This window comes from Lepidochelys kempii, chromosome 23 (genome assembly GCF_965140285.1).
Source record: "Lepidochelys kempii isolate rLepKem1 chromosome 23, rLepKem1.hap1, whole genome shotgun sequence".
Lineage (NCBI taxonomy): Eukaryota > Metazoa > Chordata > Testudines > Cheloniidae > Lepidochelys > Lepidochelys kempii.
In genome coordinates this window covers 19,237,246-19,303,275 of record NC_136402.1, presented here as the reverse complement: position 1 = coordinate 19,303,275, position 66,030 = coordinate 19,237,246, and the positions used below count along the sequence as shown (strand labels likewise).

The 66,030-nt window shown below is 59.8% G+C and overlaps 6 protein-coding genes across 21 annotated transcripts in view; 1 reads left to right on the top strand and 5 right to left on the bottom strand.

The window, feature by feature from the left end:
* The window catches only part of LOC140902172 (ceramide kinase), a 15,844-nt gene extending 952 nt beyond the window's left edge, over nt 1-14,892 (bottom strand). The window contains exons 1-12 of one of the 2 annotated variants that reach the window (XM_073321949.2): nt 14,444-14,892; nt 7,218-7,310; nt 6,077-6,202; nt 5,464-5,592; nt 4,396-4,459; nt 4,117-4,262; nt 3,625-3,699; nt 3,174-3,326; nt 2,640-2,745; nt 1,971-2,059; nt 1,264-1,463; nt 660-859 (exon numbers count right to left, since the gene is read on the bottom strand). In XM_073321949.2, coding sequence (XP_073178050.1) covers nt 660-859; nt 1,264-1,463; nt 1,971-2,059; nt 2,640-2,745; nt 3,174-3,326; nt 3,625-3,699; nt 4,117-4,262; nt 4,396-4,459; nt 5,464-5,592; nt 6,077-6,202; nt 7,218-7,310; nt 14,444-14,603 — 1,541 coding nt within the window. In that variant the 5' untranslated portion in view covers nt 14,604-14,892. The remainder of the gene's footprint in view (nt 1-659; nt 860-1,263; nt 1,464-1,970; nt 2,060-2,639; nt 2,746-3,173; nt 3,327-3,624; nt 3,700-4,116; nt 4,263-4,395; nt 4,460-5,463; nt 5,593-6,076; nt 6,203-7,217; nt 7,311-14,443) is intronic. The other variant, XM_073321951.2, reaches the window with a different exon arrangement.
* A 6,152-nt stretch (nt 14,893-21,044) lies between these two features.
* LOC140902170 (dynamin-1-like protein) lies at nt 21,045-36,600 on the top strand. Of its 8 annotated transcripts, none has more exons than XM_073321943.1 (18): nt 21,045-21,100; nt 21,248-21,375; nt 22,623-22,773; nt 23,266-23,312; nt 23,594-23,665; nt 23,847-23,933; nt 24,271-24,433; nt 26,257-26,377; nt 26,695-26,826; nt 27,290-27,496; nt 27,703-27,823; nt 31,796-31,951; nt 33,777-33,866; nt 34,965-35,063; nt 35,191-35,334; nt 35,804-35,913; nt 36,032-36,191; nt 36,265-36,600. In XM_073321943.1, exons 1-18 carry the CDS (start codon nt 21,073-21,075, stop codon nt 36,319-36,321), a joined length of 2,073 nt encoding a protein of 690 aa, XP_073178044.1. In that variant the 5' UTR covers nt 21,045-21,072; the 3' UTR covers nt 36,322-36,600. The 8 variants fall into 8 exon arrangements, with proteins under 8 accessions (XP_073178044.1, XP_073178043.1, XP_078706349.1 ...); XM_073321942.1 differs by having other exon boundaries at nt 33,777-33,917; XM_078850223.1 differs by having other exon boundaries at nt 23,516-23,665.
* A 4,914-nt stretch (nt 36,601-41,514) lies between these two features.
* On the bottom strand, nt 41,515-42,930 carry LAGE3 (L antigen family member 3). Its single transcript, XM_073321952.2, has 3 exons — nt 42,802-42,930; nt 42,170-42,298; nt 41,515-41,864 (listed from the first exon to the last, which is right to left on the bottom strand). Exons 1-3 carry the CDS (start codon nt 42,846-42,848, stop codon nt 41,750-41,752), a joined length of 291 nt encoding a protein of 96 aa, XP_073178053.1. The 5' UTR covers nt 42,849-42,930; the 3' UTR covers nt 41,515-41,749.
* A 981-nt stretch (nt 42,931-43,911) lies between these two features.
* Nucleotides 43,912-47,275, bottom strand: UBL4A (ubiquitin like 4A). The gene is made up of 4 exons (XM_073321759.2): nt 47,145-47,275; nt 46,447-46,552; nt 45,385-45,590; nt 43,912-44,210 (listed from the first exon to the last, which is right to left on the bottom strand). Exons 1-4 carry the CDS (start codon nt 47,190-47,192, stop codon nt 44,100-44,102), a joined length of 471 nt encoding a protein of 156 aa, XP_073177860.1. The 5' UTR covers nt 47,193-47,275; the 3' UTR covers nt 43,912-44,099.
* A 3,418-nt stretch (nt 47,276-50,693) lies between these two features.
* SLC10A3 (solute carrier family 10 member 3) lies at nt 50,694-54,648 on the bottom strand. Of its 3 annotated transcripts, none has more exons than XM_078850168.1 (2): nt 53,149-53,283; nt 50,694-52,790 (listed from the first exon to the last, which is right to left on the bottom strand). In XM_078850168.1, the coding sequence occupies exons 1-2, from the start codon at nt 53,205-53,207 to the stop codon at nt 51,356-51,358; spliced, it is 1,494 nt and encodes a 497-aa protein (XP_078706294.1). In that variant the 5' UTR covers nt 53,208-53,283; the 3' UTR covers nt 50,694-51,355. The 3 variants fall into 3 exon arrangements, 2 of the variants coding, with proteins under 2 accessions (XP_078706294.1, XP_078706295.1); XM_078850169.1 differs by lacking the exon at nt 53,149-53,283 and adding an exon at nt 54,148-54,648 and having other exon boundaries at nt 50,695-52,790; XR_013634934.1 differs by having other exon boundaries at nt 52,729-52,790; nt 53,127-53,283.
* A 3,649-nt stretch (nt 54,649-58,297) lies between these two features.
* LOC140902157 (protein FAM3A) lies at nt 58,298-63,058 on the bottom strand. 6 transcript variants are annotated; one of them, XM_078850130.1, is made up of 11 exons: nt 62,964-63,058; nt 62,618-62,684; nt 62,280-62,390; nt 61,837-61,860; nt 61,573-61,656; nt 60,962-61,085; nt 60,705-60,763; nt 60,485-60,535; nt 60,052-60,136; nt 59,538-59,664; nt 58,298-59,103 (listed from the first exon to the last, which is right to left on the bottom strand). In XM_078850130.1, exons 2-11 carry the CDS (start codon nt 62,628-62,630, stop codon nt 59,005-59,007), a joined length of 777 nt encoding a protein of 258 aa, XP_078706256.1. In that variant the 5' UTR covers nt 62,631-62,684; nt 62,964-63,058; the 3' UTR covers nt 58,298-59,004. The 6 variants fall into 6 exon arrangements, with proteins under 6 accessions (XP_078706256.1, XP_078706257.1, XP_078706258.1 ...); XM_078850131.1 differs by lacking the exon at nt 60,485-60,535; XM_078850132.1 differs by lacking the exon at nt 61,573-61,656.
* Nucleotides 63,059-66,030: the final 2,972 nt, after the last annotated feature.

The following is a 66,030-nucleotide window of genomic DNA, read 5'->3' as shown; positions in this document are numbered from 1 at the left end:
GTGTAATAGCTAGACAGGGGGTCATCTAACCTGTTCTCAAAACCCTCCAGTGAGAGGCCACAGCCTCCCTAGGCAATTTGTTCCCATGTTTAGCCACCCTGACCTTTTAGGAAAAACTTCCTAATGTCCAACCTAAACTGCCCTGGCTGCAATTCAAGCCCATTGCTTCTTGTCCTACCCTCAGAGATCCAGGAGAATCCCTCCCTCCCCGTTATGACAACTTTTTATGTAACTGAAAACTGTTCTCATGTCCCCCCCTCAATCTTCTCTTCTCCATGCTTCAGTCTTCCCTTATCAGGCCATGTTTTCTAGCCCTTGGATCAGTTCTGTTGCTCTCTGGACTGTCTCCACTTTGCCTACATCTCTCCTGAAATGTGGGGCCCAGCACTGGACACAGTCCTGCAGCGGAGGCCTTGTCAGCATGGAGTGGAAAGAAGAATTACTGCTTGTGTCTTGCTTACAACAATCCTAGAGGGCAGAAAGGGACCAAACTCCCACAATCCTTTGGGAAGCTCCCATAATGCTATGGGGGGAAGCCCTGCATGCTATTGTCAAGTGGCTTTCACACCATGTGCGGGAGGGCATGGACATGGCTGCTCTGGAGCATTTCCTCCTCCCCCTGCTGCAGGCCTTCCCCCCATGGGGTTATGGACACTCACCTGACACTGATGTCAGCATGGGGCAGGGTCTCCCCATCACAGCTCCAGGAGCTCAGTGGCTGCTCCCCCCAGCACAGCCCCTGTAGAAGCCCCTTCCACCCCCTGCAGCCAGGTCGCTCCCTCTCCTCGCTGTCCTCCAGCTGCTTGGGGGTAAAGCGCAGGGCCCGCACCCGGTGTACGCTCACAAAGGGCAGGTCAAACTGCAGAGGGAAGAGGGGAGTTGGACTGAGTGAGAGGCCTGGGCAAGGACCTAGCTCCAGGGGCCTCTCCCTGTCCCTCCTGGGGGTCATGACCCAGCCTTGCTGGGAGGGACTGCCCCATCCCCCACAGTGGGGGTTAGCTGCTCCCCTGATGCTGGAGCCCCCGGGGGCTGGACCCAGAATGGATCCGGCAGTGACTGCTGGAGCCTGCCCTCCTCCCACTCAGCGTTCCCACACCCCAACCTGCTGCTTACTGACCCCATGGACCATGTTCCCACCATCTCCCTTCCCCATGGCTGTGACTCCAGGCCTGCTCATCCTCCTCATGCCACCGGGCCTGGCCCATGACCCCTTCCTGGGCCCTGGGAGTCCACATATGCCCTGGGTCTGGCCCACCCCCCCACCTGGTCCCGATGGTCCATGTGTCGACTCAGGTGACGCAGGAAGCCCAGAGCTGAGCACTCGCGCACCAGGATGAGGTCGGCTGTGCCGTCGGCCAGGTGGGCGCTGGGCGAAAGGCCGTCAGGGCTCTTGGGGCAGGCGCTGCTCATGCAGGTCAAGTTAATGGCCAGAAAACGGCCCTGCTCCCGCTGCCACTCACTGACTGGGGGAGAGACACCGTTACTCCCAGTCTCCCTGCCCCAACCCCCCACATCCCTCCACCACTTGCTGGCTGGGGGAGAGACACCGTTACCCTGGTCCCCCTGCCACTTGCTGTTTTGGGGGCAGTTTAAATCCCAGATTGACACTCCCCCTCCTGGCCTTTTGGGTATCATTTATTATAGCATGACTGCAGGGGAGTCTAGTGGGTGACAGCAGAGGGGGGAGGGAGTCAGAGCCAGGACTCCTGGGTTCTCCCCCGGCTCTGGGAAGGGAGTGGGGTCAGTTGGGTTAGGGTGTGGGGGGCTGGACACTAGGAGTCCTCTCCCCAGCTCTGCTGGTGCCTGTGGCTCTGGGCCCATCTCAGCCTCCTTTTGTTGCATGTCATTGCAGGAGCCCCCAGGCTGACCTGGGTTTACAAGAGCTAGTCAGGGTGTCCCCGGCTGCTCCTGCGGCCCCAGCTGGCTTGTTAGTGCAAGGGGCGGGGACACCTGTTCTGTGCTCAGCTCACCTGCAGCCCCAGTGCTTTCCTGCTGTGGCAGCTTCTCCTCCTCGCTCCTCCCCAGGAGCTGGTGACTGGACTCGGAGCAGACAAGGCAGCTACAATGGAAGAGGTTGTTATAGCAAGTGTCCAGGGCCCCAGCCCCTCCACAGGGCTCAGAGCCATCCTGTAGGCACTGGGGGAGCTGCCTCAGGTGTGACTAATGCTGCCTGAGTCTGCAGAGAGCCTGAGCCCATCACTCTGAGTTTGTGGGGGGAAGCTGCTCCAAGTATGACTGACTGCCTGAGCCAATCACTGTAAGGGGGAAGGAGCTGCTTGAACATTTAATGAATGCAGACTGGTTTGTGGGTGGGATACAAAGTCACCCCCCCCCCAACCTCCGAGCCTCAAAATGCTCTGGGCTGCCACTGCTGGCAGGAGCATGGGGTTCCCCCCCATTCCCTGAGGGGCATGAGGCCCTGGATTGACAACCCCTTCCCATGGGATCCAGTCCCACCCCAATGGGCCAGCAGCCTACCTGCAGCCCCCCCCCCACCTTGCAGCCCCTCCCACAGGACACCAGCCTCCCCACCCCATCCTGCAGCTCCCCCATGCTCCCTCTGCTCTGCAGACCCCAGGCCAGCAGCCCCCCCACCTACCGCCTGCAGCCCCTCCCACAGGCCAGCAGCCGCCACCTACCCTGCCCTGCAGCGCGTCTGGTCCCGGGGATTGGCCTCAGTGCCCCCTGCCGTCAGGAACTCTACGGTGCCCTCATAGCTGCGGTTACACAGCACGGCCTTGAACCCTGTGTGGGGCGGGGGGGGGAGGGTTCAAGGCTCCACGTGGCCTGCTCCAGTCAAAAGACTGTTTCCCACACACAAACCCATGGAGCCCTCCTTGAGGCTTGTTCCTTCCCTGCCCCCCAGACATGCCACCCCCTCTCCTCTGGCAGTCTTGGTCTGCCTAGGCCCTCCCAGTGCATGCCCTGTGGGCAGCGACCGCCCCATGGTGCATCTCAGGCCCGGCTCCTTCTGCCCCATCTCCCGGTCAGTCCCCAGGTTCCCAGATGGGTGAGGGAACCCCCTGAGCCCATCCCTCCCCCCCATGTCCTTTCTGGGGCAGGGGCTCCCTCTCCAGTCCCCACCCTCTGTTTGGCTGGGGGACCCCTGGCCTCTCCCTCACTGGGGTCCCCACACTCCCCAGGCCTGCCACACCCTCTGGGTCCCCTGGCACCTGAGAAGTCATAGCGCATCGGGCCCATCCAGCGGTGCCGCTCACTGTCGCTCACCACATCCCCATAGAAGCCGTAGCCCACCAGCGAGACCGCATACCGCAGCAGCCGCTCATGGTGGTGGACACTGCACACGTCCAGGGGCTGGCTGTCCCCTGGGGCAGAGAGGGGCCCGGACACCTGAATACACAGAGTCCTGCCTCTCCTCCACCCCCACACCCCCGCAGCTCTACTCCACCAACCTCCCACTCCCTTCCCAGAGCTGGAGAGAGAACCCAGGAGTCCTGGCTCCCAGACACCTGCCCCCAGACCCACCAGCCCCCACTCCCCTCTCAGGGCCATCAGAGAACCCAGGAGTCCAGGCTCCCAGCCCACCCCTCCCCCCGCCTCGCTCTGACCCACCAGACCCCACTCCAATCCCAGGTGAACAAATAGGACCCAGGTGTCCTGTACCGATGATGATGTGCAGGGCAGAGGTGACGGGGTCATTGGTCCCCACCGTGGCGAAGCAGATGCAGTCCGTGGAGCCTGGGTTGGGAGAACGGAGTGAGTCGTCCCCTGGGACCTGCTGAGCTGTTACCCCTTGCAGGCTCCACAGCCCCACACCCAGACCCTCTTCCGCCCCCTACCTGTCCCCAGTGCCCTCCCTCTGACCAGCTCCCCCCATCCTCCACCCCCACCCTGTTGCCCATCTCCCCCGTGTCCGCTATCTCCACCAGCCCCTGCCCCCCACAGCTTCCCCCACAACCCCTCCACTCCACCGCCTCTTCCACCCCCCACCTGTCCCCAGTGATCTCCCTCCGACCAGCTCCCCCCGTCCTCCACCCCCACCCTGCTGCCCACCTCCCCACTGTCCTCTAACTCCACTGGCCCCTGCCCCCCTGGACCTCTGCCCCCCACTTCCCTGCTCCCCCCCCCAGCCCCTCTCTCTCCTCCGATGCACACCTGCAGGGATGATGCCGATGCGGAGTCTGGGGGGCAGGAGTGTGGCCGCAGGGTTGTCCTCAGGAATCCCAGCCTTCCTCTGTGTCCGGGAGATGAGTGCATGCATCAGCTCGTTAAACGTCCCATCACCCCCGACGCAAACCAGCCTGGGAGGCAGAGACCTAGGGGTTAGTGGGGCTGGGGGGGGCTGCCCAGGGGGTACGTGAAGTGTATGGGGGGGTTAATGGAGCTGCCCCATCCTAGGGTTGGGTGGTGGGGCAGGGTAAAGGGGTCTCTCACCCATCCAGGTCGCCCAGGTCTTGCTGCAGGATGAGCTCTCTGGCCTCGTGGGGTCGCTGGGTCTCTGTGGGGAGATGGGGGGGTGAGTGAGCAGAGAGGGTATTGGGTGGGGGTGGGAGTGGGAGGGAGTCAGGGGGCACTTGGAAGTGTTGCAGGGGTGGGAATTGCTCATGGGGCAGAGGTGGGAGGGGGCAGCACAGCGCGATGATGTGCGGTGGTCACTCAAGAGGGGGGATATGTAGGGGGTTTCAGAGGAAGGGGGCAGCATGGTGGAGTTGGCCAAGGATGGGGAGGGAGGGGCTGTCATAAAATGGGAATTTTCTATATTATTTTTATGAACCCTATCCATGCCTCAGTTTCCCCTGTGCATGGTTGAGTTACCCGGTGGGTGGGAAAGGACTGTGAGGGCTCAGGGCAGATTCAGAGACATTGTGGTGAATGTCACCTCACTGCCAGAGACTAAATGGGTCTGAGGCTGGCCACTGATCAATGTATAAATCCTTGAGGACACAAGCAAATTCTTGGAGCCTGGATCCATGGCTGGCTGTTAGCCAGGATGGCCATGGCCGCAGCCCCCTGCTCTGGGTGTCCCTGAGCCGCTGACAGCTGGATGCCAGGACTGGACGCAGGGGATGGATCACACAATAAACCCCCGGCTCTGTCCATCCCTCTGGAGCACCTGGCACAGGCCACGGTCAGCAGACAGGACATGGGGCTAGCTTGACCATTGGTCTGACCCAGCCTGGACGTTATTATGTTCTGTCCTCATCAGTCCCACTGTGCGGCCAAGTCTCTAGCAGGCGTCTGTCCTGGCAGCCTCACTGGGCCGAGCTCCCTGTGTGAATCTGGAAGGCTGGAGCCCCGAGGCTCGGTCCAAGCAGAGGAGGAGGCCATGTGTACTCCGAAGGAAGAGAGACCTCAGGAGGGTCTGGCACACTGAGGGGTCCTTCCCAGAGACTGTTCTCAAGCTGGGGGCATAGCATCGACCCTATAGGTCTGTGACTGGGGGTCACTCAGTGGGAGGGGGCAGCACAGGATAATATAGGGAGATGTTGGGTGGGCACTCACCTATGACTTCTGTCTGGATCCCTGCCAGGGCAAAAAGCCCGGCCACCCGGTCCCGGTAAATCTCACCCGCGCGGCACCGCCCCCCCACGGGATTCACAAAGACCAGAAGCTTCCTGGGGCGTGTGACACCTGCCGGGGGAGCAGAGAGAGCATCACCTCAGGTCACAAGTTCCTGGGGGGGTGCATGATGGAGTGGGGGTGCTCCTGGGGCACAGGTTCTTACCCCCCACCCCACCGTAGGGATGCCCCAACCCACCATCCCCTCCAGGGACACCCTCGCCCGGAGCGGCTGCTATGGGTCCAGCACAGGATGCTGGCACCCAGCCCCAGGGAGAGGGTCACAGCTCCCTCTGCCCATCATGGGGTGGGGTCCCCCAGCACTGCTGACCCCAGCAGTAGGAAATAACCAGAGTGCTGTGATCCCCAGGGACCCTCTGGCTCCACAGCCTGGTCTGGTGCCTCCTCCCCAAGGCTACTGACTAGTACCCCCCACTGCTGCCCTCCTTACTGACCGCCCCCCAGTGCTGACCAGTCCCCCCCAGTATGAACCAGTCTCCCCTGCCTTACTGACCAGTATCCCGCCAGTACTGACTGCCCCCCCCCCAGTACTGACCATGCAGCTGGATGCTCCGCTGCAGGGCATCGACCCAGCGTGGGGCCAGTCCCGAGCCAGGGGCCACAGTGAACTCCAGGGAGCCCAGGCTCCAGCGCTGTCGCTTCTCCCGCTGCACGAAGAAAACTGGGGGGAACGAGAGCCGGGGGGTCAGAGCCCAGGGGCAAGGCTGTGACCCCCACAGAGCAGCTGTCCTGCGGATGGGGAGTCAGTCACTCCCATTAGTCTCTGACCCCCACACACCCCCGTTTCCATTGCTCTGAACTGCCTCATCCCATCCTGTCCCACTGCCAGTACCTGCCCTGCAAACTCATTTCTGCTGTCCAGCCCTACCCCCAAACCCATCTGCCTGGAGCTGTCCCCAAACCCATCTCCACTGCCCAACCCTGCCACCAAACCCATCTCCTCTGCTGGGTCCTGTCCCCCAAACCCATCTCCTCTGCCCAGCCCTGTCCCCCAAACCCATCTCCTCTTCCTGGAGCTGTCCCCCAAACCCATCTCCACTGCCCAGCCCTGCCACCAAACCCATCTCCTCTGCCCAGCCCAGCCCCCAAACCCATCTGCCTGGAGCTGTCCCCCAAACCCATCTCCACTGCCCAACCCTGCCACCAAACCCATCTCCTCTGCCGGATCCTGTCCCCCAAACTCATCTCGGCTGCCCAACCCTGCCACCCAAACCCATCTCTGCTGCCTGTCCCTGTCCCCCAGTCCATCTCGGCTGCTCAACCCTGCCACCAAACCCATCTCCTCTGCCGGGTCTTGTCCCCCAAACCCATCTGCCTGGAGCTGTCCCCCAAACCTATCTCCTCTGCCCAACCCTGCCCCCCAAACCCGTCTCTGCTGCCTGTCCCTGTCCCCCAATCCATCTCCTCTGCCGGGTCCTGACCCCCAAACCCATCTCGGCTGCCCAACCCTGACCCCCAAACCCATCTCGGCTGCCCAACCCTGACCCCCAAACCCATCTTGGCTGCCCAACCCTTCCACCCAAACCCACCTCCGCTGCCTGGCACCGCCACCTCATCAGTTGCTGACGTCTCAGATGCTTCAAATACAGCCTCTCCCCCACACCCTCAGCCCCTTCCCCAGAGGGTCCTGGGGCAAGGGATGCCCCACAGCCCCCCCCCCTTGCCACCTGACTCACCTGTGAACTGGTTTCCCTCCACTGTGGGGGGGGAGCCAGACCCGCCCAGCTGCACCCCGACCATCTCGGTGATAGGGATGCAGAAGCTTTGGCCTGCGAGGGAACAGGAGAGGGGTTAGCACAGGACTCCTGGGTTCTATCCTGGCTCTGGGAGGGGAGTGGGGTCTGGTGGGTTAGAGCAGGGGGGGCTGGGAGCCAGGACACCTGGGTTCTCTCCCTGGCTCTGGGTGGGGAGTGGGGTCTAGTGCTTAGGGCCCAGGGGTCAGTGATCCTCCCTCCCTCAGCCCAGGGAAGGGGGGAAAGGTGTGCCAGGCATCTGTGTGCAGGGTGTGCATGGAGCTGTTGCCAGACCAGGCCCTGGGGCAGCCCTGACCAGCCCAACCAGTCGCGCCACTCGCTGACCCAGCTCAGCTGCTGCGGGGCAGGAGGGGTGGTGGGACCGGATGTGCTCAGGAGCATGACGCTCTGTCAAATCTCCCTGGGCACATACTAATCATGCTGTGCTGTCCCAGACGCTGCTGCTCTGGGGCCTTAGACCCCAGAGCCCCAAGGCATTCCCACCTCAGCTGGCTTGTGTTCCGTTCCCCTAGCATATCTGCCTGACTCAACAGGACACCTGGGTTCTCGCCCCAGCTCTGGGAGGGGAGTGGGGTCTGGTGGGTTAGAGCAGGGGTGGGGGTTTAGAAGCCAGGACTCCTGGGTTCTCCCCAGCTCTGGGAGGGGAGTGGGGTTCAGAAGGTTAGACAGAGGGGGCTGGAAACCAGGACTCCTGGGTTCTCCCCCCGGCTCTGGAAGGGAAGGGGAGTCTGGTGGGTCAGAGCGGCGAAACTGGGTGTTAGGACTTCTGGGTTCTATATGGACCCTCTCGCTGATAACATAATACAAATTGAACCAAAATTCTGATCATTAACAGACGCATGTCCTCCCCAGACCCTCGACCCCAGGAAAGACCCTCACCTGCTGGGAAATCAGAGGAAAGCTCAAATTCGCTCACCTCCCCAGAAACAAGTATTGTGTGAAAATCAGGACCAGCAGGGGCGGGAATAGGGTCCTGTATAGGACAAAACTCCTAATATCAGGATGGGGGGGGGGTCACACTACTCAGGAACTCTTTCTGCAACCAGCATCCCATTTCCCCCCCAACCCCACCCCCATGCCCAACCCAACCTGCCACAATTCAGGATGATTTGGCTTTCGGGTGGGTTGTTGCAGAAACTGCAGCTGCCGATTCACTGGGTAATAAATGCCAGCCCATCCCTGGTGCTTGGGTTCCCTTGGGGAATCGCTTAATTACAGGAGTGTTTTAAAATATGCAGCTAGGCAATTAACCCCCAGTTCTCCTCGTTCGGCCTAAGGGAGAATTTGCGACACCCGGATGCACGCTGCGATACCAGCGCTGCTGCGTGAACCCCTGAGGTCAGAGCCAAACCCACAGGCATCGAAACTACAGTGCCAGAAATAGGAGACATTTTGATCCTGAGGTCACCAACTCCAGCCGCAGGGAATGGGGCACTGGGCCTTTCCCAGCAATGTCACAGAGCTGGCCTCTCTCTGGGCTGGGCGGGGGATGCAGAAACTTTCCCCCCAGGGTCCCAGGCTAGGGAGAGAGAAGACCATTGCTAGTACAACTAACAGCTGGCTGGATGTTTCAATGCAGCTGAACACCAGGTCAGTCATACAGGCTCAACAGATACAGAGGCGCTTAGAACAGGAGGGAACAGATGTCAGATAGGCAGTGGGACTGTGATTCTAGAGAGGCCTGGGCGGGTCCCGGCAGATACCAACTGAACCTGAGTGCCCGCTGTGCTCCCACGGTTAACCATGCAATGAATATCTAGCTACACAAACTACCAAGGGAAGTGGCAGACCATGGCTTCGGATAACGACTGGCTGCCTTTCTGGAAGCTGCTACACTTTTAACTAAACACAGGGCTGCTTCAGACGCAGACAAGTCATTGGTCTAGCCCAGGGTGCTCTGAGCTGGGTGAACCCTTGGGATGGGCTGAGTTCACATGTGTTTGTGAGGTTTTAGCACACACCATAGCTGTAAGAAATGCTTCAGGGACCACTTCTAAAACAAGGCCTAATCTTCATTTAGGGATCTGGGGCAAAAATTGGGGATTGGTCCTGCTTTGAGCTGGGGGTTGGACTAGATGACCTCCTGAGCTCCCTTCCAACCCTGATATTCTATGATTCTGCCCCGAAACCTGCATCTTGTGAGGGGAGGGGGCTTGTTTTGCTGATGTGTGGCTGAGGGAAAGGAGAACCTGCTGATTCAAACTGGGAACAAAAAGAGGGGGACAGAGACAAACAGCAAGAAAGCCTGCGAGCAGAGCATGATGCTGGAAAAAGGGTCTAGTGGCTAACGAGGCTGGGGCTGCAAACTAAGGAACAGCTCGCTTTGTTCCTGGTCTCTCCTGTGTTTGGAGAAGCAGGACTTTATTTACAAGGAATGAACAAACAAGACTGCTTGAAAGGCAATACGGACTCCAACAGGAACCTCCCCCAGGACCCAAACTGACCAGCCACTCAGGGCGAAAAGGAGTAACTGGGACCTGGGTACAAATGGGGCACTAGTGATAGGAGCGGGGGAGGTGGCACCTCTGCAAGCGGCATTGGTGAGCCCGAGCCTGGATAGCATGCCCAGTTCTGGTGTCCACACTTCAAAGGGCTGCTGATAAATTGGGAAGGGTTCAGGAAAGAGTGACAAGGATGGTCTGAGGGCTGGAAAAGCTGCTTTTCAGTGAGAAGCTGTTTTATCAAAGGGCAGGTCTCCCCTGAAAGCACGGCATCAGGAGAAAGCGTAGTTAATCTGCTCCCCGAGAGACACTCTGGTGACACAGCACTGACTGCAGGGGGTGAGGTGGGTGTCACAGCAGGCTTGTCAAGCCCCTGAGCAACACAGTTATACCCATCTAGGGCTGTGGTGCTGACCAGGTCTCAGGCACTTTTTTCACCCCCGCCCCACCCCCACCCCCCAGTGTCTAAGCACCTCACGCTCTGTAATGTCACAGCACCCCAGGGTGCAGGTACAACTGTGCCCCCCAACAAACTCAGTGACGTGGCCACGTCACACCAACCACGGTCAGCAGAGCCCAGACACCCACAGGGCTGGCCCATCCTCCTCCTCTCACTGAAGGCTCCCTTTATACGAGGCCTTAGCCAAGAGACTAAGCGGTAACATAATCACCAACTGCAAATACCTAATGTGGCCCAAAGCTTCTGACAGCAGCAGCTGGCTCTTTGCTGACGGGCTGGGTGGTGGGGGCTGGAAGAACAGGAATGAGACATGAGCAAGACTGGTCTGTCCGGATGAGGGGATACGGGGCCTTTCCCGCCAGGGTCAGGACCCTCTGAGTTAGGTGTCTGGCCTGGTTTAGACAATAACTAGGTCTCCCCTTCCCAAGGCAGTGCCCTGCTCACTGGCGTGGGGCTGGTTCAGTCTCTCCTACTGAAGCTATTTCTCTTGCTACAAACAAATGTTCTTTGGCACACAGCTGGCCTGTGACTGGCTCTATGGCTTCTTGGGATTGGCCATAGAGCCAGGAGATCAGACTGGCTGGGTCTAGTCCCTGGGTCTAAAGACTGTTTTACTGCAGTTCACGCCATGGATCAACTTCACCCAGAGACTGAAAACACCCTGCCCTAGCATCCCTCAGAGCCAGGGGGTAGAGTGGGACCCCAGCTAGGCTCACGGCCCCCTCCTCAGAGGACGGTTTTATCCTCGGGCTCAGCTTTGGCAGGGAAGCCACACCCCAACCTCTCTTACAGCCTGGACGGGAGTGCAACTGTGCCAGTCCTTGCACTGAGGCGGGCAGAGGTTTGACCCTCATTCTCCCACACCCCAGGGGAGTGCTCTGACCACTAGGCTGCCAGGCAGCTCTGGTGCCCAGCTCCGTTCCCTGGCCAAGGAGCTTGCGGGCCTATCTGCGGGCTGTGAAGAGGCTGCAGGCTACTGATGAGGCTAGATGGCTGCTTAGGAGACAGTGCTGAGCATGGGAGGGTGGTATCTCGGTGCCCCTGCCCCGGAGGGCTGAGGGGCTTGCACTGTGGAGTTTGTTTACTGCTCAGCATGGCTGATAGAATTGGTACCCCAATTCCCTGCAGAGGCTGCAGCACAGCCAAAGCCCCCAGTGCTTTTGTGACCCTGGTATGAAGGCACGAGCCCTGTCCACCCTGCTGCGTCTACACATTGTTATGATGAGTATTGTGGTGCCTCACATGGACCACGGCCACATTGTACTAGGCACTGCATAGAACAAAGAGACATAATCTGAATTAACTCTCAGGTGTAGATAAACCTGCAGATTAAGATAGGGTGTGAATTTAAAGTACAACAGCTATTCCTGATTAAGTCTGTGTGTGGATGCTGACATTCCAGAACAGGAGTGCCTAGTTTCTGTTTCCTCTTACTCCACCTTTGAACAGGAGAAGGAAGGCACTGTCGGCTACACTTGTGAGCGCATTAAAGCAGGCCTGGGCACCCTAGCTCACTCCCCGTCCACACTGCCAAGGCGCATAGAGTGCTCTGGCTCCACGGCTAGAGCGCTCCTTGTACTCCACCTGGCAAGATTAACTGATCAGCCTCCGGAAACGTCCCATAATCCCCTTAAGTCAAGTGACCACTCTTCTCATTGTTTTTGAATTGCTGCAGGAATGTGTCTATGCCCCTGACAGCTGGCTGCTTGAAGCAAGCCCTTACTGTGGAATGCAGTGTGTGAGAGAAGGAGGTGGGGGGAGGGGGGTCTGCTGCTGTCTGAACTTACAAGACAGCATGCTGACATGCTCTCAGCCCCCCAAAAACCCACTCTCTCCCACCCCACATACACACAACACACTCCCTGTCACACTCCACACCCCATCCCCCATTTGAAAAGCACGTTGCAGCCACTTGCATGCTGGAATAGCTGCCCATAATGCACCGCTCCCAAAGCCACTGCAAGTGCCGCAAATGTGGCCACGCCAGTGCACTGTGGACAGACTGCAGCGCTTTCCCTGCTGCGCTCTGCGAAGGCTGGTTTAACTCAAAGCGCTCTACATCTGCAAGTGTAGCCATGCCCTTAGTGTCATGTACAGGGAGTGACTGCACTTCAAATTCACACCCTAGCTATGTTGTAGGATTGTGGAAGGGACTTCAAAAGGTCATCTAGTCCAGCCCCGCATGCTGAGGAAGGACCAGGGAAACCCAGATCATCCCTGACAGGGGTTTGTCCAGACTGTGCTGAAACCTCTCATGATGGGGATTCCTCAGCCTCCCTGGTAAGATGATTCTAGAGCTGAACAACTCTGAGAGTTAGAAAGTGTTTTCCTAAAATCTAACCTTCATCTCCCTTGTTGCAGGTTAAGCCCGTCACTTCTTGTCCCTGAGTCCATTGACGGTAAGAAACGTCTTACTAATTGCCCTGTGTAGACATGGCCTTACATTCACACCTGCCCTTAATTCGGATTAACCTTCAAGTGTAGACAAACCTTTTAGGAGTAGCTTGTTGCTGGCTAGTTTAGGCCATGTCCACACGAGCACTTTTGTTGGTATAACTTATGTGACTCAGGGGATGTGAAAAAAACAACCTTTCTGAACAACATAAATTGCACCGACAGAAGTGCTGGTGTGGACAATGCTGTGTGGGCAGGAAACACTCTCCTGACACCAGAGCTAGTACCACTTGTTGGGGGTGGTTTGATGAGGCCGACAGGAGAGCGCTCTCCCGCCAGCACAGAGCAGCTACAGTGGAGACCTTAGAGCTGTGCCGCTGTAAGGTCTCTAGTGCAGACATGGCCTCTGTGAAGAAGGGCGCAGTGGTTTGGAGATTTTGGTGCAACTGGTTCAATTCTCATTGCTCTGCCATGGCCGCCCCAGCCTGTCTGCATCTCCGCTGCCCTGCTAGGCAATGGAGCTGGTGGTATTTCCCTCACAGAGGTGGGGGAGGATGGCAAACACTTTGAGAGACACTGATGCGAAGCGCTACACTAGTTTGTTCTGTGGGAATGGATTTGTCTGCCCATGGGGTTAATCAGGAATGCTGATTCCAGAACAGCTTGTCCTGGGTAACCTAGCACAGGCCAGTCAACCCTAACCCACAGTGTCTGACCCCGGCCTGACCTCCTTCAAGGCACAGGAAGGGTTCCTGCTCTGCCAACAAGCTGCCCTGGTTAATGGTTAATTACCAGAGGAAATCACACCCATGGAGAAGGAGGTCATTTATCTGCACGAAAGCACAGGGCAAATATTATCGAATAACTTGGGGTAGGAGGCAGTGGACCTGGCCTTTCCCTGGAGGCCTGTGGCCCCACTGATTAGATCCCAGTAGTGCCCAGTTGTTTTGCCCCAAGCACACACAGAATCTGTGCTGCACATCTGGCCTACAGGGCTCTCTTTGCCTAGCTGTACAGGGGAATATTGCCCTTGGAGAAGGGGCCTGATACCCCATCCCAGACTCCCACACCAATGGGAGGGGGTGTTTCCGCACATGTGCTGGGCAGCGCTGGCCCTGTGTGATGGAAGGGACATGGAGTGGGGCACAGACAAGCCTGACCCGGATCTCCTGTTCTCTGCCCGTGGCACACAGCAGCTAAGCCCCTGAGGATGGAATTGCTCAATTTAGGGAGATTTGGTCACATTAGATAATAAATCACAACTGGCTCATTAGGGGCCCTCGCCATAGCTCCCCCCACCCCCATGGTGCCAGGTGCTAGACACAGAATAATCTGTCCAATGCCCCGCCAGCCTCTGCCCTCGGACGGGCACCCCTCTCAGCAAAGGCTTCTGGGCAATGGGTGCAGACATAATAAGCGTCATGGTGGGGTCTGATGGGTGATGGTGATCCTGGGTGAGGGGCACTCAGAAAACTGTCTCCCCCCACCCCCGGGTCCTGTGGGATCTCCCCTGGGTCATCACTGGATCAGCCCCCACCCCAGGGCCCGTGGCAGGTGCGAGGGGGGGAGCAGTTCCCAAGGACAATTCTCTCCTGGTGAGGCACCTGCCCCTGAGGAATTAAAGGACCCCGTCTCAGCGGGACGATGGCAGCAAAACCTGGGGCAGGGATACACAGCGTCCCCTTGGCTAACCTCCCTCAGTGCACAAGGCATGAATGGAACCCAGGAGTCCTGAGTGCCCCTCCCCCCGACTTGAGAATAGAACCCAGGAGCCCTAGACACCTCCACTCCCTCCTGGAGCTGCGGAAAGGACCTATCTCCCCCCGCCGCCGCCCCGAGGTCCCCGGACTCACCAGCGGCGCCCGGACGGCTCAGTGGCTCCGGGGTCCCCAGCAGGAACTCACCCCCTGGGGGCAGCGAGACGCGGAATCGGCCGCGCGGAGTGCGCAGCAGGGAGAGGTGGAAGGGGTCTCCCATGGCGGGGAGGGATGGGTCGGGGGTCGGGGTAGCCATCACGGGTCAATTCGGTTCTAGGAGGGTTCAGGGCTACAGCTGTCAGACAGGATCGGGTCCGGGTCCACGGGCAGGGGCGTCCGGTTCCGGGAGATCGGATCCGGGTTCGGGTCCACGGGCACTAGAGGGTCTGGCGAAGGCGCTGCAGCTGGATCCCGGCTCCAGGTGTTTTAACCTGCGGGAGGTGCGGGCTGCTCCCGGGGCGGGGAAACCGGAGAGACCCGCCCTCGGCTAGCCTTGGGACAGGACGGGAACCTCCAGGCTCCTTCAGCCCCCCCAGCCCGGACCCCCTAGGAGCCTACAGACTCCACCCCCGCCGCCCCACACCTCTAGGACCCCGCATGCCACATCATTCCCCAGGATCCTTCAGCCTCCCCGTATCACCCCTCACAGCCTCCAGCCCCTCACCCCTCAGGAACCTCTAGACCCCGACCCCACATTCCTGTGAGCCTCCAGTCTCGTCCCCCCAGTGCACACATTCCCCACCCCCCCGAAAGGACGGGGCAGCTGGGGGCAAGACGCGGGGGGGTGGGGGCGTTGTCCATGTGCAGCTTATTCATAGGCTGTTCTGCAGCCTGTACTTAGCCTACAAGCAGCCCCAGCACCCACCCCAGAGATGGCTACATCTCGGAGCCAAGTGTGAAGGGGGCCCTATGCAGGTGTCCCCTCATGCCCCACCTGGAGGGGTCATGTCTGAGCACCGGGCGAGGGGTCCCTATGTAAACTGCCCCCCTGGGCCCCATGCCAGCAGGGCTGCATTTCAGTGCCAGGCATGGGATCCCTGTATAAACAGCCTCCCTGCCCCATCCCAGAGACAGCTGCATCTCAGTGCTGGATGAGACCTGTTTTGACTCTCTCTGCTCTCCCCTGTTCCCTATGGCCACAGCCCTGTAGGTCCCTCAGGCCTGCCCAGGCCTGGGAGCGGCTGAGCCCTTAGATGACAAGAATAAAAGGAGGCCTGGAGTATTGTTTTCATCTGGGAAATGAGCAGGGGAAGGGGCTTGATTTCAGGGCTGATCCCATAATGCCTGGGCTCATAAGGTGCCCATAAACCTGGTAGCCCCAGACGCTCAGTGAAAGAGCCGGGTCCCTGGGGGAGCTGCCAGTGCCGCTGAGCCCAGGTTACAGACCCAGTGGGGCTGGGCTCAGACCCGTCTCCTGGTGGCACATTCACTGGGTTACTGCAAGGGCCAAGAGCCACTGCTCCACAGGGAGTGAGCGAGGGAGCTACAGCTTAGTGGCTTGGGGCGGGAGGGGGCTCAGCCAGGAGGGACAGATTCCGAGACCCCAGGGACCATTATCCCCAGTCCGACCACCTGAGACTCATCCACTTACCCTTGTACTAAGACCAATCCTTTGTGTTTGGGTAAAGCAGTTTCTGGAAAGATAGCCACTGCAGCCGGGGCTGGGTTTGGAGACATGGAGCCCTGGCAACACCACCACCGTTGGGAGTTAGATCAAGGGGGCGTGTATGGGGAGAGATAGCTGGGGATTTGAATAGGCCAGTGGGTCTCAAACTTTTGTAGTGGTGACCCCTTTCACACAGCAAGCCTCTTAGTGCACCCCCCTTATAAATTAAAAGTAAATTTAATATATTTAACACCATTATAAATGCGGGAGGCAAAGCGGGGTTTGGGGTGGAGGCTGACAGCTCACGAGCCTCTATGTAATAACCTCACGACCGCCTCAGGGGTCCCAACCCCCAGTTTGAGAACACCTGGAATATACGCTATTTATCCCCATACACCCCATCTCCATAGACCCCATAGAGGTCTATCTAGACCTCCCCATTCATCTATCTATCCCCATATATCTGGTCCCCCCTCTCGATCTCCATACACCCCATCATCATCCATCTATCTATCCCCACACACCTTTCTCTCTCTGACTCTCCATGGCAGTTGTGTGTTTGGGCTTCCTTGTTGTTTTGTCTTCCTGGCCTTGGTCAGACAAACACACATGGCTTTATTCTTTTTAATCTCATTTCCTTATGCCTCCAGCACTCAGGTGTGTGGGTGGGCATGTGTGTATGGGGAGGGGGGTATGTGTGTTCCCCCCTCCTCTCTATTTTGCAATCTGTCACTTTTCCTGGTCTCTTACAACACATAGAAAAGCACCGTCTTGCACATTGATTTCCCATCACTGCCTCCAGCGATGCCAGCAGCTCCGGCCATGGGACAGGCCCACCTGGTTCTGTAACTTGCTGGGCAGGCGTGCATGGGGCAGCATGCCGTGCTGGGGGCAGTGCGTCATAGCTGTTCGACCATGCATGTGCAGGTGGGAGCACATGGGGCATACAGTCTCACCCCTTCCTCTCTGCCCATTCAGATGCAGGTTACCCTAATTCAAGATGGCTGGCACTGGGGATCAGTTCTACAAAAGGACTTAAGCCCTTGTGTCATGGGTTCCCAGGCTCTCATCAATGCCCCGTCTGTAACCCCGTCCTTGGGAGTGACCCTTTTAGCGTGACAGAACCCTATAGGGGCTGGCATGTGGCCTCCACGACTCTGGCCTCGTGATGAGAGGCAGCAATCTTTGTCTCTCTCTGTGGCTCTGGCAGTGAATCCGGCCAAGCCATACTCCTGCGGGAGGCTCGTTCCATGGCCCTTTGGGCACAAGGCTGGTCCTATTTGCGGTGACACCAGAAAACCATTTCTCTGTCCCCTGGCCTATGGCATCTGAAAGTGCTTAGGGCCGCGTGGAGAAGCGAAGGTTAAGTGAAGCGAAGAGCCACATCTCCCTTGAGCAACACTGATGGAGGAACCATATTTGCTTCTTCCAGGCCTGGTTTTTCACACTCCTGAGTAACGTAGTTACACCGACTTACTTTCCTATTATAGAGCAGGCCTGAGACCCAGGTGGGAGAGCCCTGTCTCTCTCTCTGAATAGCTGATGTTATTCCAGCCATTTCACTCCTTTCTCCTTTGTTCTTCTGCCATTGAGGTCATACCTTCTGCCTACCCTGTTTCCTCATGTTAGGTGTTGCTTGTTCAGTCATTGGGAGTGACTCATGGGCTTTCCAGCTCCTCTGTTGATCTGAGTCAGTTTCACCCAGTTCTGTTACCCATTCATCCTAGGCCTGGTCCACACTAGAAAATTAAGTTGTTAACTCCGTCACTCAGGGGTGTGAAAAAACTACACTGCTGAGTGGTGTGGTTAAGCCACCTAACCCCTGGCGTAGACAACGCTGCATTGCTGGAAGATCTAATGGCTGCCTCTCAGGGGGTGGATTCGTTACGGCGGCAGGAGCCCCTCGCCTGTTGGCGTAGCTAGCGTCAACACAGGAGCGCTACAGAGGCGTTCTAAGTGTAGACAAGCCCCTAGACGCACCTCATTTCACCTGTGCTGCTCCAAGAGCAGCATTAACCCTTCCCCCCTCCCTCAGGTGATGATGAGGAGAGAGGGGAAACTGAGGTACACCTTGTCTTTGTAAAGGTCTCAGCGGATGTTCTCCCTGCATCCCAGTGCTTGGCACACTCAGCCACAGGCTCAGGAGGTCCCGGTTTTCGGTGCCACAGAGGTGGCAGGCGGAGGCTGCGTGTCCATCCCTGTGGCTGGTGGCCCAGTGAGTGTGTTCTACATAAAGTGATGCAGATTTAACAAAAAGAAAAGGAGTACTTGTGGCACCTTAGAGACTAACCAATTTATTTGAGCATAAGCTTTCGTGAGCTACAGCTCACTTCATTGGATGCATACTGTGGAAACTGCAGAAGACATTATATACACAGAGACCATGAAACAATACCTCCTCCCACCCCACTCTCCTGCTAGTAATAGCTTATCTAAAGTGATCACTCTCCTTGCAATGTGTATGATAATCAAGGTGGGCCATTTCCAGCACAAATCCAGGTTTTCTCACCCACCCCTTCCAAAAACCACACACACAAACTCACTCTCCTGCTGGTAATACCTTATCCAAAGTGACCACTATCCTTACAATGTGTATGAAAATCAAGGTGGGCCATTTCCGGCACAAATCCAGGTTTTCTCACCCCCCCCACCCAAAAAACACACACACACAAACTCACTCTCCTGCTGGTAATAGCTTATCCAAAGTGACCACTCTCCCTACAATGTGCATGATAATCAAGGTGGGCCATTTCTGGCACAAATCCAGGTCTTCTCAACCCCCCACCCCCACCCCACCCCACCCACAAACTCACTCTCCTGCTGGTAATAGCTCATCCAAACTGACCACTCTCCTTACAATGTGTATGATAATCAAGGTGGGCCATTTCCAGCATAAATCCAAGTTTAACCAGAACGTCGGGGGGGGGGGGGTAGGAAAAAACAAGGGGAAATAGGCTACCTTGCATAATGACTTAGCCACTCCCAGTCTCTATTTAAGCCTAAATTAATAGTATCCAATTTGCAAATGAATTCCAATTCAGCAGTCTCTCGCTGGAGTCTGGATTTGAAGTTTTTTTGTTGCAAGATAGCGACCTTCATGTCTGTAATTGCGTGACCAGAGAGATTGAAGTGTTCTCCGACTGGTTTATGAATGTTATAATTCTTGACATCTGATTTGTGTCCATTTATTCTTTTACGTAGAGACTGTCCAGTTTGACCAATGTACATGGCAGAGGGGCATTGCTGGCACATGATGGCATATATCACATTGGTGGATGTGCAGGTGAACAAGCCTCTGATAGTGTGGCTGATGTTATTAGGCCCTGTGATGGTGTCCCCTGAATAGATATGTGGGCACAGTTGGCAACGGGCTTTGTTGCAAGGGTAGGTTCCTGGGTTAGTGGTTCTGTTGTGTGGTATGTGGTTGTTGGTGAGTATTTGCTTCAGGTTGGGGGGCTGTCTGTAGGCAAGGACTGGCCTGTCTCCCAAGATTTGTGAGAGTGATGGGTCATCCTTCAGGATAGGTTGTAGATCCTTAATAACGCGTTGGAGGGGTTTTAGCTGGGGGCTGAAGGTGACGGCTAGTGGCGTTCTGTTATTTTCTTTGTTAGGTCTGTCCTGTAGTAGGTGACTTCTGGGAACTCCTCTGGCTCTATCAATCTGTTTCTTCACTTCCGCAGGTGGGTATTGTAGTTGTAAGAATGCTTGATAGAGATCTTGTAGGTGTTTGTCTCTGTCTGAGGGGTTGGAGCAAATGCGGTTGTATCGCAGAGCTTGGCTGTAGATGATGGATCGTGTGGTGTGGTCAGGGTGAAAGCTGGAGGCATGCAGGTAGGAATAGCGGTCAGTAGGTTTCCGGTATAGGGTGGTGTTTATGTGACCATTGTTTATTAGCACTGTAGTGTCCAGGAAGTGGATCTCTTGTGTGGACTGGACCAGGCTGAGGTTGGTGGTGGGATGGAAATTGTTGAAATCATGGTGGAATTCCTCAAGGGCTTCTTTTCCATGGGTCCAGATGATGAAGATGTCATCAATATAGCGCAAGTAGAGTAGGGGCGTTAGGGGACGAGAGCTGAGGAAGCGTTGTTCTAAATCAGCCATAAAAATGTTGGCTTACTGTGGGGCCATGCGGGTACCCATAGCAGGGCCGCTGATCTGAAGGGATACATTGTCCCCAAATGTGAAATAGTTATGGGTAAGGACAAAGTCACAAAGTTCAGCCACCAGGTTAGCCGTGAGAAGCCGTCAAGAACACTATCCCTGATAATGTCACGGCTAACCTGGTGGCTGAACTTTGTGACTTTGGTACACTTATGGGTACCCGCATGGCCCCACAGTGTGCCAACATTTGTATGGCTGATTTAGAACAACGCTTCCTCAGCTCTCGTCCCCGAACGCCCCTTATCATACACATTGTGAGGAGAGTGGTCAGTTTGGATGGGCTATTGCCAGCAGGAGAGTGAGTTTGTGTGTGTGTGTATGAGGGTGGGGGGTGAGAAAAGCTGGATTTGTGCCGGACATGGCCCACCTTGATTATCATGTACATTGTAAGGAGAGTGACCCCTTTAGATAAGCTTTTACCAGCAGGAGAGTGGGGTGGGGGAGGTATTTTTTCATGCTTTGTGTGTGTATAAAAAGATCTTCTACGCTTTCCACGGCATGCATCCGATGAAGTGAGCTGTAGCTCAGGGAAGCTCGTGCTCAAATAAATTGGTCGGTCTCTAAGGTGCCACAAGTCCTCCTGTTCTTTTTGCTCAAATCAGCGTCTTCATCTCTGAGGTGCCGCAAGGCCTCCCCGGGCCGACTAGCCTAGCCAAGGTGGCGGCCCTTCAGTCTGAGCCGCCCCTATCAAACATGGCAGTTTACGTTGCCCTCAGGTTGCCCCTTGCAAACATGGCTGCCACGCAGACCATGGCCCCGCTGATTGGTGCGAGAACCAGCCAATGACCCTCCAGCCTCTGCCCTCGCGCCGAGCCACTCTCCTGCTATGGGATTGGAGGAAGGGCGATGGGAAGTGATTGATGGCCCCTCTACTAATAGAAATGGGACTTCTGGGGTCGCAGACCAATAGGGAGCGGAGAGGGGCGGGGTAGGGCAGTGCGTCCGGGTTGGGGAGCGAATGGGGCTGGAGTCGGGGCTGAGAGCAGGTAACAGGGCGAACCGTCCCCGGACGCCTGGGTCCGCTCCGTGTCTGTGGGAGGCGGGGGGAGCCCGGACGCCTGGGTTCCGTTTCTGGCTGTGGGGCTGCGCGGGCTCCCGGTTGATCTGAGGGGCTGCCCCATGTCCCCTTGTAGGGCGGAGCCCCGGACCCGGCCCTGCCATGGAGACGCTGATCCCCGTTGTCAACAAACTGCAGGAGATTTTCAACACGGTGGGGGCCGAGGTGATCCAGCTGCCCCAGATCGTGGTGATCGGGGCCCAGGTGAGACCCGCTGACCCCGGCCCCCTTCCAGGCCCACCCTTCCCTCCCCGAGGGATCCCCCACATCGTGGTTAAGACCAAAGCAGACTGTGAAGAACTTCAAGAAGATCCCACGAAACTAAGTGACTGGGCAACAAAATGGCAAATGAAATGTAATGTGGATAAATGTCAAGTAATGCACATTGGAAAAAATAAGCTCACCCATACATACAACATGATGGGGGCTAATTTAGCTACAGCTAATCAGGAGAAAGATCTTGGCGTCATCGTGGATAGTCCTCTGAAGATGTCCACGCAGTGCGCAGCAGCAGTCAAAAAAGCAAACGGGATGTTAGGAATCATTAAAAAGGGATAGAGAATAGGATGGAGAATATCTTATTGCCCTTATATATATCCATGGTATGAGCACATCTTGAATATTGCATATGGGGTGGTCCCCTCATCTCAAAAAAGATATACTGTCATTAGAAAAGGTTCAGAAAAGGGCAACTAAAATGATTAGGGTTTTGGAATGGACCCCATATGGGGAGAGATTAAAGAGGCTAAGGGGGATATGATAGAGGTCTATAAAATCATGAGTGGTGTGGAGAAAGTGAAGAAGGAAAAGTTATTTACTTCTTCCCATAATATAAGAACTAGGGGCCACCAAATGAAATTGATGGGCAGCAGGTTTAAAACAAATAAAAGGAAGTTCTTCTTCACTCAGCGCACAGTCAAACTGTGGAACTCCTTGCCTGAGGAGGTTGTGAAGGCTAGGACTATAACAGGGTTTAAAAGAGCACTGGATAAATTCATGGAGGTTAAGTCCATTAATGACTGTTAGCCAGGATGGGTAAGGAATGGTGTCCCTAGCCTCTATTTGTCAGAGGGTGGAGTTGGATGGCAGGAGAGAGATCACTAGATCATTACCTGTTAGGTTCACTCCCTCTCGGGCACCTGGCATTGGCCACTGTTGATAGACAGGATACTGGACTGGATGGACCTTTGGTCTGACCCAGTATGACTGTTCTTATGTGGTGATCAGGGCCCAGGTGAGACCCCCTGACCTCTCCCCGCCAGTCCCACCCTTCCCTCCCTGGGGAGATTCAGCTGCCCCATTGGGGTCCAGGTGAGACCCCCCCACCCAACATCCTCTAATCTCTGAAGCCCCAGGCTCCTCTTCTCCCTCTCCCCACCCTGTCTGTCTGCCCCTCACCTTCCTCTCCTCTCCTCATTAACCCCGTCTCCTCTCCCCCACCCCACACACAGAGCAGTGGAAAGAGCTCGGTTCTGGAGAGTATTGTGGGTCGTGATTTCCTGCCCCGGGGCTCAGGCATTGTCACCCGGCGGCCACTGGTCCTGCAGCTGGTGAATGTGCCATCGCTGGAGGAGCGGCAACGTGCAGCCAGTGGGGAGACAAGTAAGGGGGTGCTGGGAGCCAGGGTGGGCTCTCCCTGGGCTGAGGGGACAGGAGGCAGAAGGTTGTGGGAGGCCAGGACTCCTTGGTTGTAACCCAGCTCTGGGAGGGGGGTGGGGTCTAGTGGTTAGAGTGGGGATGGGGAGCTGGAAGACAGGACTTCTGGGTTCTCTCCCTTGCTCTGCAGTACCATTCACTGGGAGGCCGCCTTGACACTCTCTCTCTCTCTGTCTCTCACACTCACACTCTCTCTCACACTCACGTTGAGGATAGAGACCCCAAGGGCTGAGGTGGTGACATCCTGAGGAGTCTGGCTCACTGTGACCCCCTCTCTCCCTATTGCTGGGGAGCCCATGTCTGTGGGTTGCAGCCAGTGGTTCCTATGGGGAGCCAGGGTCCCAAACAGAGCTGCTTGGAGTGGGGCTGCGCAAGCCCCTGAAGCCCTGTCCGCACCCTGGGAGGCTGAGTGTGACCCCGAATCGGCTCTCCCTGCAGGTACCCAGGCCGAGGAGTGGGCAACATTCCTGCATTGCAAGCATAAGGTAGGGGCCCTGCTTGGGATCTGGGGGTGGCCCCCTCAGCCCCTGTCTGGGTCTTCGGGGAGAAATGATGGTAATCGGGTTGGGTGGGGGATGCCCCTCCCTGACCTGTCTGGCAAGGGGTAATGTGGGTGATATTCCCAGTGCCCATCCCTTTCCCATCCTGGCTGTGGGTCGTTGCATGCCCCCTCTCCATGTATTGCCAGCTGCTGGGCAGAAGGAAGTACCACCAGGGGCTGTGGAGCCTGTCTCGGGGCCAACCCTGTCTCTCTGTCCCCTCTCAGAGTTTCACCGACTTTGATGAGATCCGGCAGGAGATCGAGACTGAGACTGAGAGGACGACAGGAACCAACAAGGTAATGAACACATGTGACATCGACCTCCCCAATGTGTGTGTGTGAACCCAAGAGTCCTGATCCCAGTCTCCCCTATTCTAACCCACCAGACCCCACTCCCCCTCCCAGAGCTGGGGAGAGAACCCAGGAGTCTTGGCTCCCAGCCCCCTCTGCTCTAACTCTGCTGGTTATTGCCCTGCAGGGGATCAGCCTGGAGCCCCTGTATCTGAAGATCTACTCCCCACATGTCCTGAACCTAACGCTGGTCGACCTACCAGGGATCACCAAGGTGTGAGGCGGGTGCCCCATGATGTTGGGGAATGGGATGGGGAGGGGCCCTTGAATAGAGTGGGAAGGGGTAATGCCCCACTGTGGGTGTCTGTCAAAGCTGCCGCTCGGGGGATATTTCCATAGTCCGTCTTATTCCTGTTTTCACTGAGAGATCTTCCCAACCACAGACCCTCAGCCAGCTGGTGTCTGTAACTATGAGTCCTGGCTCCCAGTCCTCCTGCTCTAACCACCAGACCCTGCTCCCATCCCAGAGCTGGGGAGAAAACCCAGCAGTCCGGACTTTCCTGTATCTTGTCTGGCAGGAGCCTGCACTCACTCTTCTCTCCCCTCCCCAGGTGCCTGTGGGAGACCAGCCCCCCGACATTGAGGGCCAGGTGCGGGAGATGATCCTATCCTACGTGTCCAACCCAAACTGCCTGATCCTGGCTGTGACGGCTGCCAACACGGACATGGCCACCTCTGAGGCACTCAAGCTGGCCCGGGACGTTGACCCTGACGGTACCAATGTGGGGGGCTCCCCCAGGGGACCCCGGGTGTGGGTAGGGCTGAGAGCTGGGGGGCTGTGAGCCCTGCATGGGGGGAGTGGATGAGGGGCATGGTGAGGGGGATGCAGTGGATTTACTGGGTGTTTGGTGCTGCAGCCTTCACAGACTCTCTTTAGGGAGTGCCCCCCCCTTTAATGTATGAGGCTCTGGCTTTGTTCCCCCATAACCAGTGGTGAGCTGGAGCCGGTTCGCAAGAACCGGTTGTTAAATTTAGAAGCCCTTTTAGAACCAGTTGTTCCGCGAGGGACAACTGGTTCTAAAAGGGCTTCTAAATTTAACTGGCCAAAAGTGGTGCCTTAGGTGTCGACTCCATGGGTGTGCCAGCCCTGGAACACCCAAGGGGAAAATTACACCCACCGGCAGCTCCCCGCTCCGGCCCCAGCTCACCTCCCCTCCACCTCCTCCCCTGAACGTGCCGCCCTGCTCTGCTTCTCTGCCCCCCTAGGCTTCCCGTGAATCAGCTGTTCTCACGGGAAGCTAGGGCAGGCTGAGAAGCAAGTGGTGGCTTCCCGCTCAGGCCCAGGGAGGCAGAGGTGAGTTCGGGCCGGGGGGCACGCGAGGAGGGCCGCCTGCGCCGCAGCAGGTAACCCCGGTGGGGGGGAAGGCATGCAGAGGAACCGCTCCCCGCCCCAGCTCACCTCCGCCACCCTCGGCCTGAGTGGGAAGCCGCGACCTGCTTCTCAGCCCTCCCAGGCTTCCTGACGAACAGCTGATTCGCGGGAAGCTGAGGGGGGGAGAAGCCGAGTGGGGCGGTGTATTCAGAGGCGGAGGTGAGGTGAGCTGGGGCCGGGTACGGAGTGAAGAGCTGCCGGTGGATGCTCTGCACCCACCAATTTTCCCCGTGGGTGCTCCAGCCCCGGAGCACCCAGGGAGTTGGCGCCTAAGGACCCCTGTTCCCCCCCTAGCTACGCTCCCCCGCCCCAGGAGCCAGAGGGACCTGCCAGATGCTTCCTGGGAGCTGCCCCAGGTAAGCACCGCCGGGACTCCCCACCTCGCCTCCCGGCATGTGCCTCTGGCTCTTAAGGAATGGGGTGGGCATGCACGACGGTGGCTCACAAGACCCTCCTGCCCAGTTCTGGGGGCAGTCAGGGGACAGGGGAGGGGGGTGGATGGGGCAGGGGTCCTGAGGGGGGGGGCCGTCAAGGAACACAGGGGGGTTGGATGGGGCAGGAGTCCCGGGGGGCAGGGGTGGGCAACTACCCCCTTGTAGGGTGAGGAGGGAACCTGTTAAGATTTTGGCAGCTCATCGCTGCCCATAACTCCCTTGGGCTCCAGCCCCCGCTTCCACTCCCGTTCCTCTCTGTGGCTCTCCACCAGTCCAAGGAAGTTTGTGTCCCTGGCAGAGACTTCACCCCTCATGGGAGTGCTGCAGCCAGCAGGGACCAGGAGAGACTGGGAGCAGCTTTTGCAAAACCCGCTGGTGTTTGTTGGTCTCCTGCAGTCTGGGATCAGAGGGTTCAGGCTAGAGAGGAAAAGCCAGGCTTAGGTCAGAGTCTGTGTTGGCTGGACCACCAGCCCTTGCTGCTCCAAAACCTCCTGGAGGTCTGCCTGCAGCGCTGCAGGGGCTCCAGTGGCCATGCTGGCCCAAACATGGGTACCCAATGGAGGGGCTTTCCTGATGCTGCAGTAATGTCACCTACCCCAGCGCCGGAAGCACTGGTCTGCTGCGCTGGGGGTTAGGTCGCCGTGGGGGGTTTCATACCCTGACCCACATCACTAGGTGGGTAAGTGTAGCCTGGGCCTGCCTGATCATCCCTACCCCCTCCCCTCCTGCAGGACGCCGCACACTGGCCGTGGTCACCAAGCTGGACCTGATGGACGCTGGGACTGATGCCATGGATGTCCTGATGGGCCGGGTCATCCCTGTCAAACTGGGCATCATTGGGGTGGTGAACAGGTGGGCAGTATGGTGGCGGAGTCTGGGGGGGGCTGCATAAAGGGGGTGGAGGAGCTGTGGAGATGTAGGGCTGTGCATGTGGGAAGGTGGGGGGGCTGGTGAGAGGGGCAGGGCTTGACTGGAGTTTGGAGATGTGTGCATTGGAGGGTGGAGGGCTGTGGAGAAAGTCTAGAGATGGGATGGGGGTGCTGTGCTGGAGTTTGGGGGAATGGAGGGGTTGCAGGGAGGCAGCAAACCCAACATTTCCCCCCCCCCCCCCCCAGCCTGGAATGGAGGGGGAGTGGGGACAGACAATGACTTTGTCCTGCCCCTCACAGGAGCCAGCATGACATCAACAGTGGGAAGCGCATTGTGGAGTCGCTGCAGGACGAGCAGGGCTTCCTGCAGAAGCGTTACCCATCGCTGGCCAACCGCAACGGCACCCGGCACCTGGCCAAGACCCTCAACCGGTGGGTACCAGCTGGGGAGGGGAGGTGCCGGCTAGGACTTGCGCAGCTGGGGCTCTGCTCTCCCTAGCGAGGGGCACTGGTGGGGAATCAGGGCCAGAGGACTAGGGCTGGGGAGGGTGCAGTTAAGGGATCTGTTGCAGAGAAGGAAAAGGGCGGAGGGGGTGCATGCCGCCCCAGCAGACGGAATAGAAGTGAGCCCATTTACAGCTGACCAGAAAGGGTGTGTGGGTGAGTGTCATACCGGGCATTCTTCTGCAGAACTCAGTGCCGGTAGAGTGTGGCAGGAGCATGGATGGGGGGCAGCTGGAGGAGCAGGGTCGCACATGGTGGCAGGAGGCCCTGGAGTCACCCCAGCGGAGGAGCTGAGCCCTGGCTGTCAGGGCTGGGGGCCAGAATGATCCCCCAGAAATTCAGCAGGCAGGAGGCCGGGGTAGTTGGGCTCATTTCTGTGCCCCTGCCCCAGGTTGCTGATGCACCACATCCGGGACTGCCTGCCGGAGCTGAAAACCCGGGTGAATGTGCTGACGGCCCAGTACCAGTCGGTGCTGCAGAGCTATGGGCAGCCCATTGAGGACAAGAATGCCACGCTGCTGCAGATCATCACCAAGTTCGCCACCGAGTACTGCCACACCATTGAGGGCACGGCCCGGAACATTGAGACCTCAGAGCTGTGAGTGCTGGGGGTTGGGGGGCAGCGGGCCTGCCCCCTTGAGGGCAGGAACTGCAGCGCAGATACCTGGGAGCTGAGAGGTCGGGGGGCATGAGGGGGGGCAGTGCTGAGAGGCAGGGCGGTGTGGACATTTTAGGGGGGCCTGTGCTTTGGCTACTGTTTCTGTGCCCTCTCCCAACCCTTCAGTGTCTCTTCCCCCCCCCCAGCTGCGGGGGCGCCCGCATGTGCTACATCTTCCACGAGACATTCGGCCGGACGTTGGAGTCCATCGACCCGCTGGCTGGGCTCACGATGCTGGACATCCTGACGGCCATTCGCAATGCCACGGTATGGTACCCTCCCCCCCCACCCAGGGCTCCCCAGGGCAGTGCCCCCTCCACCGGCCCCTGTTCTATTAATTTAGATGGAATAAATGTGCCACAGATGTTCCCATGGCCCAGTCACTATCTAACATTAAACAGTGCTAAGCGAGCTGCAGGGTTTGGTACCCAGAGACCTCGGCCCACCCAGCACCATGGCAAACACTATCTGCTTGCCTCGTAAACTGTCGTTAATGATACAGAGGAGACGGCAAAGCCATGGGCGGCGTGTAAACAGCTAGCTGCAGAATCATAGAATATCAGGGTTGGAAGGGACCTCAGGAGGTCATCTAGTCCAACCCCCTGCTCAAAGCAGGACCGATCCCCAATTAAATCATCCCAGCCAGGGCTTTGTCAAGCCTGACCTTAAAAACTTCTAAGGAAGGCGATTCCACCACCTCCCTAGGTAACGCATTCCAGTGTTTCACCCTCCTCCTAGTGAAAAAGTTTTTCCTAATATCCAACCTAAATCTCCCCCACTGCAACTTGAGACCATTACTCCTTGTTCTGTCATCCACTACCACTGAGAATAGTCTAGATCCATCCTCTTTGGAACCCCCTTTCAGGTAGTTGAAAGCAGCTATCAAATCTCCCCTCATTCTTCTCTTCTGTAGACTAAACAATCCCAGTTCCCTCAACCTCCCCTCGTAAGTCATGTGTTCCAGTCCCCTAATCATTTTTGTTGCCCTCCGCTGGACTCTCTCCAATTTTTCCACATCCTTCTTGTAGTGTGGGGCCCAAAACTGGACACAGTACACCAGATGAGGCCTCACCAATCTCGAATAGAGGGGAACGATCACGTCCCTCGATCTGCTGGCAATGCCCCTACTTATACATCCCAAAATGCCATTGGCCTTCTTGGCTACAAGGGCACACTGCTGACTCATATCCAGCTTCTTGTCCACTGTCACCCCTAGGTCCTTTTCCGCAGAACTGCTGCCTAGCCATTCGGTCCCTAGTCTGTAGCAGTGCATTGGATTCTTCCGTCCTAAGTGCAGGACTCTGCACTTGTCCTTGTTGAACCTCATCAGATTTCTTTTGGCCCAATCCTCCAATTTGTCTAGGTCCCTCTGTATCCTATCCGTACCCTCCAACATATCTAACACTCATCCCAGTTTAGTGTCGTCTGCAAACTTGCTGAGGGTGCAATCCACACCATCCTCCAGATCATTAATGAAGATATTGAAGAAAACCGGCCCCAGGACTGACCCTTGGAGCACTCCTCTTGATACTGGCTGCCAACTAGACATGGAGCCATTGATCACTACCCATTGTGCCCGACAATCTAGCCAATTTTCTACCCACCTTATAGTGCATTCATCCAGCCCATACTTCTTTAACTTGCTGACAAGAATATCGTGGGAGACAGTGTCAAAAGCTTTGCTAAAGTCAAGAAACACCACGTCCACTGCTTTCTCTTCATCCACAGAACCAGTTATCTCATCATAGAAGGCATCCTCCTTCTTCCCTTTTTTTAAAGATGGGCACTACATTAGCCTTTTTCCAGTCGTCCGGGACTTCCCCGGATCACCATGAGTTTTCAAAGATAATGGCCAATGGCTCTGCAATCACATCTGCCAACTCCTTTAGCACTCTCGGATGCAGCGCATCCGGCTCCATGGACTTGTGTATGTCCAGCTTTTCTAAATAGTCCCGAACTACTTCTTTCTCCACAGAGGGCTGGTCACCTCCTCCCCATGCCGTGCTGCCCAGTGCAGTAGTCTGGGAGCTGACCCTGTTCGTGAAGACAGAGGCAAAAAAAGCATTGAGTACATTAGCTTTTTCCACATCCTCCGTCATTAGGTTGCCTCCCTCATTCAGTAAGGGGCCGACACTTTCCTTGACTTTCTTCTTGTTGCCAACATACCTGAAGAAACCCTTCTTGTTACTCTTAACATCTCTTGCTAGCTGCAACTCCAGGTGTGATTTGGCCTTCCTGATTTCACTCCTGCATGCCCAAGCAATATTTTTATACTCATCCCTGGTCATTTGTCCAATCTTCCACTTCTTGTAAGCTTCTTTTTTGTGTTTAAGATCAGCAAGGATTTCACTGTTAAGCCAAGCTGGCCGCCTGCCATATTTACTATTCTTTCTACACATTAGGATGGTTTGTCCCTGTAACCTCAATAAGGATTCTTTAAAATACAGCTAGCTCTCCTAGACTCCTTTCCCCCTCATGTTATTCTCCCAGGGGATTTTGCCCATCAGTTCCCTGAGGGAGTCAAAGTCTGCTTTTCTGAAGTCCAGGGTCCATATTCTGCTGCTTTCCTTTCCTCCTTGTGTCAGGATCCTGAACTCGACCATCTCATGGTCACTGCCTCCCAGATTGCCATCCACTTTTGCTTCCCCTACTAATTCTTCCCGGTTTGTGAGCAGCAGGTCAAGAAGAGCTCTGCCCCTAGTTGGTTCCTCCAGCACTTGCACCAGGAAATTATCCCCTACATTTTTCAGAAACTTCCTGGATTATCTGTGCACCTCTGTATTGCTCTCCCAGCAGATATCAGGGTGATTGAAGTCTCCCATGAGAACCAGGGCATGCGATCTAGTAGCTTCTGCGAGTTGCCGGAAGAAAGCCTCGTCCACCTCATCCCCCTGGTCCGGTGGTCTATAGTAGACTCCCATCACGACATCACCCTTGGTGCTCACACTTCTAAACTTAATCCAGAGACTCTCAGGTTTTTCTGCAGTTTCATCGGATCTCTGAGGAGTCATACTGCTCTCTTACATACAGCAACTCCCCCACCTAGCCACCGGCTTGGCCTGCACCACCCTGCCCCTTCAGTCCCCTTTCCCCTGCCGGAGCCCAAGAACCCCTGCCACTGTGGCTGCCAGCCCCCTTACAACCCCCCATGGTTTCCCTTACCATGCCCCCTGTTAAGGAAAAGTTAGCATATGTGCATATGTGACTCCATTTTGGTTTGGGGCCCACCAATGTCTAAAAGCAAACACATCATGCACCAGGAGGAGTGTTCCTTAGATATTGCATTTCTGTGAACCGCCCCCCCCCCCTTTGTTTCCAGCCTGTCTCAACTCCCGGTTTCTGTTCTTTGTCTGTTTTTAACTTTTTGCCTCCTGGCCTTAATGTGGGCCTCCCATCCTGATAAGAAAGGCTACTAGTGCATTGCTTTAGGACCATGTTGTGTAGTTGAAGTAATGGTTTAGCACAAGGAATGCACTTAGCAGGGATAGGTGGTAGATAAGGGAAGGGTTTGTCTATTGGCTAAGGTTTCCGATGCACAAGGGCAACATGCTTTGCTAAAAGGTCTATAATCTCTGTATAACCTGCATTCGGGGTCCCCTCCTGATTAGCAGGGGGGCACCACGCTCGAGCGTAATAAACTTAGTATCTTTGGGAACTCTGCAGTTGTGGACTTTGTTCGTGTGCCTCAGCCTAGACTCGAACTGTGCGTGACCTGTCGGGTGTAATTCGCAGCACTTCGTGTGCGTGACCTGTCGGGTGTAATTCGCAGCACTTCGTGTGCGTGACCTGTCGGGTGTAATTCGTAACACCCCAGCCCTGCATGGTATGGTAACACACCGCCTGGCTCTACATGGTATGGACCTCTTCCCTATTCTCCTCCTCCTCCCACCCCCGCATACATACCATGTTGGGGATGGTACCGAGCCATGGCAGGGGTAAGAGACCATAATGGAGTGCGGGGTGAGTGTGTGTATATGCCCCCTCTCCCAGTGCCCTGGAGTGGGATGTGCTCCTGGGGCTGGGGATACCCACCCCACAACATCCTCAGTCCCATCTCACTGCGGCTGCCTGGGACCGCCATGCCCTTGTGTCCTGACTAGCCCCCTCCTGGCTTTGTGTGCCCCAGGGGAGTGGAGAATGGGATGAGGCTGGGTGGTGACTTGCGTGGGGGAGGTGGGTGTCTCTCTATCCCCACTGGAGAAGGCACTGCTCTGATGAGGTCCCTGCCTCCCTCCCCAGGGCCCCCGTCCCGCCCTCTTCGTGCCTGAGGTCTCTTTCGAGCTGCTGGTGAAACGTCAGATCAAGCGTCTGGAGGACCCAAGTCTGCGCTGCGTGGAGCTGGTGCACGAGGAGCTGCAGCGCATCATTCAGCACTGCTCCACCTACAACACGCAGGTACCTGGGACCCCCACCCCAGGGGCTCCCAGCCCCATTTCACCTACAACACGCAGGTACCTGGGACCCCCACCCCAGGGGCTCCCAGCCCCATTCCACCTACAACACACAGGTACCTGGGACCCCCACCCCAGGGGCTCCCAGCCCCATTCCACCTACAACACGCAGGTACCTGGGACCCCCACCCCAGGGGCTCCCACCCCCATCATCCAGCCCCATTCCACCTACAACACGCAGGTACCTGGGACCCCCACCCCAGGGGCTCCCAGCCCCATTCCACCTACAACACGCAGGTACCTGGGACCCCCACCCCAGGGGCTCCCAGCCCCATTCCACCTACAACACGCAGGTACCTGGGACCCCCACCCCAGGGGCTCCCAGCCCCATTCCACCTACAACACGCAGGTACCTGGGACCCCCACCCCAGGGACTCCCACCCCCCATCATCCAGCCCCATTCCACCTACAACACGCAGGTACCTGGGACCCCCACCCCAGGGACTCCCACCCCCCATCATCCAGCCCCATTCCACCTACAACACGCAGGTACCTGGGACCCCCACCCCAGGGACTCCCAGCCCCATTCCACCTACAACACGCAGTTTACCTGGGACCCCCACCCCAGGGACTCCCAGCCCCATTCCACCTACAACACGCAGTTTACCTGGGACCCCCACCCCAGGGACTCCCAGCCCCATTCCACCTACAACACGCAGTTTACCTGGGACCCCCACCCCAGGGACTCCCAGCCCCCATCATCCAGCCCCATTCCACCTACAACACGCAGGTACCTGGGACCCCCACCCCAGGGACTCCCAGCCCCATTCCACCTACAACACGCAGGTACACATGCAGGTGCCTGGGACCCCCCACCCCCACCTCGGGGATCTCCACCGCCCCCCATCATCCAGCCCTGCTCCACCTTCCACCAGTAACACTCAGGTGCCCCCCATGGGGGTGTCTGACCTTAGGCCAGTGCCTGTGCGTTGTCCCGTGTTTTCTCCAAGCTCTGCCGGGACTAACAGAGCCCAGCTAGCTTCCCTGGCGCGCAGTGCGTTCATCTCAGATAAAAGCATTACAGTGAAAACACAGAGTGAAACCATCCCCTGTCGCCAGACCTGCTGTGCCCCTGGTGTCCCGCATCTTCTCCCTAAGCCCCCCCAGGGCCTCACACCCTGCCTGCTTGCTTTGCCCCCTGGTTACGGTCTTGTGTCTGTTTCTGGGTTACACTCACTCTTGATACCAAAGCCCCTTCTCTGTCTCCTGGGCCTCTCAAGCCTGCTCTGACCCAGTCTGTGCAATCCCCCTGGGATGTGTGTGATGGTTTAGGGGTGCACCTGGACCAGTGAGGTCCTGTGACCCGACCCCTGCCCTGTAACCTGGATGCTGCACAACTGGGGTTGGATTCCCTGACCCCCATGGGCTCTGACAGTTAAATAACACAGCATGCAATCAGGTGATGTAACTGCTTATTTTTTGTGGGGAGGGGTATTAAACTATCTGTTCTCCCCTGGCTGGGGAGGTTGGACAAGGATGGTACTTTTACCTGTCACAGAGCCCTGCAACGGGACCCAAATGCACCAGGACCCAACTATGAGTGTCGGCTGTGAAAAGCACTGCTACTTTCCAGGGGGAAGTGTTGGGTTTAGGGCCAGATGAGGCTTTAAACGTGGGCCCAAGCAGACCTCTGGCCTGCAGTAATCAGACCCAACTGGAGCAGTCTCTGGCTAAGTCGTGGGCCCATGGTGTCTGGCACATCTCAGTAGCCATCTGTTCAAGTTTCAACGTTTCCAAGGTCTTTCCTCTTTTCCCTTCCTCCACCCCAGGAGCTGCTGCGCTTCCCCAAACTGCATGAGGCGATTGTGGAGGTGGTGACAGGCGTCCTGCGGCAGAGGCTGCCCATCACGAACGAGATGGTAACACCCCAGGGGAGGGGGCTGCTATGGGACATCTGGGATGACAGCAGGGTATGGGCTGATATGGTTGTGCGGGTTGAAGTCTGCGTCCCAGGGTGGATTGATTTAAATCAGCAAGTGGGAAATGCACTTTAAAAAACCAACTTTAATCATATTTTGCATTTGTACTTTTTAGGAAGATAACTTAAAAGGTGGATTCTCACTGGCTGATAACCATTAAACCATGTTACTTTACAACTGACTATGGTCTTTACAAGAAGCGTCTGTCTGCGGTGCAGGCGGGTGTGCCAGATCTGTACAGATTTATTTAAACCACTCTGTAGTTGGACCTACACATTTATTCAGAGTTTAATTTTATGATGTTAGAAAATCGTGAATGATGCATTTTTATTTACTAGATAATTAATAAAAACCATGAAATGCTGTTTCTGGGCATTTTTAATGGAATTCTAGTTTCCATCCAAATAGAGTTGGACACAAATTACAAGTAAGAAAATTAAATTACCTTAAATGTGCTGGTCCATAAGAACAAATGTAAATCAAAACATGTTTTGCATTTAAAACTAACTGATATATTCAACATAGGCCTTTCACCATGTCCTTTGAATGAAAGCTAAGTGTAAGAGCACGAGATCTACTAGTTGTTTCCGTCTTCTAGTCTGAGATTTTACAAGGATTCCAGGTTGTCCAACTCCTGGTTGGGTTTTGAACTTTGAACAAACTGAAATGAAGGAAGTATTCTCTCTGCTATCGAAACCTGCTTTAACCTTCCACAAACTCTGGTTCCCAGGGCTGAGCCAGTGACTTCCGCGGTTTGATGTTCTTAAGATGTCAGCAGCAAACGTGTACTGCTTTTGATTAAAATCTGTTACCATTCTGGCGACCTGTGTTAAGGGCTAAGCTCACAATACTCTCAGTATTATTTTAAACAGCTTCACAACAAAAATCACATTTATTGAGTTTAAATTAAATACTTTTTTGTGTTTTTGAAGCTCATAGGGTTTTTTTGTTTTTAATCCACTATTCTGGGCCCCAGTGCAGGGAGCCCGGATTCCTGGGCTCCCTCACCGGGCTCCATCCCATCCCTCTCCCCTGCAGGTTCATAATCTGGTTGCAATCGAGCTCGCCTATATCAACACCAAGCACCCGGACTTCATTGACACAGCGCTGGTGTCTGCCTCTGTCAGCAGCAGCAAGGTAATGTCTCTCTGCTCCCCTGCCCCATGTCCTACTGCTGAGCCTCTTCCGCCCCAGTGGGCAGCAGTGTCGCCCCCCACCTCCCCACATGACATGCTGATGGCCAGCTGGTCTCTGCTCTCCCCAGAATGACCCCCCTGCGGAGGGGATCCGGCGCTGGAAGAGTGACAAAGTGGAGGATGCTGGCATGGAGGAGAAGCCCAAGGGGAACCCCCAGCCCCCCATGTATTCCAGCCCCAGTCGCTCCCATGCTGTCAATCTGCTGGACACGGTGAGTTTCCCCCCACAGGCAGATGATGGTGGGGTAGTGACAGCAGGAGACCTGTGTCTGGGCCAATCTTGCTGCTCCGGCTCCCTTTGCGCCTTTTCAGAGCTGCTTCGCTGCCAAGGCCAGCGGGGACCATTTTGATCATCTAGTCTGACACCCCTTCCCCCCACCCCCCAAACACCCACAGGCCAGAGAACTGCCCCAAAGTCATTCTTAGGGAAAAACTGGCCACCACAATCTGTTCTTTCACTCTTAACGATTTTTGCCTTATTTCCAGTCTCAATGTTTCTAGCTTCAGCTTCAACCCATCTCTTTGTTGGAGAATTTTCTGACCTTTGTATGTGATCCCAGCATTGTGCTACTGGAGATTGCCTGGTTTTATAACCTTACTACTGTTATCCCTGGGGGAAGGCCCTGCGGGGCGGGACCCCCATTTCCCTCGAAGTCCCGTGCCCTGTCTCTCTCCCCACAGCCCATGCCGGCCACACGGAAGCTGAGCCAGCGGGAGCAGCGGGATTGCGAGGTGATCCGCAGACTCATCAAATCCTATTTCCTCATTGTGCGCAAAAGCATACAGGACAGGTAAGACATGGGGGGAACGGGGGCGAGGCTGCAGCCCCTCTCCTGGACCCCTAAGGGCTACGGGGAGTTGGAAGGGCTCTAGATGGGTGCCCTTGTGACCTTTGCCCCTACCCCACAGCGTCCCCAAGACGGTCATGCATTTCCTGGTGAACTATGTCAAGGACCATCTGCAGAGCCAGCTGGTTGGGCAGCTATACAAGCAGCAGCTGCTGGACATGCTGCTCACAGAGTCCGAGGACATGGCACAGCAGCGCAAGGAGGCTGCTGGGCTGCTCCAGGTGAGGGGAGAACTGTGTTTGGGGGCGGTCTCTCTGCCCCCTGCCTATCCTAATGTCTTCTGTCTCCCGTCAGGCCTTGCAGCGAGCCAGCCAGACCATTTCTGAAATCCGGGAGACGCAACTGTGGTGAGGGGAGGCTGTGCCTACAAACAAGCCCTGGGCCCTGCTCTCCCAGCATGACTCCAGGGAGACACCTCTACCTGCCCAGAGCCTGATTTACTCGGTGTCACATACACCCCTGCTTGACCTGTGGGTGTGTGTTCTGAGAAGCTTCGGGGGGTGAGGGGGTAGAGAGACAGGGACAGTGGCAGAGACTCCGCACACACCCTCCCCCTGTTCTTTGCTGCCTGTGTATCTGAGCCACTCCAAGGGTGGGTTGGTGTTATGGAATAAAACCTGTTTGTGCAAAGACCTGGCTTGGACTGTTACCTGGGGTGACACCTACAGCCTAAAGAATTTCAAGGAGGAAGGGAAGTGATGGGTGCACTAAGTGGCTAATGCAGTGTGGGCACCAGCCTGGCTCCCCGTCACAGGCCACAGTTAGCAGGCCACGCTGCCATTTTGTTCTGTCCCTTGGCGCACAGGTGGTAGTTGCGGAGCGTAGATCTCACCCACGACTGGTACTTCCTCCACCGCTGGCAGCTCTTCCTGGAGACCTGGGCTGCTGCTCTGCTCCAGCTGCAGCGGCTGCTTCTCAGCAGGGAAGAGATCTTGGGTTTTGCTGCATCCAGGCTCTACTTCTCAGCCAGGAACCAGTTCAGCGGCGCTGTTTTTCTTGGCCCAGCCCTTGGAGAAAGAAAGTGATGGCGTTAATGGCCTTACATACCAGCCCTGACACCTAGGGAAATGCACCCCGCAACAACCTGGACACACACAATTTTTTCCCCCCTTAAACTTTCGTTCTGGCTGGGGTACCTGCCCTGACTTTAGCAACCAGTCGTCTTCGTCAGCATGACTCGCATGCCCAGTCAGGGTCCAGGTCTCGGCCAGGGGGCCCTAACTACAAAAATTAGCCAAAATCATACCCCACTGTCCCCAAATTATCCACAGTTAATATGTAAATGAGGCATTGCACTGAGTCAACAGCCCCTGCTCTCCCCAGTAGATAGCTCCCTTCTTCTCTCAGGGGCTTCACAGAGGGGTTCTAGTCCCTGGGAGAAGAGTATGCCTGGGGTGTGGGGGGAGATCAGGCTCCTAGCCCAAGGGGAGATGGTCAGGCTACCTGAGAGCAACTCTGGGGTGTGCCCCAGAAGATCAAGGTGTGTTGGATGATGCATGGGGTGGGCGGGGAGAGATTTTGGTAGCTACACTTTTGTATGTCAGAATAAAGGATGGAAAATTTCCCCAGCACAGAGCAATGTTCCAGTCACGGCAGCACAGCATTGCAACACCTTTCAGGGGTCAGCTCTGGCTGAAATGCAAGGATCATAACTAGGCAAGAGGATCTGGGCTGCAGCGTGGTCCCTGGTGCCTCAAGAACTGGACCTCCCTCAGCTAGAGGTGGAGGTTGTGGGTCTGATCTGAGAGGAAAGAGTTTAAAAAAAATGAGTGGAAGAACAGGAAAGATTAATATAAACCAGAACCTAGGAAATGTAGAAAATTGATAAGGGAAGCAAAAGGGCATAAGGAAAAAAATCTATGCCCAGCACAGTTAAGGACAACATGAAGATGATTTTTTAAAACTCATATTAGGAACAAAGAAAATCTTAATGGTATTGCTCCATTACTAGATAGAAATGATAGAACTCTCAGTACTAATGCAGAGAAGGTTCTGTATTTGGGAAAAGAAAAGCAGATGATGCAGTCCAGGGGTCACCTCATGTCAAAATGAGCCAGGAGGCCTTTCTGGTACTTCTGACCATGGTGATGCAGCACCATAAGGCAGGTGTATGTCCCTCTCTGTGTGACGGTAGATGACCTCGGCAAGAGACCCACCTCGTCTCTGATAAACCCGAGTGTCTTGCAGTGGCTCCATCTTAGGGGGCAGGTGTAGGTGAAGGAGCAAAGCAGAACAACTACCCGCCCACCCCTAGAGGGAGTTGAACAGCAAAAACCATAAATCCTGGGCAGGAACCGCAGAGAGATGTTCCTGTTACCATGATCCAAGGCTCTGGAATGGGACCCAGCCCCATACCCCCTGCTGCAGCAAATGGGGGTTCAGCTGGTTCCCCCTGGATCCCTGCAAACTGGGGTTCACAAGGGACTTTTCCCAGCTTCCCCACTGCACCACCCCATCACTAGCCTCACATTGCTCCCTGTGCCCCACTGCCCACACCCCCAGACCTGGGATGGATCCAGGTGGCAAAGGAGGGTACAATCTTCTGTGCCCTTTCATGTTCTCTTTCATACCTCCTCACTGCTTCCCCATCCACTCCCCTCTTCAGGCCCCAGCACCCCACCCACTGTTCGGGTGTTACCAGTAAAAGTGGGACCACGAGCCCCTGGTACTGTGAGCTCCCCCGGACACTCCCAGGGCCCTCACCCCTGTCAAGGTCAGTAGAAGCAGCAGCTCCTGGTCATGTTGCAGCAGATGTTGGCTCCACTGGGTCAAGGGTAAGGTCTTCTTGTTGAAATTGTGCGTTATTTCTTTAGGACTCCGGCACTGATGCAGTCATAACCTATGATGAAACTCTTTCAGTTCCAATTGTACCTCATGGGGATGTTACACAGCAACTACTAAAGTTAGACATTTTTAAATCGGGTGGTATGGATAACTTGCATCCAAGAGTTTTGAAAGAGTTGTCTGAAGAAGTTGCAGCACTGTGAAAGAAAGCTAATGTTCCAATATTTTAAAAAGGTAAATGGTAACCTCGGTAATGATAGGTCTGTCAGCCTGACATCAACCCCAGGCAAAATAATGGAGTAACGGACGTGGGACATGATTATATAAAGAACTAAAGGAGGATAATATAATTAATGCCAGTCAACGTGGGCTTCTGGAATGTAGGTCCAGTCACACTAGCTTGATTTTTTAAAATGAGATTACAAGGTTGATTGTTAAAGTAATCATGTTGCTGTCATGTACTTAGACTTCGGTAAGGTCTTTGACTTGGTACCACACAACATTTGGATTAAAAAAAATAGAATGATTTTAAAAAATTACCCTAAAGCCAGACTGATTGGTTCCAATGGCTTTACAGGGCAAATTCCTTAGCGTATGCACCGTATGCCTCAGATGGACATGACCAGGTTTCATCACTGAATTTGGGCTGCTGGTTGGCTCATTCCTTCCCTGGTTCGGTTTGCACCCTGACAGGGTGCACAGTGTGACAAATGGACTCACCTTCAAGTGGGTGTGTTTCTAGTGGGATCCTTCAGGGACTGGTTCTTGGTCCTACGCTATTGTCTATAGGGTCTACACGGGCAGGAGAGGGTGAGGTCGGTGTAACAATGTCGCTCAGGGGTGGGAGTGGATTTTTCACACCCCTGAGTGACATAGTTCTCCCGATCTAGCGCTGTAGTGTAGGCCTGGCCCGAGTGAGGTACCAGCTCACCTCAGCTAGGGATAGTTTGGGGGGGTATAATCAGGCTAAATGTTGAACTTGGGGCCTGTATGTTGGGGAGGCCCCAGCTGGGAGCCGTCTGGGAAAAGTGGCTTGGCTGGCCAGTGGGCAGGGACAGAGCCCCCACCACAGCCCCCTAGTGGGTTGCGCCCCTCTGGGTCAGACATTTATCGCAGGCTCACATGCACCTGCTTATCCACCCCCATGTCTGCTTCCCACAAACCCCCTCACCCTCCAACCCCCGCACCTGTGAGCATAGCCAAGGCTCTTGGCTGGATCCGTCGACATTCAGCGGCACGAAAACCGCCCCGTCCTCACTTGGGCCAGGTTACCCTGCGATCCCACTCACTCTGCAGCAGGGACCTGCCCCCTGCATTATTTACCTCCCCCTGTTTCTAGGCCTTCTGCCGAGGTTCCCCACACTGGCTGCATGTTTCCTTCCAGCTACCTAACAAGACGGTCACTAGCCCAGGGCCCCTGGGTTTCCCCAGACTATCTCCTGCCCTCAGGGCTTTCCCATTTCCCTTGGGCTGTGGTTACAGAGACCCCGCCCTTCTCTGGGCTCCTAGTACTTAGTTAGTCTCAGGGAGTTTCTAGATCACCCCAATTCCTTGTCCCTCCCTCAGGGGGCCACCCTACAGCCCTGGCTGCAGGGGTATGTCTATGGGACAGACCACACCGGAGCGACCCCACAGTATGGACAGAGACCGCACTGATGGAAGGGGGCTTTCCAGCAGCATAAGAACACACACACCCGGGGGGGGGGGGGGTCCAGCCCCCACCCCCACCATAACCCTCTGTATCTGCCTTCCAGCCAGTGCACTCTAGTCCTCTTCCTGTATAGGAACAAAACCACCAAGCCTGCACCTCCCCAGCTACTGCTAATTCTTAATTAGCTGCCTTCCGCCCCTCTCCAGAATGGGCTAATTGGGCTGCTGGGCTGCTGTTAACCCTTCACCTGCCAGCATGGGGCACATGTCCCATGGGGGTGGGGGGGAGTGTAGGCTGTAGAGGTGGATTCTGGGAGACACCGTTTGTGGGTCTTTGGGAGCGTCCCACCTCCAATGTTGGGGGGGAGGAGGATCCCTGGGAGGGCTGCGTAAGGGGCAGCAGGGCTCATTAATCAAACGGAGGGGAGAGTTCCTGGGAGGGAGGCTGTATATGGGGGATCCCAGGAGAAAGTCAATCCCTGAGGGGTATCCTGCAGAGGTTCCTGGCAGGGGGGGGCTGGGGGAGGATCCCAGGGAGCTGTGCAGGGAGGGGTTCCAGTGGGGGCTAGCGCCAAGGGGCTGATCATAGAATAACAGAGTTGGAAGGGACCTCTGGAGGCCATCTAGTCCAACCCCCGCCCAGAGCAGGACCAATCCCAACTAAATCATCCCAGCCAGGACTTTGTCAAGCCTGACCTTAAAAACTTCTAAGGAAGGGGATTCCACCACCTCCCTAGGTAACGCATTCCAGTGTTTCACCACCCTCCTAGTGAAAAAGTTTTTCCTAATATCCAACCTAAACCTCCCCCACTGCAACTTGAGACCTTTACTCCTTGTCCTTGTCCTGTCATCTGCTATCACTGAGAACAGTCTAGATCCAGCCCGGGGATGGATCCCAGCACGGGGATGGATCCCAGCACGGGGAGGGGAGGGTCTTTTTCCCACTCATATTCAGACAGACACAGCGGGTTCCACTGCAGCATTTATTGCAGAGTCCAGCATGACATGGGTGGGGTCTATACAGAGCCCCCTGCACAGAGCCCCCTGTACAGAGCCCCACAGCCCCGCCACAGCAATACCCCCCCATCAGTGTACCCCCAAATCCCCCTCCCCACAGGATCTTCTAGCCTCAGAGCTGAAACCAGTCCAAGGTGCTGGCCAAATGCAGGGACTGTCTCTGTCACCCCCCAACTCTGCTCCCCCCCAACCAGGACAGTCCAGCTGATGCCTGGCCTGCACCCCCAGCAGCACCAGCTCCAGCATCTTCAAGGCAGTGGGGGCTGAGAGGACATCTTCCCAGACTTTTGCCCCTCCCCTGGCTCCCCAGAGTGCCAGAAGGCAGGTGCTATCGGGGTACCGGGGGCCCAAACATCTCCATGGTCTGTATCACCAGGGAGAGATGGTCCAGGAAGGAGCTGATGGAAACACGCAGGACCCGGGCCTCATCTGCTTTCCAGCACCTGGTAGGAGGAGATGGGGTGAGGTGGGAGCCACCCCTAAGCCCGGCTTAGCCAGTGCCCCTCATGACCCGTAGCCCCTGCTAGCCCAGCCCTGGGCTCCCCCCAGCCCTGCCGGTGCCCCTCACTCCCGACCCGCAGCCCCTGCTAGCCTGGCCCTGGGCTCCCCACAGCTCTGCCGGTGCCCCTCACTCCCGACCCGCAGTCCCTGCTAGCCCGGCCCTGGGCTCCCCCCAGCCCTGCCGGGGCCCCTCACTCCCGACCTGCAGCCCGTGGTGGGGGTTGGTCTCCATGGGGGGATCACTCACACGTGCAGGAAGTTCTCGGTCACCGTCAGTTCTTTGCTGATCCCCCCCTTGCGGGGCTCAGGGTCGGGGGCCAGGGAGCCATGAGCAATTTGGGCCTCCAAGGGGGATGGAAATGGGACACTCAAGGTGCTGGGGGGAGCGAGGTTAAGGAAAAAGGGAGTGGAAAAAACTTGGGTGGGGCAGGAGAGAGACATGGACAGTCCCATGGGGCATGGGGGAGACCCCATGAACCTCTTTTTCCACCACAGCCCCTTCTGCACCCCCCAGATCTCCCCACAGTCCCTTCTGAGCCCCCCAGATCCCCCCACAGCCCCTTCTGCACCCCTCGGACCCCCTCACAGCCCCCAGAGCGCCTTCTGCACCCCCAGACCCCCCACAGCCCCTTCTGAGCCTCCCAGATCCCCCCACAGCCCGTCTGCACCCCCCCACAGCCCCTTCTGAGCCTCCCAGATCCCCCCACAGCTCGTCTGCACCCCCCAGATCCCCTCACAGCCCCCAGACCTCCCCACAGTCCCTTCTGAGCCCCCAAATACCCCCACAGTCCCCAGAGCGCCTTCTGCACCCCCCAGATTCCCCCCGCAGCCCCTTCTGCACCCCCCAGTCCCTTCTGAGGCCCACAGCTCCCCGGATACAAGCCCAGGCAGCCCAGCCTAGCCCGATCTGCTCCAGCTTCTTCCATCCCGGCCACGGCTCCGCCCCACGTGCCGCGAGGGGGCGGAGTTTGCTGCCAGGCCCCGCCCCCAGAACTTGCCGTCCCTGAGGCCCGCCTGAAGGGATCCCCTGCCCTCCCCAGCAGGAGGAGCGATCCCCAGCTGAGACCCCCTTGCACCCCCTCCCCCATGCCCAAGAGCCCCCCCAGCATCACCTCCCTCCCATGAGGGGCCCCAGGTATCCACTGCCCTCACCCCACCGCTGCAGGGAAGTACCCCAGAGCCCCCCTTCCTAGGAGCCCCCCAGCCTCCCACGCCTGGCAGGGGGCAGAGACCTTCCCTTTTGTGCGAGGGCCCCTGCACCGGAACCTCCTCTGGGACACAGGCAGGGTGACCACACAGCAAATGTGGAAAATCGGGACGGGGGTGGGGTGTAATTGGAGGGTGTGTAAGAAAAAGCCCCGAATTTTGGGACTATAAAATCAGGACCTCCGGTCAACTGAGACACAGGTGACCCCCCAATGGGGGATCCAGACCCCCCCCCCGAGGAAGTCACAACCCCCTCACAGGGGCCTTCAGCAGCACCCCCTTCCCCAGTCAGAGTCCCCTCCCAAATGCCAGCCCTATTCTCCATGTTCCCCCCCCAGCCCAGCCCCCAAGGTCTGCAGGGCAAATTCACCCTCCACCATCAGCCCTGCTGAAAATCAGCTTCTTCCTTCTCACACTCAGCAGGGGGTGCTACGGTGGGCAAAGACCTGGAGGACACAGCTGCCCCATGGGGATGGAGATAGGAGTGTCAGTAGGCAAGGGGCCCCTGCATAACCAGCCCCATACCCCACACCAGAGGAGCCATGTCCCAATGCTGGGCAAGAGGTCCCTGAGTAACCGGTCCCTGCCCAGCCCCAGAGGGGCCATGTCTCATCACCAGACGAGGGATACCTGGATAACCGGCCCCCTACCCCCACCCCAGAGATAGCCCCAAGCAAGGTGTCCCCAGATAACCAGCCCCCTGTCCTACCCTAGAGGCGGGTCCCTGTATAACCAGCCCCCTGCCCCACCCCAGTTAACACATCAGGCAGAACTGGGCAGGTCTCACACCTACCATCACCTTTAATGGGGAATGGGAGACACAGACAGGCTCCTTAGCAGCAGTTCAGAGGCGTGAGGAGGGGGCAGAGGGACCCCAAGCCCCCTACTGGGCCCTGCCTGCAGGCGCCTTGTTCCAGGTGCAGGGAGGGCCAGGCCGAAGTCTTTCCCCCAGGCCCACGGCTGTCTGGATGCTAGTCCAGGAATCCCATCTCCACCGCATCAGCCACCTCTGGGTGCAGCAGCCGCGTGGCCAGCCGCTCAATGTCATCCAGGCTCAGCAGGCGAAGGCTCCGCTCATAATCCTGGAGGGAGAGGGTGGCTTAGCAAGGCGACCCCCAGGGTGTAAGGGAAGGGGGGGGGGCGTTGGAATCCCTGTAGCCCTCTGCCCCACCCTCATTGCTGGGTCCCCAGATAACCAGCCCCTGCCCTACCACAGAGGGGCTGCATCTCAGTACTGGGTCCCCGGATAACCAGCCCCTGCCCCAGGCCAGAGGGGGCACATCTCAGTGATGGGTCCTGGGATAACCAGATCCTCATGCCAGGCGGGTTTCAAGGATGCAATGACCCAACCAGGAATCCCCCCAGCTGTACAACTGATCAATGAAATTGCTTTTAATTGTTCACTTTATTAATATAACTTCATAAGCAAAGTTTTATGAATGAAACAACATTCATTCATAAAACCGGTTACGCCAATAACTGGCTAATTCAGTTTCACTTTCAATCCAATTGCTGCTTAAATCACTGAAACTTGCACTATTTCAACATTGTAACTTCTGCTCACTGTTTGCCATTCATTATACTTGTCCATATTGTAACTCAAACTCCATTTTAAAATGCTCACTCCATTTTGTAAAAGCCTGCTGCAAACCTCATTTTGCAAAACCCTGATGTAATCTTATTAGTTTAGATGTGTGAATGAAGTATGGATGGATGATGGAATCAACCTCCAGCCCCAGCCCGTCCTGATGAAATAAAGTGTAAACACCTAAAGGCTGAAGATGCAGACAACAGCCCTGATAAAGTAAGAGGAGTCCACCCTCAAAAGAACAGAAGTACAATTGAAGAAACATCAAAGCCAGGTCCTAGTCTGAAAGTCATGTCTGCAGTTGACGGGTGATCAATCACACTGAACCCAGAGGCAGCGTAACACAGCAAGACCTATAGACTCTGGATTCAGACTAAAGCCTACGAAAAGGATGAGTGAGATGGAAGATTTTGGAGGGTAACATTCTGTTGCCAACATGGAAGGGCATCAGTGCACACCCAACAGAGACCCAGCCCTTCCTTGTGCCCGGCTTTCCTGACCGGTGAGCCGCCTGTGTGTGTGTACACATAGGTATTAGATATTAGTTATTGGTCATAAATCAAATTGTGTTATAATAAACGTGACATCTTGTCTTGTCCCCTAAAACGATCCTGTGTAGTTTTGTCTGCATAACACAGCCTGCAGCTCCCTCCGCACCAGGGCATTACCTTCTGCAGCTGCTCCAGCACCTTCTCTGCATCAGCTGTGCTGAAATGCCGAGTCAGGACCTGGCCCAGCGGGTGCCAGATGGTCGGGAATGGTGGCGGGGGTCCCCTGAGCCCCGGCTCCTCGGGGGAAGCCTTCTCCAGCGGCTTGATCACCAGATTCAGCTTGGACTCGGGGCCGATGGAATAGTCCGAGAGCCGGTGCTCATCTGTGGGGGTGGCAGAGGGGCCATGAGCTCCTGCCCTCCCCAGCTCACAGGGACCCCTGGGACCGTGAGACCCCAAGATAAAGGCACCCCCCCAGACACCACTGAAAAATGGAAGTTCTGGACCATTACAACTCTTACCCTACCCCATCTCAGCACTGGTGAAGGGTCCCTGAATAACCAGTCCCTGCGCCCTGCCACGGGTGGAGGGCAGGCATGTCTCAGCACTGGGCAAGGGGTCCCTGTATAAACACCCCCTGCACTACCCCAGAGGGGCCACGTCTCAGTATGGGAGTCTCCATGTAATCAACTCCCTGCATCTTCAAACACAACGAGGAGTCCGGTGGCACCCTAAAGACTAACAGATTTATTTGAGCATAAGCTTTCATGGGTAAAAAAGTGGGGTTTTTTACCCATTGAAGCTTATGCCTAAATAAATCTGTTGGTCTTTAAGGTGCCACCGGTCTCCTCGTTGTTTTTGTGGATACAGACTAACAAGGCTACCACTCTGATACTTGGCTCCCTGCATCTTGGCACCAGGTGAGGAGTCCCCATATAAACATCCCCTACCCCACGCCAGAGGGGTCCTGTCTCAGTACTGGGCGAGGGGTCTCTCTGTAACCAACTCCCTGCATCTTAGCCCCAGGCGAGGGGTCCCCATATAAACACCCCCTGCCCCACCCCAGAGGCAGCCGCACTGAATGAGATTAGATGAAGCAGGTGGGCGATGAAATGGCTGGTGTTAGTAATGATATGCGTTGTCATGACGTTTCAGGGTAACGAGGCGTATGAGGAGCAGTCGTGCCCCTCTGGGGGCTGCCTGTCTGCAGACTACTGTGCCCCGGGAACAGGCACCCACCTGCCAGGGCCTTGCCCTTGAAAAGCAGCCGCTGCTGAGAGACTGGGACGTTCAACTTCTCCGAGACCAGATGCTTCAGGGTGCTGACGCGCTCGTCTGGGGAGACCTGGGGAAAATGGGGGGGGCTGCAGTGGGGAGCTACACCCCCCCCAGGACTGACAAACCCCACCGGTGCCCCCCATCTATCCCCCAGGAACCTCCCCCACAAACCCTCCCCACCTCACACCCCCGGGGCTCCCGGCACCTGCCAGGAACCTGCCTCACACCCCCTACTGGTGCCCCCCCCACTCCTCCCTGGATCTTCCCTATCTCCCCACCCAGCATCACTCGACAGCCCCTCCCACCTGCTTCCCCCCCTAGGGTAGAGATGCAGGCAGAGGGCCCCCCCATAAACACCCCCCAGCCAGCCCCTCCCCCGAGCCAGCCCCTCCGGTCCCCCCCAGGCACAGCCCCCCTCCCGGGCACAGCCCACCCCCAGCCAGCCAGCCCCTCCACCCCCCCCCGGGCACAGCCCCCCCCAGCCAGCCCCCCCAGCCAGCCCCTCCCGGGCACAGCCCACCCCCCAGCCAGCCACTCCGACCCCCCCCGGGCACAGCCCCCCTCCCGGGCACAGCCCGCCCCCCGACCCAGCCCCTCCTGTCCCCCCAGGCACAGCCCCCCTCCCGAGCACAGCTCCTCCGGTCCCCCCCCCCGGGCACCTGCAGGCTGCAGCCCCGGCCCTGCAGCGCCTTCACCGTGAGCAGCATCGCGGGATCGCGGCCGCGCAGCCCGGAGCGGCCCCTTTAACGGCCCCATAGACATCCGGGAGGACACCGGGATAGAGCGGCCGCCTCCGGGAAGCATAGAGTTGTAAGGAGGCCCGCTAGACTAGACGGAAGGAGGCCATAGAGTACCGCGAGTCCGCAGATAGAGCGGCCGGCGTTATGCCATAGAGTCTGAGCGGAGTGGTGTCCAGAGTGACCGTAACCATAGAGACCAAAGGGGGCGGGGAGACTGGGCGATGTCATATCATAGAGATGCGGTGGGAGTCAGGGCCAGAGCGGCTGGTTCCATACCATAGATAACCAGAGGGCGTCAGGACTAGAGTGGCAGGATTATACCATAAAGATCCAACGGAACGGACAGAGCGGCACACTCTGTTCTGCACAGGCCCGGGGGACCAAAGGCCAGTCTGGACAGCCTCCAGTACCATAGAGACGCAAGGAGCGCAAGAGCAGCTCTCGGGCTCCATCGACCTTGGCGCGAGAGCAGCGCAGCGGGGGGGGCGGGGGGCAGACAAAGGCAATGCCAAAGCCCGGACCTCCCAGGGCCCCCCCACAGGAACTCCCGACCCACGGCCCCTGCCCCCCAGCCCACGGGTGCCCCTCACTCCCGACCCGCAGCCCCCTGCCCCCCTGCCCTGCCGGTGCCCCTCACTCCCGACCCACAGCCCCCTGCCCCCCTGGTGCCCCTCACTCCCGACCCACAGCCCCCTGCCCTGCCGGTGCCCCTCACTCCCGACCCGCAGCCCCCTGCCCCCCTGCCCTGCCGGTGCCCCTCACTCCCGACCCACAGCCCCCTGGTGCCCCTCACTCCCGACCCACAGCCCCCAGCCCACCGGTGCCCCTCACTCCCGACCCACAGGCCCCTGCCCCCCTGCCCTGCCGGTGCCCCTCACTCCCGACCCGCAGCCCCCTGCCCCCCAGCCCTGCCGGTGCCCCTCACTCCCGGCCCGCACCCCCCTGCCCCCCAGCCCTGCCGGTGCCCCTCACTCCCGACCCACAGGCCCCTGCCCCCCAGCCCTGCCGGTGCCCCTCACTCCCGACCCACAGCCCCCTGCCCCCCTGGTGCCCCTCACTCCCGACCCGCACCCCCCTGCCCTGCCGGTGCCCCTCACTCCCGACCCGCAGCCCCCTGCCCCCCTGCCCTGCCGGTGCCCCTCACTCCCGACCCGCAGCCCCCTGCCCCCCTGCCCTGCCGGTGCCCCTCACTCCCGACCCGCAGCCCCCTGCCCCCCAGCCCACCGGTGCCCCTCACTCCCGACCCACAGCCCCCTGCCCCCCTGCCCTGCCGGTGCCCCTCACTCCCGACCCGCAGCCCCCTGCCCCCCTGCCCTGCCGGTGCCCCTCACTCCCGACCCGCACCCCCCTGCCCCCCTGCCCTGCCGGTGCCCCTCACTCCCGACCCGCACCCCCCTGCCCTGCCGGTGCCCCTCACTCCCGACCCGCAGCCCCCTGCCCCCCAGCCCTGCCGGTGCCCCTCACTCCCGACCCGCACCCCCCTGCCCCCCTGCCCTGCCGGTGCCCCTCACTCCCGACCCACAGCCCCCTGCCCTGCCGGTGCCCCTCACTCCCGACCCACAGGCCCCTGCCCCCCTGCCCTGCCGGTGCCCCTCACTCCCGACCCACAGCCCCCTGCCCCCCCAGCCCACCGGTGCCCCTCACTCCCGACCCACAGCCCTCTGCCCCCCTGCCCTGCCGGTGCCCCTCACTCCTGGCCCGCACCCCCCTGCCCCCCTGGTGCCCCTCACTCCCGACCCACAGCCCCCTCCCCCCCTCAGCCCACCGGTGCCCCTCACTCCCGACCCACAGCCCCCTGCCCCCCTGCCCTGCCGGTGCCCCTCACTCCCGACCCGCAGCCCTCTGCCCCCCCAGCCCACCGGTGCCCCTCACTCCCGGCCCGCACCCCCCTCCCCCCCCAGCCCACCGGTGCCCCTCACTCCCGACCCACAGCCCCCTGCCCCCCTGCCCTGCCGGTGCCCCTCACTCCCGACCCACAGCCCCCTGCCCCCCCAGCCCACCGGTGCCCCTCACTCCCGACCCACAGCCCTCTGCCCCCCTGCCCTGCCGGTGCCCCTCACTCCCGACCCACAGCCCTCTGCCCCCCTGCCCTGCCGGTGCCCCTCACTCCTGGCCCGCACCCCCCTGCCCCCCTGGTGCCCCTCACTCCCGGCCCGCACCCCCCTGCCCCCCCGGTGCCCCTCACTCCCGGCCCGCACCCCCCTGCCCCCCCAGCCCACCGGTGCCCCTTACTCCCGACCCACAGCCCTCTGCCCCCCTGCCCTGCCGGTGCCCCTCACTCCTGACCCACAGCCCCCTGCCCCGCCGGTGCCCCTCACTCCCGACCCGCACCCCCCTGCCCCCCCAGCCCACCGGTGCCCCTCACTCCCGACCCACAGCCCCCTGCCCCGCCGGTGCCCCTCACTCCTGACCCACAGCCCCCTGCCCCCCCAGCCCACCGGTGCCCCTCACTCCTGACCCACAGCCCCCTGCCCCGCCGGTGCCCCTCACTCCCGAACCGCACCCCCCTGCCCCCCTCAGCCCACCGGTGCCCCTCACTCCCGACCCACAGCCCCCTGCCCCCCTGCCCTGCCGGTGCCCCTCACTCCCGACCCGCAGCCCTCTGCCCCCCCAGCCCACCGGTGCCCCTCACTCCCGGCCCGCACCCCCCTCCCCCCCCAGCCCACCGGTGCCCCTCACTCCCGACCCACAGCCCCCTGCCCTGCCGGTGCCCCTCACTCCCGACCCACAGCCCCCTGCCCCCCCAGCCCACCGGTGCCCCTCACTCCCGACCCACAGCCCTCTGCCCCCCTGCCCTGCCGGTGCCCCTCACTCCCGACCCACAGCCCTCTGCCCCCCTGCCCTGCCGGTGCCCCTCACTCCTGGCCCACACCCCCCTGCCCCCCTGGTGCCCCTCACTCCCAGCCCGCACCCCCCTGCCCCCCCAGCCCACCGGTGCCCCTCACTCCCGACCCACAGCCCTCTGCCCCCCTGCCCTGCCGGTGCCCCTCACTCCTGACCCACAGCCCCCTGCCCCGCCGGTGCCCCTCACTCCCGACCCGCACCCCCCTGCCCCCCCAGCCCACCGGTGCCCCTCACTCCCGACCCACAGCCCCCTGCCCCCCTGCCCTGCCGGTGCCCCTCACTCCTGACCCACAGCCCCCTGCCCCCCCAGCCCACCGGTGCCCCTCACTCCTGACCCACAGCCCCCTGCCCCCCCAGCCCACCGGTGCCCCTCACTCCTGACCCACAGCCCCCTGCCCCGCCGGTGCCCCTCACTCCCGAACCGCACCCCCCTGCCCCCCTAGCCCACCGGTGCCCCTCACTCGTGACCCACAGCCCCCTGCCCCCCTGCCCTGCCGGTGCCCCTCACTCCCGACCTGCAGCCCCCTGCCCCGCCGGTGCCCCTCACTCCCGACCTGCAGCCCCCTGCCCCGCCGGTGCCCCTCACCCCCGACCCGCAGCCCCCTGCTAGCCCAGTCCTGGGCTCGCTGCATCACAGCGGGAATAAGGAAGTGGTGAGGAGGCCGAGTTTCCGTTTCTTCGCTGTTGCCATGAGGGTGTGGTTGGGAGAGGCATTAAGCTTGGAAGTTGCACAGCAGAGAGGGGTAGGGCAGACAGCCTGGCATGGGTTCCTAGCTTCCCCACTCTCCATGCCAGGGGTCAGGCACAGAGCAGCCTGCAGTGGGGCCAGCACCCATGTTTGCTCTCAGGGTGGCATCAGGGTTGTGCCTGTCCTGGCTGAGCAAAGGGAGCCCAGCTGCCTACAGCCCCCTCCTTTGCTATCTCCCACACCCCCAGTAACAGCTCCATCCACAAACGGTGTTGCTCTCTCTCCTTTATTCAAACCCTCACCTGGGTGCTCCCCCCTCCTGTAAACAGCCTAGGCCCCACATCCTGGGGGCCACCGCCAGCAGCATAGAAAATACATCATATAAAAATAATGCTGGGTATTTAGGGCCCCATGTGAAAGACTTTGGTTTCTAACTGCCCCCGCGGGGAAGGGCCCTGGGCCCAGAGTTCCTTGTACAGAGGTCCCTGAATCCTCCCATCTCTGCCCCCAGCAGGAGGCACTCAGCGGCTGGGGAAGCACAGCCCCCTTTGCAGCTGCCTCCAGCAGGGGGCCCAGTCCCTCTCAGGGCAGGGGGTGCTCAGGGGCTGGCTGGCGGCCGCAGCTTCTTGTAGAGGAGATGGCCCAGCACCAGCAGCAGCATCTCAGCCGTGCTGCTCAGTGCCACCACGAAGGGGGCCTGGGAGGCGTAGTCGGCCTGCCGGCGGCGGAAGGAGAGCTGCAAGACCGCCAGGGCCAGCAGACTGTTCTGCACCCCCACCTCAATGCTGACCGTCCGGCGGTGTGGGCCCGGCAGTCGCAGGCAGGTGGCCAGGAGGTAGCCCAGCAGGAGGCCGAAGAGGGGCACGCTCAGTCCAGCCAGCACCACAGGGGGTCGCACGTCAGCCAGGATGAACGCCCCCATGTGGTAGGCCATGAAGAGCCCGCCCAGGATGAGGGCAAAGCTGAAGGGCTTGATGAGCAGCAGCAGCAGGCGGGCAACCCTAGGCAGCTTGCACTTCACCAGCAGGCCGGCCGAGATGGGCACCGCGATGAAGAGCAGCGTGGCCAGGATCTTGGCGAAGGGCACGTGCAGACTCTGGTGGGCACTCAGCAGCCGCCCGTAGAGCGCTGAGGAGAGCGGCATCAGCCCGGCGGCCGCCACCGTGGACAGCAGCGTCATGGAGATGGCCAGGGTGACGTCCCCGCCCAGCAGGAGGCTGTAGAGGTACCCGCCGCCCCCACCTGGCGAGGAGCAGGTGACGACCAGCCCTAGCGCCAGCGCCTTGGGCAGGGCGAAGGCCAGCGACATGAGGTAGCCGTAGAGGGGCATGGCCACAAACTGGCCCAGGATGCCCAGGAGGACAGGGTGGGGCTGGCGCGCAAGATCCCGCAGTGCCTCCAGCTCCACCTTGCAGCCAAAGGCGCACTTGTTGACGAAGATGAGGGGCAGAAGAGCGTAGAGCAGCGGGTTCTCCGAGAAGTGGCCCAACCCCGGGTGCTCCGGCTCCTCGCCTGGCAGCACTCGCACCCGAAACTCGCCTCGCTCCTCTACCAGCTGCTGCCGGTCCAGCAGGCGCAGCCGGAGCGGTGCCAGGCCAGCCAGGCCTGAGCGGATGGCCACCAGGAAGCCCCTCGCCCCACAGCACAGGGTGCTGATGTTTTCCACCGTCAGCACAGCAGGCGCCAGTGAGGCTGCGCTGAGCCGGGTACCGCCTGCTGTCCCGTTGGCGCCCGGGTAGCGGCTGGACACCACCATGATGCCCCGGCTCCTCTCGGGGAAGTCGAACTCCAGGGTGCTGCCGTCGCCCATGCTCAGGTATGTGCCGGCCGGCTGCCCCCTGGCTGGCGGGGCCCAGCAGCCCAGCAGCAGCAGGACCAGCAGGGCCTGTGCCATACCAGGGGGTCTCACAGCCCACGGGTGCCTGGTCTCCAGCGACTCTGGCACATGGGGACGTCCTTCAGCCAGGATGCGTCCGAGGCTTCTTTGCTCCGTCCGAGGCTTCTTTGCTCCGTCGCCAGGTGTCCCTGCCAACCTGGGGGGAGGGAATGGGGAGAGGAGGAGCCTGAGGGGGGATAGATGGGGGTGGGGGTGGGGTCTTGGCTGAGGCTGCCAGCTCCTGGCTGCCCACCCTGGAGCAGGGAACTGGCCGATCTGGACTGGGGGAAGGGGGCAGCCCAGAGTCGGGCTGTGGGGGGAGTGCGTGGGGTGGGGGTTATGGGGCAGGGGTTGTGGGGCAGGGCCGGCCATTCCCTCTCTCTTCAGCTGTGCTACAAAGTTAGTAAGAGGCAGGTAGGGAAGCTGATCACAGTCACCCCCGAAGACACCCCATATGCATCCCTCTTCCCATAGGTAGTCCCCCTTTACACACGTGTTCTCAATATCGCCCACACCTTGCACCCTCCATCAACAAGGCACACAGGGGGCAGGGCAGCCCCAAATGCTGCCCCATCCTGTAGGATCAGAGGTCACACAGGGTCAGGGGAGAAAGTCAAACTCCTTCAGGACCCAGCCCCAGGCTTTCCCCCACCTCCACCCAAGTTCCAGGCAAGCCCCTGCCCGCTGCCCCCCAACCCCTCCTGCTACCCCCTGCAACACCCCCACCCCAAATCCTAGCTGGACCCTTGGCCCTACAGCCCCACCACTGCGACCACCCCTAGCCCTGCCAGCGAGGGGACACAACCCCCCCACCCTTGTCCCCCAAAAACTCCTCGTTCCAGGTGCTAGCCCTTGTAACCCTTGTACGCCCCTATCTCCTTATCCCCACCCCCCCCCCCCGCTGCCCCATCCCCTCTCCTGCTGCCCCCGGTCCCTGCTGCCCCCATCCCCCTCCTGCTGCCCCCCGGCCCCTCTCCTGCTGCCCCCCATCCCCTCTCCCATCCCCCCAGCCCCCTGCTGCCCCCTATCCCCTCTCCCATCCCCCTCCTGCTGCCCCCCCACCCCCCCTCCCATCCCCCCGGCCCCCTGCTGCCCCCCATCCCCTCTCCCATCCCCCCGGCCCCTCTCCCATCCCCCCTCCTGCTGCCCCCCATCCCCTCTCCCATCCCCCTGGCCCCTGCTGCCCCCTATCCCATCCCCCCGGCCCCCTGCTGCCCCCCATCCCCCCGGCCCCTCTCCCATCCCCCCTCCTGCTGCCCCCTATCCCCTCTCCCATCCCCCCGGCCCCCTGCTGCCCCCCGGCCCCTCTCCCATCCCCCCTCCTGCTGCCCCCCATCCCCTCTCCCATCCCCCCGGCCCCCTGCTGTCCCCCGGCCCCTCTCCCATCCCCCCTCCTGCTGCCCCCATCCCCTCTCCCATCCCCCCGGCCCCCTGCTGTCCCCCGGCCCCTCTCCCATCCCCCTCCTGCTGCCCCCCATCCCCTCTCCCATCCCCCCTCCTGCTGCCCCCCGCACCTGGCACCGCCCCGCGCGTCCCACTTGACTCGGCAGCGTCCGGATCCCTTCGGCACCGCCCCTCTGTTGCGTCACAGCCCTGGCCCCGCCCGTGGGACACGATCTCACAATGGTCCCACCCACCACGGAAGCGGCTGCGGACCGCGGGGGGATGGGCCTGGGGACCGGAAGTACGTTGAAAAGACAGGGCGGGACTGATGAGTCGGTGTCCTCTGATTGGTTAGGAGTCTGCGACCTCGTGTATTCTGATTCGTGGAGCTAGGGACATTCGGACCGCTGATTGGTGAGCCTCTGCAGCCCTGTCTTCTAATTGGTGGAACTACGATCCCTGTGCTCTGAGTAGCTGTCCCTCTGCATCCCCCACCCGCCAGGCTCTGATTGGTGTGACGTAAGTACCCTGGCTGCTGAGTGGTGGGGCCTGGCCTTTCCCCATCCTGTGATTGGTGGGATTAGGGCCCCCCCCCCAAAAGCGTGTGTCAGTCACAGGGGCGCGGCCCAGCAAACCCCAGGGTCCCAAACTCCGCCCAGGGCCCGACCCCGGCCAAACCCGGGCCCGGCGGGGCCTCCCCCACCCGGCCTCCGCCCAGGGCCCGACCCCGGCCAAACCCGGCCCGGCGGGGCCTCCCCCACCCGGCCTCCGCCCAGGGCCCGACCCCGGCCAAACCCGGGCCCGGCGGGGCCTCCCCCACCCGGCCTCCGCCCAGGGCCCGGCCCCGGCCAAACCCGGGCCCGGCGGGGCCTCCCCCACCCGGCCTCCGCCCAGGGCCCGGCCCCGGCCAAACCCGGGCCCGGCGGGGCCTCCCCCACCCGGCCTCCTCCCAGGGCCCGACCCCGGCCAAACCCGGGCCCGGCGGGGCCTCCCCCACCCGGCCTCCGCCCAGGGCCCGGCCCCGGCCAAACCCGGGCCCGGCGGGGCCTCCCCCACCCGGCCTCCGCCCAGGGCCCGACCCCGGCCAAACCCGGGCCCGGCGGGGCCTCCCCCACCCGGCTTCGGCCCGGCCCCGGCCAAACCCGGCCCGGCGGGGCCTCCCCCACCCGGCCTCCGCCCAGGGCCCGACCCCGGCCAAACCCGGGCCCGGCGGGGCCTCCCCCACCCGGCCTCCGCCCAGGGCCCGGCCCCGGCCAAACCCGGGCCCGGCGGGGCCTCCCCCACCCGGCCTCCGCCCAGGGCCCGACCCCAGCCAAACCCGGGCCCGGCGGGGCCTCCCCCACCCGGCCTCCGCCCAGGGCCCGACCCCGGCCAAACCCGGCCCGGCGGGGCCTCCCCCACCCGGCCTCCGCCCAGGGCCCGGCCCCGGCCAAACCCGGCCCGGCGGGGCCTCCCCCACCCGGCCTCCGCCCAGGGCCCGACCCCGGCCAAACCCGGGCCCGGCGGGGCCTCCCCCACCCGGCCTCGGCCCGGCCCCGGCCAAACCCGGCCCGGCGGGGCCTCCCCCACCCGGCCTCCGCCCAGGGCCCGGCCCCGGCCAAACCCGGGCCCGGCGGGGCCTCCCCCACCCGGCCTCCGCCCAGGGCCCGGCCCCGGCGAAACCCGGGCCCGGCGGGGCCCTCCCCCACCCGGCCTCCGCCCAGGGCCCGGCCCCGGCGAAACCCGGGCCCGGCGGGGCCTCCCCCACCCGGCCTCCGCCCAGGGCCCGGCCCCGGCCAAACCCGGCCCGGCGGGGCCTCCCCCACCCGGCCTCCACCCAGGGCCCGACCCCGGCCAAACCCGGGCCCGGCGGGGCCTCCCCCACCCGGCCTCCCCCCAGGGCCCGACCCCGGCCAAACCCGGGCCCGGCGGGGCCTCCCCCACCCGGCCTCCCCCCAGGGCCCGGCCCCGGCCAAACCCGGGCCCGGCGGGGCCTCCCCCACCCGGCCCGGCCCCGGCCAAACCCGGCCCGGCGGGGCCTCCCCCACCCGGCCTCCGCCCAGGGCCCGACCCCGGCCAAACCCGGGCCCGGCGGGGCCTCCCCCACCCAGCCTCCCCCCAGGGCCCGGCCCCGGCCAAACCCGGGCCCGGCGGGGCCTCCCCCACCCAGCCTCGGCCCGGCCCCGGCCAAACCCGGGCCCGGCGGGGCCTCCCCCACCCGGCCTCCTCCCAGGGCCCGACCCCGGCCAAACCCGGGCCCGGCGGGGGCCTCCCCCACCTGGCCTCCTCCCAGGGCCCGACCCCGGCCAAACCCGGGCCCGGCGGGGCCTCCCCCACCCGGCCTCCCCCCAGGGCCCGGCGGGGCCTCCCCCACCCGGCCTCCGCCCAGGGCCCGGCCCCGGCCAAACCCGGGCCCGGCGGGGCCTCCCCCACCCGGCCTCCTCCCAGGGCCCGACCCCGGCCAAACCCGGGCCCGGCGGGGCCTCCCCCACCCGGCCTCCGCCCAGGGCCCGGCGCCGCCCCTGCTGCTCGTTCTTTCTCTTTTCCTCTCCCTGGGGCTGGGGAACGTGTCACCAATCCGCAGGCACCTGTGGCTTGTCTTTCTGCCAGGCCCAGTCGCTGCCCAGGAGCAGCCAGCGGGGGCTTTGTTGCCACCCTTCACTCCTGGAGCTTGGCCTAGAGCCTCCCGGGCGGCGGCCTCCCTCGCCTCGGCCCCAGGTCTTATCCTGATTGCTGCCCATGATTTGTCTGACTCCTGCCTCGGAGCCCTCGCCAGGATCAGGCAGCCATGGGGCTCAACCCTGGTCGAACACAGAAAAAGCCAGTCCCAGAGCCCCAGCACTGACCAACCATGCAAGTCCACAGGCCCAGACAGACCCATGGTGGGGGAGAATGACTGGCAGAACATCCCACTGTGTGTGGGGTGGGAGCCACCTCACAGGCCAGAGTTTTAGACTCATCTCAACACATTGGTCCCACCCCCTGGAGCCCCCACAAGGACAAAGCCCTGCATGCTCTGAGAAGACTGTTGCTCATGTGATTGCCAGCTGGGGCGCAGGGGAGGATGGTGATCAAAGGCAGAGGGCTCAGGGAAGATCCCCAAGAATGATCAAGGGCTACAAAACCTGCCTTCCAGCAAGAGACACCAGAACATAAGAATGGCCATACTGGGTCAGCCCAAAGGTCCATCTCCCCCCATCTCCCAACAGTGGCCAAAGCCAGGTGCCCCAGAGGGAATGAACAGAACAGGTAATCCCCAAATGATCCATCCCGTCACCCACTCCCAGCTTCTGGCAAACAGAGGCTAGAGACACATCGCTGCCATCCTGGCTAATAGCTATTGGTGGACATATTCTCCATGAATTTATCTAGTTCTTTATTGAACGCTGTTATAGTCTTGGCCTTCACAACATCCTCTGGCAAAGAGTTCCACAGGCTGACTGTGCCTTGTGTGAAGAAATACTCCTTTTTGTTTGTTTTAAACCTGCTGCCTATTCATTTCATTTGGCGATCCCTAGTTCTTGTGTTATGAGAAGGAGTAAATAACACTTCCTTATTTACTTTCTCCACACCAATCATGATTTTATAGACCTCTATCATATCCCCCCTTAGTCATCTCTTTTCCAAGCTGAAAAGTCCCAGTCTTATGAATCTCTCCTCATATGGCAGGCTGTTACTCTGAAACATCTCCTCATACGATAGCTGTTCCATGCCCCGAATCATTTTTGCCCTTTGCTGAACCTTTTCCTATATATCTTTTTTGAGATGGAGTGACTACATCTGCCCACAATATTCAAGATGTATGGTTTCAGAGTAACAGCCGTGTTAGTCTGTATTCGCAAAAAGAAAAGGAGTACTTGTGGCACCTTAGAGACTAACCAATTTATTTGAGCATAAGCTTTCGTGAACTACAGCTCACTTCATGAATGAAGTGATGAAGTGAGCTGTAGCTCACAAAAGCTTATGCTCAAATAAATTGGTTAGTCTCTAAGGTGCCACAAGTACTCCTTTTCTTTATTCAAGATGTAGGCATCCAATGGTTTTAATATAGAGGCAACATGATATTTTCTGTCTTATTATCTATCCCTTTCCTAATGATTCCCAACAGTCTGTTTGCTTTTTTGACTGCTGCTGCACATTGAGTTGATGTGTTCAGAGAACTAGCCACAGTGACTCCAAGATTTCTTTCTTGAGTAGTAGCAGCTAATTTAGCCCCAATTATTTTATATAGACAGTTGGGATTATGTTTCCCAATGTGCATTACTTTGTATTTATCAACATTGAATTTCCTCTGCCAGTAGGTTGCCCAGACCCCAGTTTATTCAGTTTCACACAGAATTTAAAGGTTGACGATCTCCCTCTCTCAGGACCTCATGGGGCACAAACATTAGGCGAGAGGCTCTTCAGTCTAGCAGAAGAAAGGCCACAACCCCCTCCACCTCTGCCCCCCATCACACCAGCCCCCAAGGATGGACAACAGCCTCTGCTCTCTCTGCACTGCATTTATTCAGACCCCATGGAGGGCCCAGGCCGTGGGAGGTTACAGACCCCTCTGCCCTCGAGCTAGAAAACCCCCTGCGGTTTCCCCTCTCAGCAGAGGGGGACACCACTGAATCACCACACAAGGGAGGGGACTGGCCCAAGCAGACCCCCATCCCTGCCAGGCTAGAATTGAGGGCATCGCTCTCCATGGAGTGGTGATAATTGCAGGGTAGAGAGCAGGGAACAAGCCCCCCCACAACCATCAGTAAGGCAAGGAATGCACCTGGGCTTAACGCCTGCCTAGGGGAATAAGGCACTTAGGAGGGACGGGGCCTGCAATCCCCAGCCGCCCAGTGAGAAAATCAGTGCGGCAGGCACCCCACCAGAAACAGCCTGGCCCATCCTTGGGGGAGCTGGAGAAAGGGGGCTCCTTGCCAGACCTGCCCACAGACTCAAGGAGCAAGCCCCCCTCCCTGTCATGGTGCAGTGTCCCCATGCCTCGGGTTCCAGGGGTGGGGTGGGGGGGATCACTGGCCATCAGCCTTTTTTTGCGGGATGCAGCCCTCGATCTCCAGTGCCTCCGGCCAGCCCTCATACTTGTTGGTGCTCTTGCTGTTCTTGGTGTGCTGGGGGAAGGGACAACCCGCGTTAAGGCAGAGAAGGGGCCGTCTGGCTTCTCTACCTCCCCCTCAGTCCCAGGGGCCCCCAGCCTCTTCCTGCCCCCCACAAACTGTGACCAACACACCCCCAGCTTCTCTACTCTCCTAAGTCCCAGGATCCCCCAACCTCTCCCCCCGAAGCTGTGACCCACCCCACCCCCAGCCCCCTCAGCTTCTCCACCTCCCTCAGTCCCAGGGTCCCCCAGACTCTTCCCCCATCTGAAGCTGTGACCCATTCCCCACCCCCCCCAGGCCTCCACTCATGGGAGTCTCTGCGGGCATGACAGGACACCCGCTGGCTGACCTCAGGTCTGCCCTTGGGAAGGCAATCAGCTGGGGACAGGGAGAGGAGTGGGGCTGGGCCCCTGGCGAGGAGGAAATGGGAGGGTGGAGGGGCTCACCTGCTCGAAGGGGCTTTTGTCTTGCACCCCTTTGGCCCCCACAAAGACCCAGCTGTCACGGAAGCCGAGCTCCTTGGCCACGCTGCTGCCGAGCTCGCTGAAAATCCTCCGTGTCTCTTCGTTCATCCTGGGGGCAGAGTCCTGGCTCAGCGGGAGGATCTGGGCCCCGCACCGAGCCAGCCAGGGCCCCCACCTTGGGGCTGGATGGGAGCTGGCACCCGCCAGATGGGAAAGACCCCAGGCCCCATTCCCCTGAGCCAGCGAGTCCCTGCCCTGGGGCCAGATGGAAGCTGGTGACCCCTAGAGGGGACAGGTCCCATATCCTTCCCTCTGAGCCAGCCAGGGCCCCCACCACTGGCCCGGAGTCTGGATGGTAGCCAGCACCCTTAGAGGGGTGAGGCCACAGGCCCCATTCCCACCCCCACAAGCCAGCCAGTCCCCGCCCTGGGGACAGATGGGAGCTGGCGCCCCCCCAGAGGGGAAAGGCCCCACTGGGCCTGCGTCCCACACCCACTTTGTGGCTGGGTCGTCATATGAGGCCACGAACACCAGGGTCCCCTCGTGCAGCGGTCGAATGAACTTCAGCAGCTCGTTGACATCTGGGGTGAAAGATGCAGGAGTGAGCGCAGGCCTGGGCCCCCCGACCCACAGGGTTCCCCTAAGCCTCCCCCCATGTTCCTGCCTGTCACACAGACTTCCCGTGCCAGGGTCTCCCAGCTGGAGCCCCCATGGACTCCCCCCCCCCAACATCCTCAGGGGCTGCCCCACGATCCCCAGCCCTCCTGCTACACAGGGTTCCCGAGCCTCTCCCCCCCACCCACCCACCCACCCATTCCTGCCTCTCACACAGACTCACCATCCCCTGCGCCAGGGTCTGGAGCCCCCTCAGATCCTCTCCCTCCGCCCCAAGTCCCCTCACAACATCCTCAGGTGCTGGCCCCCCTCACCTCCAGCCCACATGTCGAAGAACCTGGCATCAATGAGCTCCCCATTGACCCCTGGAACCAGAGAGAGAGAGTCAGAGCTCACCCTGCTGCAGCCCCCCCCCCCTCCCGTTCCCCAGGCCAGCCCCTCTTTCCCAGCCCCCGTGCCCCCTCCGCAGTCCCCTCTTCCTCAGCTCCACACCCAGGCCACAACAATGTTCCCCCCTCCTGCCCCACCACTCACCATTCACTAGGGCGATGTTCAGGCCCCGCCCTACATTGTTCTTCACACTGCTCATTAGCCTGGAATGAAAGTGAGGTGAGAACAGCCCCCACAGCGGAGCCTGGGTTCTCTCCCTGGCTCTGGGAGGGACATGCAGTCTGGTGGGTTGGAGAGGGGCTGGGAGCCCGGACTCCTGGGTTCTCCCCACAGTTCTGCCCCTAATTAGTGTGCTGCCTTCTCTCACCTCCCAATGCTGAGCCCCGAACCCCACGACTCACATTTTATCCTCCAGGCAGATCTTGGGCCCGATGACGTTGGCGGCGCCGCTGACCAGGCGGAAGGCGAGATGCAGCTCGGGGCAGGGCTGTGGGAGGCCGCACTTGTACCTCCTGGGTCGCGGCTCTGGGCAGGGGGTGGTGAGATGTGGGTAGGTCGCCAAGACACCCTAATGTCAAATACCGCCCCCCCATGGTCTCCTGGGCTCGACAGCTCCCACACCAGTCAAGGGTGCCATGTCCCTGCCATGGGGGGTGTGGGGGGGGAAGGGGCTCCTGGGAGGGGGATGCTGGTGCAGGAATGTGAGCTGAGCTGGGGGATAGGGGACCAAGGGAGTCACCTGTGAAATGAGGTGGTACTCCAACCTCACCCAATGGGACTGCGACACCCTCCACCCCAGCCAGTAGGGACACCTGGGGTGATGCACTGGGGTCCCCGCCCCTGTATCTGGGACCCAGCCCCCTGCTACCACAGGCCCCCATGGGGTCCCTGCTTCTGGCCTGCGACCCAGCCCCCCGCTGCCCCCCCTCCCCCCACCACAGGGTCCCTGCTCCCAGCCTGGGACCCAGCCCTCTGCTACCGCTGCCCCCGACCGCACAGGCCAGAGACTCACTGTTGTGTCTGCTTCTGGCTCCCGCCCTGCCTGAGGGGGCGGCGCTGGCCCGAAGGGGCACAGCCGAGCTGCCCCAGCCTGACACTGGGGGCAAGAAGAGAGGGGGCTGGTGAGGGGAGGGGAGAGCACCCTGGAGCCCTGCCCCCCTCCTCTCCCCAGACTGGGCCTCCAGCCAGGACCCCCTGTCCCCCGCATGGCACAAATCCAGGGGGGAGCAGGACAAGCCCCTGCTCTGGTGTAGCAGCCCCTCCACCAGTCACTCACCTGCTGTGGAGGGGTTGTCAGGGCCTGTGGGGAGAGAAAGAACAGCTGCAGTGACCCACAGCGCAGTGTTCCCACCCCCCCTGCCCCCCCCCCCCCGTGGTGGGTCCAGAACTTGGTCCCAACATCCTTTCCCCTGCTGCTTGGGGGTCAGGAGTCTGCCCCAGGGGAAGATCCTCCCCCCAACCCTGTCAGGATTCAGGGCCTTGTATCACAGCACTGGGCAGGGTCATCCCCTGTGAAACTCCCGGCCACAAGGCAATCGAGCGTCCTTGCTGGGGAAGGGGGGACACTGCAGCCCCTGCCCCCCCCCCATCCCAGGGGCAGATCCCTCCAGGGGGCAACCCTGCTCCTGCCGCTATAGCCATGGATGATGTTGCCCTGTGGAATTGCCAGCCACAAGGTGCCTGGCTATCATGGCTGGGGGTGCGGGGCCCAGCTCTTACTGCTGAGGAGCTGCTGGAGGCGAGAGAAGCCACTCTGGGTGCCCAGGAGAAGGCTGACGAGGATCCAGGTGAGCCCAGCGGTGAGGACGATCACCACCACGCGCAGGGGGCCTGGGGGGAGGGAAGGAGGGGATCAGAGCCGGGGCATAGGGTTAGGGGCCCCCCTCAGTGCAAACCTAGCCCCAGCATCCAACCCTCCACCCCACTGCCCACACCCAGCTGGTACGCCCCTGCACCCACACCACCCCCCCAGCTGGTACGACCCCCCCATCCAACCCAGCCCCCGCAGTTGGTACGACCCCCGCACCCACACCAGCCCCCCCCCCCGAGCCTCTCACCTGCCAATCTCATGGCACCATCCAAGGGGCCCCTGGGAGGGGGAGTCTAAGCCCAGAGGAACCGGAGCTGGAAGGGAAGTGACGGGTCCGTCAGAGTCCAGAACCGGCCCAAATCCTGTGACCCTCCCCTCTCACCTGCCCCACCGCCCCCGCATCCCCCGAGTATACCCTCACACCCCGCTTCCCCCAACAGCCCCCCATCTCCCCCAGGGTACCGCAGCCCCAGAGTCCCCCATAAACCCGATACACCCTGTGTGCCCCCCATCGCCCCCCCATACTATCACACACCCCGCCTCAGCCCCCCCCGCCAGCCCCCCAATCCTCCTGACCCCCGGGCGCTGCTCACTTGGCGGCTGCGGCTCCGGCGGACCCCGGCCCGGAACAGGGAGGAACCGAGCGAGCCCCAGAACCCGCCTCTAGATCCCCCCGGCCCCGCCCCCGGCCCCGCCCCCCGCCTATATCCATCCTTCGGCTCCGCCCCCGCTAGGACCCGCCCCCCGCCTATATCCATCCTTCGGCTCCGCCCCCGCTGGGATCCGGCTCCGCCCCCCGCCTATATCCAGCCTCTGGCTCCGCCCCTGGCTCCATCCCCCGTCTTTATGGACCCCCGGCTCCGCCCCCGCCCGTGGCTCCGCCCCCGCCCCGCTGGGACCTGCCTCCGGCTCCGCCCCCCGCCCCGCTAGGACCCGCCTCTGGCTCCGCCCCTCGCCCCTCTAGGACCCGCCTCCGGCTCCGCCCCCCACCTATATCCAGCCTCCAGGTCCGCCCCTGGCTCCACCCCCCGCCTATATCCACCCTCCGGCTCTGCCCCCGCTGGGATCCGCCTCCGGCTCCGCCCCCCGACTATATCCAGGCTCTGGCTCCGCCCCCGCCCCGCTGGGTCTCGCCTCCGGCTCCGCCTCCCGCCTATATCCAGCCTCCAGCTCCGCCCCTGGCTCCATCCCCCGTCTTTATGGACCCCCGGCTCCGCCCCCGCCCCTGGCTCCGCCCCCGCTGGGACCTGCCTCCGGCTCCGCCCCCCGCCTATATCCACCCTCCGGCTCCGCCCCCCGCTCCTGGCTCCGCCCTCGCCCCCCGCCCCACTGGGACCCGCCCCGGCCTCGTCCCCAGAGCCCAGCTTGCCCCTCATTGCGAGGGGCGGGGTCTGGGGCAGGTGGGGCAGATTGGAGTTCCCAGTGGGGGCACACAGAGAGGCTGAAATGGGGGGGGGTCTGTTAATTAGTCCGTAATTATAGCCGGCCGGACAAGTGGTGACAAAGTGGGGGTCCTCTAGGGCAAGTGGGGGCTCTTCCTGTGGGAGGATGGAGAAAAGTGGGGGGAATCTCTCCCTCGTGGAGGGGCCCAGGACACCGGGGTCCTATTCCCAGGAACAGCCCCATGGGCCCATCTAGCCAGTGTCCTGGCTGCCTTAATGCTGTGATGCCCCAGCAGAAAATGTATGAACCTTGGAAATGTGGGGAGCAAGCTGTTCACATGCCTCACCCCAGAAGTGGCTGCATCTCAGCACCGGGAAAAGAGTCTCCATATAACCAGCTCCTGTGCCCTGCCATGGGGGGACGGCGTGGCTCAGCGCTGGGCAAGGGATCACTGTATAACCAGTCCCCGCCCCACCTAAGAGGAGCCGCGAGCCAGTGCTGGGCGAGGGGTCCCCGTATAATCAGACCCTGCCAGAGCTGGCCACATCTGAGTGCTGGAGTTTGAGGGTTAACCGACACACGCACACACCCTGCACGCCCCAGATGTGTTGGTGCGCTTTTTTTTACCACCTCCTATTCCTCTAAGGGCTATGGATATGCCCCGACCCACATGGGACCCAGTCAAGCCCTAGCCCTCAGTGCTGTCCAGTGGCAGGGAGTCCCACCGGCTCTCGGTGAACAAGCTACCTCCCTCCCCCATGGGCAGCAACCACCCCCCCCTTTCCAGGTGGCACTTTAGCCTGTCCCCTCCAAGGGAAAATAAATTGCAGCCTTCTCCCTCCATCTCCATACCAGGACTCCTGGGTTCTCGCCCCCCTCTGGGGGTGCAAAAGTATTTCTTCTGTGGACGTGGGGCTGGGAGACGCTGGCAGCTCTGAGCTCCTCTTCAACCACCGCCGAGCCGCTCTGTGCCCGGCAGAGGGCGCTGTCGTATCAGCCCGGAGACGCTGGGGCGAGGCCCTGGGGCGCTGACATTTCTGCTGGTTTTCCGGCCCTGGTGCGGGAACCCAGGTGGGAGCCTGCTGGGTCCTGGTATAAACAGCCCACCCCCCGCTCCCCTCCCAGAGCTGGGGAGAGAACCCAGGAGTCCTGGCTCCCAGCCCACCCCCCCATTGGCTTAGCCAGCCGCAAGTCACTGTGCATCAAGCGATTAATGTGCTAAAAGCCCCGTGGATCATAATTAATCTTTAGGAACCAGGGTTTGCGCTTGCCACAACTATCTCCCCTCCCCCATCCATGTCAGGGGAGATTTATGGGGCGGGGTGGGGGGGAGAGGAGCAAGGGATGGGTCTGGAACGTGTCTGAGGTTTGCATTGCAGGCGAGCGGTACATCCTGGGGGTGGGCATGGACGTGCCTCCCCCCTGAGCCCCCAATCCAACAGCCCCACCAGCCATGCACCCCTCTGCTCAACCTCCCCTGCCCCCATCCCCCCCACCACCCTGCCCATGTCTCCCGGCACACACACACACGCACCACCCCTCCGGCCCTGGGAGAGGCAGGGACCCCCCCGAGAATTGTTGGAAAAGGACCCACAACAGTACTCAGCATTTCTGCTGCATCTTTGTGATATCACAGTGCTGGGCCTGCCTTAATGAGAGTGTGGAGAGGGGTGTGGCTGCAGCCCTCCCTCACCCGGCAAACTGAGGCACTTGGGGCTGATGTATGAAGCCAGCCCCCCCTCCCCCCCATACACTGCAACCCACTTCCCCCCAGAGCCAGGGAGAGAACCCAGGAGTAGCTTCTCGCCAGGCCCCAAGGTTGTGTTATTAGCTGGGGCCTTGGCATGGCTCAGGCAGGGTGACATTAACGATGCTGGAACTGTTATTAATGGGGCTGGGGTCTGGCTGAGTGAAGGGGCTAATGAATAGGGCTGGCACCATGCCAGGCTGAGCGGGGAACCAGGAGCATAGCCAGGGGCCAGAGCCAAGCCAGCGCCCTAGGGGAGAAAGGCCCCAGTGCCCCATTCCCAGCCCCCTGAGCCAGCCAGAGCTTGAACCCATAATCCCTGCCCAGACCCCCCCCATTTGGGGGTAGGTCCCTCTCCTCCTTATAGGATCCTGGCACTGAGCTGAGGACACCTCCCCCAACCCCCCAATTCCTGTTATCCTGGGGGGAGGGGTTGTTTGGCACCACCCAGCTACCAGCTCAGCCCTGCCTTGCCCCACACTAGCCTGGTTCCTCCCTGGGCCACCCTACCCCCCGGTACCGGATTTATG

Coding starts and splice junctions, on each gene's coding strand:
- LOC140902157 (XM_078850130.1), bottom strand. Junction 60,536..60,704: donor GAACATCGCCCTAGTGAATG/GTGAGTGGTGGG, acceptor CTCTGGTTCCAG/GGGTCAATGGGGAGCTCATT. Junction 59,104..59,537: donor ACAAAAGCCCCTTCGAGCAG/GTGAGCCCCTCC, acceptor CCCTTCCCCCAG/CACACCAAGAACAGCAAGAG.
- LAGE3 (XM_073321952.2), bottom strand. CDS start 42,848: ATGGAAGAAGCTGGAGCAGATCGGGCTAGGCTGGGCTGCCTGGGCTT. Junction 42,299..42,801: donor AGGCTGGGCTGCCTGGGCTT/GTATCCGGGGAG, acceptor CGCTCCCCCCAG/CACCTTGAGTGTCCCATTTC. Junction 41,865..42,169: donor ACCGAGAACTTCCTGCACGT/GTGAGTGATCCC, acceptor TCCTCCTACCAG/GTGCTGGAAAGCAGATGAGG.
- UBL4A (XM_073321759.2), bottom strand. CDS start 47,192: ATGCTGCTCACGGTGAAGGCGCTGCAGGGCCGGGGCTGCAGCCTGCAG. Junction 45,591..46,446: donor CAAGGGCAAGGCCCTGGCAG/GTGGGTGCCTGT, acceptor CCACCCCCACAG/ATGAGCACCGGCTCTCGGAC. Junction 44,211..45,384: donor TGCTGGAGCAGCTGCAGAAG/GTAATGCCCTGG, acceptor CTCTCCCTCCAG/GATTATGAGCGGAGCCTTCG.
- LOC140902170 (XM_078850222.1), top strand. CDS start 21,073: ATGGGGCTGGAGTCGGGGCTGAGAGCAG. Junction 23,313..23,515: donor TCCTGCATTGCAAGCATAAG/GTAGGGGCCCTG, acceptor ATGTATTGCCAG/CTGCTGGGCAGAAGGAAGTA. Junction 24,434..26,256: donor CCGGGACGTTGACCCTGACG/GTACCAATGTGG, acceptor CCCCTCCTGCAG/GACGCCGCACACTGGCCGTG.
- SLC10A3 (XM_078850168.1), bottom strand. CDS start 53,207: ATGGGGCAGCATTTGGGGCTGCCCTGCCCCCTGTGTGCCTTGTTGATG. Junction 52,791..53,148: donor TTGTTGATGGAGGGTGCAAG/GTGTGGGCGATA, acceptor CCCTCCCCCCAG/GTTGGCAGGGACACCTGGCG.